This window comes from Dryobates pubescens, chromosome 11, assembly GCF_014839835.1.
Source record: "Dryobates pubescens isolate bDryPub1 chromosome 11, bDryPub1.pri, whole genome shotgun sequence".
NCBI classification, from domain to species: Eukaryota; Metazoa; Chordata; class Aves; order Piciformes; family Picidae; genus Dryobates; species Dryobates pubescens.
This window is the reverse complement of record NC_071622.1, coordinates 16205046-16277134: the sequence shown is the minus strand read 5'-3', so window position 1 is coordinate 16277134 and position 72089 is coordinate 16205046.

Sequence of the window (72089 nt, the reverse complement as noted above, 5' to 3'; positions counted from 1 at the left end):
GACCTGGATCAGCAGTAGTAAGATCATTTTAACACAGATTCTAACACTGCATTTTACAGGGGAAAATGTTAAAGAGGTTCAAGAACTGTGTGGATGAGCAAATCAAAGGGAGTAAAACCTCTGAAAATCTGTCCCGTGTTCATCTCTGCTCTGACAACATGAAAGGAAATTCTAAGTCCTTGTTGAGACAAGTGCTACTCATTTTCTCCATTTGTGCCAGTTTGCTGGCTCTGCCCCAAATTAGTAATTCCTTTAGGCTCTTGCTCTGTTTCTGACAGCTGCTCACACATGCTGTCAAAAAGTGTGCCCTGCAGAGCCATGCTGTTGGTAGGTATCCTCTGCAGGAGAATATGGGGCTGCAGTACTGCATCCCACAGCACTTTGAAATGAATTCTCAAGTTCTTCCATCACTCTGCTCCTCTCTAGGCCAAAAGAAAACATTGCTGTTGCTGAATGAGATGAGAGTTTCACTTCCCAGCAACAGGGTATTAAAATACCTAAATTCCACTATACAGGATGTGTGTGAGTGAAGTATTATGGAAATGAAGCTTCTATAACTTTCTTCAGGAAACAATTATTTAACAAAAAATATTTATATTCTATTTTTATTAGTATTTTAAAAAGTAATTTAATTTTTAACTAGTAATTTTATGTTGAATTTTATAGTTATTTATATATTTAGTTAATTAAAAAAAGAAATCTATTTTTGTTTTATTAGACTGTATTGTTGTTTGGGAGTACCTGTGCTGTGTTTTTCTGTGCTGTTTCTAGGTCAGTCCTATGCTATGTGCTATTACACATTACTTGAAACAGTAGAATCAAAAATGGGAAATTAGTAACACCAAAGGAATTGCTACCCTCACTGACTGGCATTGTCATATAAATGACTCTTGTCTGTTCATGGAGCTGTTCAGAGATAGGAGTTTACAATGAGCCCAGGTGGCCAAAAAGGCCAACAGCATCCTGGCCAGGATCAGCAATAGTGTGGGCAGCAGGACCTTGTCAATGATCGCCCCCCTGGGACTGGGCACACCTCAAATACTGGATTCAGTTTTCTGGCCCTCACTACAAGAAGGACAATGAGGTGCTGGAATGTGTCCAAAGAAGGGCAACAAAGCTGGTGAAGGGTCTGGACAACAGGCTGAGGGAAATGGGGTTGTGCAGTCTGGAGAAGAGGAGGCTGAAGGGAGACCTTGATCTCTACAACTCCCTGAAAAGAGATTGGAGTGAAGTGGGGGTTGGTCTCTTGTCCCTAGTATCAGGTGATAGAACAAGAGAAAAAGGCCTGAAATTGTGCCAGGGAAGGTTTAGGTTGGAGGTTAAAAAAAATTTCCTTGCTGCAAGAGTGGTCAGGGATTGGAACAGGCTGGCCAGGGAGGTACCGGAGTCACTACCCCTGGAAGTGTTCAAGAAGTGTGTGGAGATGGAATTTGGGGATGTGGTTTAATGACCATGGTGGTTCTAGGTCTATGGTTGGACTTGGTGGTCTCTCTCCAACCAAAAGGATTCTATGATGCTCGGATAAGATTTATAGGGTTACAGTGAGGGAGAGTACAAAGGGATGAAATCAGGCAATGGTTTGAGTCTTTGCTCTCAGAACAGAAGAGATAGCACAAAATCAATAGTTTTATTAAAAAGCAACGATAAAGCTGCCACCAAAGCCTTCCTTTCCCCACTCAGGTAAATTACAAGTCATGGAAGAGGGATGCTGCATGGCGTTTTCTTAAGGGGTTGCTGATAATTGGTTGAATAGGAGGGAGCTGAAACTCTTTACGAAAGGCTTTTTCCCCCCTGATTTAAAGGGTGAATTAAAAGTCAATATTCATATCTAGAAGCACTATGACAATTTCCGAATGGTAGAATCATAGAATGGTTTAGGTTGAAAAGACCTCTCAGATCATTGAGCCATCATCAACCCAACACTTCCGAGCCCATTAAATCGTGGACTTTCCTGTTGATCCCCCAGGTCCTGACTGTTTGTAAATAGAGAGTTAAATGTGGCAGAGAAACCTTCTAAATGCGACCCAATGAAATGCAATAAATGTAATGGAGCAGTCCTGTGTGCCTCAGTCTGCAGAGGGCTGGAGGCATCAGCTCTCTCTTTGCAGTTTCCTGCTCACTTTGGTAAAGCTTTATTCACACCTCAGCTGTAATTTCTTCAATGTTCAGCAAACGCTGATGTGCTCCACCACAAATGTTGTTCTCGGGAGACTTTTCTCCTTGTGCTTAAAATTGTCTTCAGAATATTATCCTGAGATAGTAGTCTCATAGAAACCAGACTCATCCCAGATTTATGCTACTTTCAATTACTGCTGATAAAGATTTTTAATTAGAATATAATGATTTTGTGCATAAGGTGCTAATTTTGGATGCAAGAGGCCTCAAGTCTGTTTCTGATTTCATCATGGACCTGCTATTTACCCACAAACTTATTATTTAGTTGTGCCTGTTTCTCCTTCTCTTTTCACAGGATCAGAATCCCAGCATGGTGGGGGTTGGAAGGGACCTCTAGGGATCATGCAGTCCAACCCCTTTGCTGAAGCAGGAGCACTCACAGCAGGTTGCCCAGGATCACAATGTCCAGGCAGACTGGAATCTCTCCAGAGAAGAAGGCTCCAAAACCAATTCGGGAAATCTGTGCTAGGGTTCCAGAACCCTCACAGCAAAGAACCTCCTAGATTCCAGTTTGTGCCCACTGCCTTTTGTACCATCACTGAACACCACTGAAAAGAGCCTGGCCCCATCCTCTTGATATTGATACTGGTCCCATCTAGATCTGCTCTTCTCCAGGCTCAAAAGCCCCAGGTCTCTCAGCCTTTCCTCCTCACAGAGATGCTCCAGGCCCCTCAGCATCTTTGCAGCCTCTGCTGAACTCTCTCCAGTAGTTCCCTGTGTCTCAAACTCAGACCCATCCACAATATTCCAGATGTGTCCTCACTTAATCAGAGTAGAGGGGGGTTCACCTGCTTTGTCTCTCAAAGACTGTGAATATATTAGGAAATGGGATCTTTCCTACTGAAATGTATAGAGTAAACATAATGAAACCTGATCTCACCAAGGGACTTTGGTCATTACCACATCACATTTGTAATACCCGTGATTAATAATGTATTCCATATGAGAACCTTAAAGCCCAGTTTTGAAAGTCAAAGCACTTAGCAATTTCTGAGATAATTCAAATCTTAAAAAAAAGTTGGTTACTCTGTGCTCCTCTGTTGATGTTCTGGTAACACAGCTCCCAGTTCTATAATGACTTGTCTGCAAACCTGATTGTACTGTATGAACAGCTCTGCTGATGAATGGAGCTGCTCATGTTTGCAATGTTAAGTGCTTGTGTGAGTTCTTGAATTACAATAAAAGGTAAGAAGTAATCTTCTTTGCCTTGTTTTGAGAAGCTGGTTTGTGATCTTGCATACAAATCTCCATTGCCATGTCTAGAAGATTTCTGATTTCTGACCCTCTCACAAGACTGAATTATCACTTGTGCTGTATTCTTACAACCAATTCTTACTAGCCCTCAAAAGCGGGTATTCTGGGTGAAAATACTCTCCCATTCTTTGTGTAAGAATATGGAAAGCTGTGTCATTTTCAAGCTGTCTTAATGTCTTTTAATTATATGCAAACCAAAATTAATAAGCCAGCAAGTGAAAGAAGTCAGCAGTTTGGGGATATTTCTGTATGTACACTTCACAGGTCCTGACTGAGGTTAGGAAGCTACTGTATCACAAATTAATGTCATTCTGGAGGAGATGTCTAAGAAAATTAGGTGATTACTCTCTGAGAGTGCCTCTTTCTCTCTAATGTCTGTAGTGGCAGAGTAGTCAACCAGTTCAGATGAATTGCCTGGCTTTAAGTGATGAATACCCCTGTGATGGGCCACAGAGGACCTCTGAGAGGCTCAGAGCTGGATGCTTGGTATAGATAAAGGAACCTTCCTCTATGACTTTGAGGTCAGTTTCTTTCTGTGAAAGCTCCCAAAGTCAGAAGAATCATGGAACCCTAGAATGGTTTGGGTTGGAAGGGACCTTAAAGATCATTTAGTTTCAACCCTCTTGCCATGGGCAAGAGCAGCTCTCAACTAGACCTGATTTTTCAAGACATCATGCAACCTGGCCTTGAACACCTACAGGGAGGGGGCATCCACAACCTTTCTGGGCAGCCTGTTCACCACATCTGTACTGAAGAACTTCTTCCTAAGATCCAGTCTAACCCTACTCTCCCACAGCTGGAAGATCTGCCTGGAGTCTTCTCTTCTCCAGGCTTAACAACCCCACTCCCTCAGCCTATCTTCATAGAAGTGTCCTTGTATTACAGGGAATTTATATACTGTGACTTACAAGAAAGGAGTTTAGAATATTCCAGAGATTTTGGGGGTCACTGTCAGAGGCAGGGAGATATATTAAGAAGTTTTAAATCTTTGTACTACCACTTTTTCTGGTCTGAGCGGTGGCAGTTTTCTGCAACACTGGAAGAACCCTTCTAAAACCTATCTTGATTTGACATCAAATATTACAGAAGGGATAATCCTGAATATAACCCATCTAGAGGGCTGAGGCTTTGGAGGAAGTGTGCAATTTCTCCTTGTCATTGTTGCACCTCAGGAGACAACTTTAGCCTCTGGCAGCCCCTCCGTCACTTCCCTGCCCCTGGGATGGGGAGAGAATCAAAAGAGTCAAAGTGGGAAAACTCATGGGTTGAGACAAGGACAGTTGAATAGATAAAGCAAAAGCTGTCACTTGGGAAGATATCAATGTGCCTGTCCCCCCTTCCTCCTTCCTTCTGCTTTGTGTGCTGAGCATGGTATCACATGGTCTGGAATATCCCTTTGGTCAGTTGGGGTCAGCTGTCCCATCTCTGTCCCCTCCCAACTCCTTGTGCACCCCCACCCTGCTCACTGGTGAGGTGGGGTAAGGAGCAGCAAAGGCCTGGAGTCTGTGTAAGCTCTGCTCAGCAGTAACAAAACCATCTCTGTGTGACCAACAGTTTCCAGCACACACCCAAAACACAGCCCCATACCCCAAAACACAGCCCCATACCAGATACTGGGGAGAAAACCAACTCCATCCCAGCCAAAACCAGCACACTCCTCAAGAACCAGTACTCAGTATCAGAGTACATCATGGAGCCAGAGGCAGTAGTAACAGCCTATTGAAAACCTGAGAAAATACTATAATACAGGTCTGCAAAGTCCCCAGGAAAGGGTGACCTAGTCCAGGTGGCACTAAATGATGTGTTTCATGTCATATAGAACCACTTCTTATTTTCTTTGATGTAAGTAAGCAGGGACAATGTGAAACCAGATTGTTTGTTTCAAGGCAAATTATTCTTTTATTAATATTTGCTTTCATCTTGTCCTGGAATAAAAAGTTTAAAGAATAGGCCTTTAAAAGATCAACTGGAAATCACTGAATCCTTTTGTTTTGACTTGGTCTGACAGCAATCCACGCTGTGATGAGAGTAATGTGAGGATCTGAGGAGCAGCACTGGATTACAACTACACCAGGTCAAGATTTGGTTTTGACTGTACAGTAAATCTTTACCTTTCATTGTGTTTTATACTGTTTGTGAATTTTGGGCAGCTGAAGGAGTGAATCAGAAGACTCACATACTTAGTGCCTTCAGGAATGCTGTAGGAGGTCAGATGGTTTGCCTTCGACTGCTAGTTATCAGCAGAAGATATTCAGTATAGAAGCAGTTACCTCTGAAATGCTGCTGGAGACTGCCGCTGCAAGGCAGAGCCAAAACTGCTTCATCACTGAGTTAAGGAGGAGCTACATACTTTTACAGTGATCTAGTGATGGCTAACCACGCACACTGATGTATGTTTAATTGCTGACCAAGGGCAGGAATTCCATGGGGACAGGAAAACTGGTTAATATAAGCTGAAGCTGCAACCTAAGGGTGGTGGATAGTGCTTGTTGTGCAACCTGAGCAGGCTGGGAGGCGAGAGAGGTTGTGCCAGGCACAGGAAGACCTAAACAAGGCTGGAATGAGAATATCTCAGACATAGTAGCCATAAAACAAAGATAAGAATGAAATGACTTACATAAGGCATCTTGTTATGAAACAAAACAGTGAGTGTGTGACCTTAGTTGAAGCCTTTTGGAGCTTTATATCATTCCACTTGCTCCATACACATGTGGCTTATCTTTACAGATCAAAATCTCTAAACCAAACATGCAACTTCACTTGGGTTCATTGGGTTCAGTGAATCTAAGTTGTTGTCTCTAAACCAGGCTGTTGTTATTCTTTGGACAAGCCAGCAGTCTGAGACCTTCCAACTAAGAGTCTGTTGGCATAGGGACATTGACAATGAAGTGACACCACCACCACAAGATGGTAACAACCCCATGGCTGTCACTGGTGATCACCAACCATTGTGGTGAAAGACATTAAATGGTTGCAGTATGCTCCAGGTGCAACTCACTGTGGGATCAGAGAATAAAGGAAATGTTTCAGCTCAGGGCAATCTGACCCCAGATAGATTTGCTCTGATTGTCCTAATGGATTTGATATGTTTTGAGCCAAAAATGGTGTTTTGCCAAGGGGAAAACTCTTGAAGGGTTTCCTATCAGTGTGACTGGCAAGGAAGCTTCTTCATTTAATCAAATACTTGTCAGGCATGCTTCACGTGTCTCTCCCTGCAATTAAAGGAGCCATTTTCCTGCAGGAAGGCAGGCCTTTGGTTCAACATTATTTTACATATAAAATATGACAGGTTTTGTCAAGAATGTCTTTAAAATGACAGCCTTGCTTTATGCTCCCATTTTCTCTCTGTGACTTACTGGCTAGAAACAAAACCACTTTTAGGGCGATAACTTAGCATGGTTTTAATTAGTTTGCTATTTGCCTCTGATAGTTTGCTCAGTTTAAAAAAATCCTAGGGAAAAAAGTATGTATTTTAGGTTTTTTTCCCCCTGCAAAAGGGCTACATATCAAAATTCAGACGCCACCACGGAAAGGTGCAGTACATTTATGACCTTGTGTGATTAGTGATCTCTGAATCTAATCTTAAGGTACTTTAATGGACTATAATTATCTACAGTGTATAGTTACTGCCTTGCCTGAGATTGATTTAAAATTGCCTCAGGAGGCAAGCGCTGTGTAATTATCTGATAAGAACTAAACTTGATACTCTGACTGGAAACTTTTGGAAACACAAAAATAAATACAGTTCAGGACAAAACTTACTGCTGGCCAGCTGCAGAAATGAAATCTGTTCTTGCAGGCTGTCTCTGCAGTGACAGATAAAGAAGAAGAGGGGAAAAATCTTGCAGCCATTTTCAAGTTATCAGCCTAATTTAGCAAACTTAGTGGAAGGTGGGCTTGCCCTCTGCCACAGATGTTCTTACAGAATCATAAGCTGAAGAGAGGAAGGTAAAGGAGAGATATGTGTGAATTCCTCTCACACAGGTGCTAGGCAATAGGTTTTATAACAAAAGGTGCTTGGGAGATTGTGTTTATGGAAATGAGGGAGTGCAGGAAGGTTCTGCAAATATTCAGCCACTCGTCCCCCGATTCTGGCAGTACTTTGTGCTCTGGGCTAACAACAGAGTTTCCAGAAAAAGACAACCCCTATCCTAATATAATACAATAATCCACAACCTCCCTTGTGAGACACAGGAACAGGTTGCCCAAGGAGGTCGTGGATGCCCCCTTGCTGGAGACGCTCAAAACCAGTTTGGACAAGGCCTTGAGCAACATGATCTAGTGGAAGGTGTCCCTTCCCAATGCAGGGGGATTGAAATGGGGTAATCTTTTTTTTGCTTAAAAAAAGGAAAAAAAAGCAGCAAAAAAGTGAAAAAAATTATCTGCAATATGGTATGGGATCTAAAAATACTGAGAAAGAGCCATGCCTGGGAGAGGAATTTATTATGTAGTTTGGGAAGAAGCCTCTGTAGTGTTACAGGCCCATGGGTAGATGAAGATAAAATTGTTAATAGTGATTCAGAAATGGCAACATGCTTAAATATTTAGCAAGAACAACCCTTCACATCAAAGTCCACATGTCAGCTGAATATTTGCAGCCTGGTTAGCATGACATCAGTCGTGGAGCTAGTACAGTTTTCAATTAATACAGAATGAGAGGAGGGCAATGGGATGAATACCAGAGAGCATGGTTTATGGAAATAGCCTGGTGCCAAGCAAGAATTGTTTCATCACAATGAGATCGCAAATGTAGGTGGTAAAGGAAGCAGTGAGCTTGACACACTTAGTCCAGCAGGCTTTTGTGAGACATTTCACCTAGTTTGCATTACATTCCATAAAAGAATTAGTGATACCGGTCAGGGGAGTTCGCATTAGTTGGATTAAAACCTGACTGACACAGCTGAAGAGGTGGCTGCTGCAGAATAACCATCAGATTTGTACTTCCCCCCTCCATATCTGGGGTCTGCATGGATTAGGAGTAGACAGAAGGTATTGAATATTTTCATCTAGAAGCAGTGCAAACTCATTGCAGATAATGCGGAGAGATGACAGAGGGCTGATGAAGTGGTAAATAATGAGGAGGCTTGGGAATCATCTAGATGGCTTGACAAGCCAGCCTACTCAAAATGAGTTTGTTTTAATATCATCAAAGTAAGGTCAGGCAAGGTTTGTCTCCTTCTCTGTTTTAACAACAATTGCCGTAGCTGGAAAAAAACAACAAGCAGGTGTGTAAGTCCTTCCTAAGATCATGCCTTTAGGACCAAGGAATTAAAAGCAAACCTGTAACCCAGATTCCCTTGAGATTGGTGAATACCATTCAAAAAACACACCACAAAACCCCACAACCTCCAAAATAGCAGAATTAGTAATTCTAGGCTTCTCAGCAGCCCAGGCAAAGCTTAAGCTTGCCCATAATTATGAAATAGAACCCTGCAGAGGGTGGGTAGAGTAGGGCTGGGAGTGGTCAAAGGGTGTTGCAGGGAGTATGAAGGTCCACAGGACCTCTGTGAAGGGCTTGGTAGCATCAGGTGGTGTGGAATGCTTAGCGTTTTGCTGGGACATTTGGAGAGAAGACAGAGATGACAAGGTGTTGTGGGGGTTAATCCCTGCCTCCCAGCCAACTCTGGAGACTGATTCCTTCTGCTCTGCACTCCCTGGAGAGTGGGATGCTTGCTTTAGAGTGACACCATTGAACAGGGGTTGACTACTATGAGCATTCAGTGAAGGAAAGTCTGACCTCTGCCCAGCTCCAGACTGTATGATGAACTGGGTAAGGAAGGTATTTTCCAGTGGTGCTCAAGGTGGTTCTGAAGTCTTCATGATGGTACAGATCCAAGCAGAGTTGCTGGATTTTTGTTCTAGATCTATAATTTACTATCTGTTCTGAAGCAAATGTAATTTCCTTTTGATATTTATGAGCAGCTGGGGATCAGGAGGCAGCTGTTTAAGGAACTGTATTTACTTTCTGATGCAAACCAAATCTTGAGGTGCCCTGCAGAAAACTCTGTTCTGGCAAAGGCCTCTCACAGTCTGCTATTGATGTGCCTGAGCAGGCAGGCTGCTGCAGCTTGTTTCTGACTGATGCACTGTCTCTCCCTGGCTGACAGGCTCCCTCAGGACCAGGCAATATGCAGAGAGTGGGCATGCAGTTGCTGAAGGGGCACTCCAAAGAAATTGGTATGGGAAAAAAAATCCCTTTACTTTTCGTCTTAGATCACAGAATCACAGAATGCCCTGTTGGCAGGGATCCCAAGGATCATCTGATCCAGCCTTTCTAGGTGACAGCATAGATTAAATGAGCTGACCCAGCATGCTGTTAAGCTGTGTCTTAAATCTGACCAATGCGAGATGATTCCCTTGGGACATGATTCCAATGTTCAACTGTTCTCATGGTGAAATGTTTTCTTCTGGATTCCAGTGGGAATGACCTGAGCAGTAACTTGTCCCCATCACCCCTTGTCTTCTCCATGGGACTCCTTGTAAAAAGTGAGTTTCTGTCCTCCTGGTAGCCATTCTTTCTGTATTGGTGCGTGGTGACAAGGTCTCCCCTAAGCCTTCTCTTCTCAAGGTTGAACGAATGTAGCTCTCTCAGCCTTTCCTCACATGGCAGGGCTGCCAGCCCTCTGATCATTCTTGTGGCCCTTCTCTAGACACTTTTCAGCCTGTCCACATATGAGGAATGTGGATAAAGAAATCTTGAAGATCACAGAATCCTAGCATGGTGGGGGTTGAAAAGCACTTTTGGAGATCATCCAGTCCAGTCCCACTGCTAAACCAGAATCATCAAGAGCAGGTTGCCCAGGATCAAAATGTCCAAGTGGGTTTGGAATCTCTCCAGAGAAGATGACTCCATAGCCTCTCTGGGCAGCCAGCTCAGGGCTCCAGCACCCTCTCAGCAAAGATATTTTTCCTTATGACTAGGTAGAACCTCTTGGGTTCCAGTTTGTGCCTGTTGCCCCTTCTCCCATCACTGGGCACCACTGGAAAGAGCCTAGTCCCATCGTCCTGCCCTCCCCCCCCAGCCCCTTTAGCTTTTGCTGAGCATTTATCTGATTCCCTCTCAGGCTGCTCTTCTCCAGGTTCAACAGCCCCAGGTCTTTCAGTCTTTCCTCCTCACAGAGATGCTCCAGGCCCCTTAGCATCTTTGGAGCCTCTGTTGGATTCTCTTGATGAACTTTACTTGATGGCATAAACTTGGCAGGTTTTCCTCATGAAAGAATTAAGGAAAATTAAAATAGACATTTTACACAGCTTGGAAAAAGGGGCTGGCAAGATGCACCACTGGTAAACTGGACTCTGTTTTCCTTACTCACACTGAGCACAGGCAGACAAGGGAAGGCACATATTCCTTCAACCTGCTGTGTACCTGAGTGAGTGCTTGCAGCCTTGAAATCTTCCCTGAGTCACTCAGACGTCCCTGCCTGAGATGTAAACTGTCATTGACCTGGGAGCCATTTCCATTTATTTTGCAAACACAGAACAGAGGAGACTCTCTCCTGAGAGGTTCATTAGAGCGTTCAAGGTTGGTAGATTGCGACTCTCGTTTTCATTAAATTATTGCCTGGCGACAGCCGTTCTGAGGGCTTTCTTTGGGTTTGTTGAAGGATGGGGTGGGAGACAAATGTGTCTTTGGAACACAGAATGACAGTTCAGGTGAAGTTTCATGCAAACAGGTCTAGAGTTAGAGACAGGTGCAGGAAGTGACTGCGAGTGACCGCCTGAGAACTACTTCCTGAGGATTTGCTTGTGGAGGGGCACGGAGATGCCCAAGTTCTGCTTCCAGTTGTCCCCAGGTCTTCCCTGACTCACCCATGGGAATTTGGACCCTTCACCTCTGCAAGAACATGAATGATATTTTAGTAGGAGTCAACTGTTTTTTTTTGGTTTTTTTTTTTTTTAAACATCTTTTCAGCATCAGCTGAGATCAGAAGTTTATATGAGGACACTTCTTTGTGGCTTCAGGTTATGGCCACATACTGAGACAGTGAAGAGAATAGAAGTAATAATGGTTTTAGAATAGAATTAATCAGGTTGGAAATGACCTTTGAGATCATCAAGTCCAACCTATCATCCAACACTATCTAGTCAACTAAACCATGGCATCAAGCACACCATCCAGTCTCTTTTTAAACACCTCCAGTGATGGTGACTCCACCACCTCCCTGGGCAGCCCATTCCAATGGGCAATCACTCTTTCTGGGAAGAACTTCTTCCTAACCTCCAGCCTAAACCTCCCCTGGCACAGATTGAGACTGTGTCCTCTTGTTCTGGTGTTGGTTGCTTGGGAGAAGAGACCAACCCCCACATGGCTACAACCTCCCTTCAGGTAGTTGTAGATGGCAATAAGGTCTCCCCTGAGCCTCCTCTTCTCCAGGTTAAGCAACCCCAGCTCCCTCGGTCTCTCCTCATAGAGCTTGTGCTCCAAACCTCTCACCAGCTTTGTTGTCCTTCTTTGGACACTTTCCAGCAAGTCAACATCCTTCCTAAACTGAGGGGCCCAGAACCGGACACAGTACTCAAGGTGTGGCCTAGCCAGTGCTGAGTACAGGGGCACAATGTCTTCCCTGCTCCTGCTGGCCACACTGTTCCTGATACAGGCCAGGATGCTATTGGCCTTCTTGGCCAGCTGGGCACACTCCTGGCTCATGTTCAGCTTACTATCAACCAGTACCCCCAGGTCCCTCTCTGTTTGGGAGCTCTCCAGCCACTCTGCCCCCAGCCTGTAGCACTGCATGGGGTTGTTGTGGCCAATGTGTAGAACCTGGCACTTGGATGTGTTAAATCTCATGTTGTTGGACTCTGCCCATCTGTCCAGCCTGTCAAGGTCCCTCTGCAGTAGCCCTCATCCAGATCATCAGTAAAGACATTGAACAGGATGGGGCCCAGCACTGATCCCTAGGGGACACCACTAGTGACTGGCTGCCAGCTGGCAGTGGCACCATTCACCACCACTCTCTGGGCTCAGCCTCCAGCCAGTTCCTAACCCAGTGCAGAGTGCTGCTGTCCGAGCCACAGGCAGACAGCTTGGCCAAGAGGAATGAGAGGACTTAAGTAGCAAGGACTTAATTTATTGAGGGAGCTAAATCACTCATTCATTGACTTCCTGGCAAATGGACTGGACATAGGTCTTACTCAGAAGAGCAAACAGCAGATATGGGAAGGCAGGTGGGAGTCATGACACTGTGTAGGGACATGTGAGATGTCCCACCCTGTGTTGGGGATTGTGAGATGCAGAGAACTTGAACTTCACCCACTCAAGGATCTTAATCATGCAACTAGCAGGAGCCTCAGCTTCCTCCCTCCCATGCCTGCCTTTACATTATGGATGTGTCTATCTCAGGAGGTTTCTCTCTCCATCTGGCCTTTTCGCCTGAAGTGATTGACGTGCATCTAGCAACGATATGTACCCTCCAGCTACACTAACCTTATAACCTTGGTGTTCTCAGACAGCCTTAGCTGGTATTGATTCAAACACACAAAAAATTTGGGTTATATCCATATTATCAGAGGAAAAATTTTATGATGACATGACAAGATGCGAGAAAAAAACCCAAACAATCCAAGACCTATGAAAATCAGCAGCATGTGCTGAGAAAAATCAATAAGTAATTTGCCCAGAGAATCCCAAAGAGAATGCATGGGGCTTTTTTGAGACTTAGAATAACTTTTGCTTATTGATTCCTAAAATATCCTGAAGAGGGAGAAATGTAAATACAGGGATTCTGTGTTCAGTGGGGTTCAGTGTGAGGAGGAGGATCAGGCTCAGAGCTGGAAGCTTTGGGATTTAGAAAGGTATGCTCTACTGCTTAATGAAACTGTTTAATTAGAAAACTTTGTCACAGGCTATATGTGGCTTGAAGGCAGTTTTATCAAACAGGCTGGATAATTCTTTCCAACCATTAAAGCTGATTGGTATTCTTGGCTTTGAAGGGAGAGAAACACAGAGAGCACTGATAATGAGGGCTGTGCAGCATTCAGGGAGTCGCCTTGGTGGGGTCTGCTTGATTCTTTGTCTTTTGAGCAGGAACTTGGGCCTTCTTCAGGCAATTTGCCACCTGACAAGCCAAAATTAAACAGAAATATTCATAGGGATGTATTTTGAGTGGTTTGGAGTCAAGACTGAGCAGAGACAGAGAGTTAAATCAGAACTAATTTAACTTCATGTGACCGTGCATATAACTGTGTCTGCTTCTAGCCACTTTAACTCTATCTTAACAGTGGTTTTCCATTTTATTTTAGAAGCTTCTGGTTCTATCAGCAAATGGTGTATCTGGTGCTGATACAGTCGATTGTTTCCTTTACTGGGAAAAACAAACAGTCTTTACTGGGAAAAACAAAAGAAGTACAAATTAAGAATTCCACCCCCCCCCCCCCGCCCCTTTTAACAATTTTGTGCACTTTTGCATGATTTTTAAGTGAAGAAACAGCTTTCCTTTTCAATTTGAGTTGCTTGTAAGTATAAAGCTCACATTTTGTTTCTTCTTCCTTATTCGCACTGAAGGACAGGAGGGGCTGTCCATGAGTGAGTGTGACAATCCTCCTGCTCCTAAAATGCCACAGGAATAATCTTGTGATCTTTCTCAAGTTTGATTTTTTCTTTTTAATGTGCAAATCTATCTGAAATGTTGAAGAATGATGTGAGAAAAATTATGGCAAACACACTCTCTGCTTCCTAAAAATGTCTTTGCTTTTTCATGTCAGTTGTTCCGCTTCTCTTCTTGCCTGAAGTTCTCTTTCTGGCTCCAATGCCATGAAGTGCAACAAAGCCAAGTGCAAGGTCCTGCATCTGGGTAGGGCAATCCCAAGCACAAATTCAGGCTGTGTGAGGATTGGCTCAGCAGCAATCTGGAGGAGAAGGACTTTGGGGTGTCAGTTGATGACAAACTCACCATGAGCCAGCAATGGTTGCTTGCCACCCAGAGGGCAGCTGTGTGCTGGGCTGCATCCAAAGCAGTGAGAGCAGCAGGACGGGGAGGTGATTCTGCCCCTCTGCTCTGCTCTGCTGAGACCCCACCTGGAGCATTGCATCTGGTTCTGGTGCCCCCAGAACAAGAGGAGCATGAAGCTGCTGTAGCAGGTCCAGAGGAGGCCATCAAAGTATACCAGGGGAGGTTTAGTTTAAACATTTGGACAAATTTCTTCTCTGATGGGGTTGGAAAGCTCTGGAACAGGCTGCCCAGGGCAGTGGTGAAATCCCCATCCCTGGAGGGGCTTTAAGGCCATGTAGATTTGGTGCTGAGGGACATAGTTTAGTGGTGACCTGGCAGTGCTGGGTTAATGGATTGACAGGATGATCTTAAAGCTCTCTTCCAACCAAAATGATTCTGTGGTTCTGTGATTGGCATAGACTTTGATCTTGTGGACATGATTTTGGAAACTTAGCAGTATAATGGATTTTTTTAAAAAGATCTGGCTCTATTTAATAAAAATTTTCTTTGTGACTGTTTCTGTCTGTTGCTTCTTATGCTTTTGCTGCACATGTCTGAGAAGTGTCTGGTTTGATCTCCTGTATCAGACAGCTGAAGTCTTCCTTCAGAGTGGCAGTTCTCTCAGCCTGTCAGGTGTCATATGCTCCAGCCCCTCAATATTTGTGGCCCTTCACTGGAGTCTCTCCAGTGTGTCCATGTCTCTCTCCTGTACTGTGTAGCCTAGAGCTGCATACAGTGCTCCAGGCATAGCCTCACCAGTGCTGAGTAGAAGAGAAGGATCACCTCCCTTGACCTGCTGGCAACACTCCTAAACAGCTCAAGACACCACTGACCTTTTTTGCAGCAAGGACACTTTGTTGGCTCATGTTCATCTTGCTGTCTACCAGGACCCTTAGGCCCTTCTCTGCCAAGCTGTGTTCCAGCTGGTCAACTCTCAGTCTGTACTGAGATTATTCCACCCCTGGGGCATGAGTTTGCACTTTCCTTTATTGCCTTTATTCAATTTCAGGAAGTTCATATTAACCCATTTTTCCATCCTTGGAGGTCCTTCTGACTGGTGGCCAGACCATTCAGCACATCAGCATCTCTCCCCAGTTATGAATCATGGGTGAATTTGATGTGAGTGCACTCTACCCCATCAACCAGGTCATTTCATAAACTCTTTGAGCAATATTGGCACCAGTATTGATCCCTGAGGGACAGAGATTGAATTTACAGGCTGATTTTCTTAAAGAAGATTGGTGGTGTTTTGCAGGGACTGCTGCTCCTGACTGTGGCAGCTTGCTTTGTGGGCAGCCACAGCAGATTGAAGACATCAGATGTAAAAGGTGAGTGAATTGTGTGGCACCTTCTTAGTAATAACAAACCGTTTCAGCCTCTCAGAACTAACAGATTTAGTTCATTTGAGGCATTCTGGGTTTTGTTTTATTTCAGCAATGCTAAGAACCCCAAACTGACACAACAGATCCTGGGTTCCAGCTTGCCCTACCAGGTTAGGATGACTGGATGCTGTGCCCCAAAGTTTTATCTGCTCCCTGTTCCTCTGTCACACTAAGTAACTTGTGAGTCCCACCCCGAGGTTACTCATGGGATTACTAGGGGTGGGGGTGCATTTTCCTTATGGGGCTAAAATTCTGCACCTCAGTAGGTTTCTGGGGCAGCTGTTTTGGGTGGAGTTTTGGCCGAGCATATATTAACTTAAGAAAACACAGTTTTCTTTCCTCCCTGCCCCCCCCCCCCCCCCCGAGATTTCCTCTTAAAATGGAAATCTTTTGGGCTTCCTAATCTAAAACCTCTTGGGATTTAGGAACTAAACCACAAAGAAAGCCTTTGGCAGCTGGTCTTTTCACTGAAACACTTTAAATAGGTGAGAACAGTTATTCAGAATTGCAAAACAGACTCATTTACCATGGCTTCTACCACTACTACTAAAAATTCTTTAACTGGAAAATAGGGCATGAAAATCTTTTAGCTAAAGACTTGCAGATGAAGCATGGTGGGCACTAGAATCCACTTTCTGATGGGAGAAGCTTGTGCAGGATGATTAAAATCTGTGTGGGGAAAACATCTTTGTGTAAGGTAGGAAGCTTCTCTTGGACATGGTGTAAATATGTTCAGACAGAGACATCAGGCTGTTTCCTGAGGATTTTGTTTGAGCAACACAGTATTGTTGACTGAGGTTCTCCTCCTGTTTGTGGTGCTGCTATTTCTTCAGGAAAAAAAAAGAAAAAAAAAAAGAAAAAAAAAGAAGAAAAAAAGAAGAAAAAAAGGAGGATTTAAGAGGATGGATAAACCTTCAGTCTGTAGATATCTGATTTTCTGTAGGTATCTAATTTCCTTCAGCCATTGCCTGGGACGGTGCTGCTTTTCTGGTGTCCTTTCCAGGGTGGCACCAGAAGAAGAGGTACTTCTGGTCACCACCCTGGGGCTTGCCCAGTTATGGTGGATTTTGATGGTGCTGCACCACCTCCTGGAGCCAAGTCAAACCACTGGCTGAGTGATCTGGCATGTCTGGGCACGCATGAAAGCTAAAATAAAAGAGCATGGAGCTACTGCTAATGGAGGGCCCTACAATGGGCTCTGCTTATTTGTCCTCTATTGCCTCCACTGATCTTGATGCATCATGACATAGGAGCTCAGGGTGGGAGCAGAGGGGTTTCCCAGCCAGTACCATTTGCTCTGTGTGCTGGGAACCACTGGAGAGGCGGCTGTACATCTTCTTTTATACCATGCACAGACAAGGCTTACTTGTGTTATATACAGGAGCCCTAACTGAGCAAGGCACTAAGGAATATGCTGACTTCAAAGGTAAGCACAGAACCATAGCATACCAGACTGCTTTGGCTTAGAAGAGACTTTTCAAGCTCATCGAGTCCAACCCTCTTGCAGTCAGCAGGGACAGCTGCAACTAGACCAGGTTGCTCAAAGACCCAAACAACCTGATCTGGAATGGTTCCAGGGATGGAGCATCTTCCACCTCTCCGGTCAGCCTGGGCCAGGGTCTCATCACCCCTTGTCCTGCCACAGCAGGCACTGCTCAAAAGTCTGTCCCCATCTTTCCAACTGGTCCTTTTAAGACCTGAAAGACCACAAGAATGTCTCCTTGGCTGAACAACCCCAGCTCTCTCAGCCTGGCCTCACAGCAGAAGGCTTCCAGCCCTTTCATCACTTTTCTGTTCTCCTCTGGCCCCACTCCAACAGGTCCAAGTCTCTCCCTCACTGCATGTGTGTTCTCAGCATTGAAAGGGAGCACAGTCAGCTCAGTAGGTAGAGCATGAGACCCTTAATCTCAGGGTTGTGGGTTCAAGCCTGCAGTTTGGGGACACAGTCTCAAGCTGCGCCACGGGAAGTTTAGGCTCGAGGTGAGGAGAAAGTTCTTCACTGAGAGAGTCATTCATCATTGGAATGGGCTGCCTGGGAAGGTGGTGGAGTCACCATCCCTGGAGGTGTTCAAGAGGGGATACATAGAATACATAGAATAAACCAGGTTGGAAGAGACCTTCAAGATCACCACATCCAACCCATCAACCAATCAAACACCACCCAAACAACTAACCCATGGCACCAAGCACCCCGTCAAGTCTCCTCCTGAAAACCTCCAGTGATGGCGACTCCACCACCTCCCCAGGCAGCCCATTCCAATGTGCAATCACTCTTTCTGTATAGAACTTTTTCCTAACATCTAGCCTGAATGTGGCACTTGGTGCCATGGTCTAGTCATGAGGTCTGTGGTGACAAGTTGGACTCCATGATCTTTGAGGTCTCTTCCAACCTTGGTGATACTGTGAAATCATGTGGTTAATAGTAAGAATGTGCTTCATGAATGCTGAGGAGCAGCTTGCTTCTGACAGGGTGGTGGAGTCCCAGTGAGCAATGCAGCGTACAGACATCTCAGGTCAGTGCAGATGGGCTGGTCAAGCCTCAGGTGTTTCTCAGGGCTGGTTTTAGCTACTCCAAGTCAGCTCTCTCACAACCTTATTTTTTTCTTTTATAAGAAAATAATTGTTTATCAGTTTAAAACTGCCATGGCTGAACAGTGAAAGCAGCCTCCAAAGGCAAGAGCACTACGGCAGAGTAGCTGGCTGACAGCTTTTCAGACTGCAAGGCTCTACCAAAACCTCTCTGCAGTTCATCTCCTTTTCTCAGTGCAAGGATTTTGCCCTTTTCCCAAGGATCCATTAGAATCTGTCTGCAGTTTTCCTAACCAGTTGCAGCCATTGGGCTGAGATACCTTAGGAGGACAAGGTAAATGGAAATTTCTCCTGCTTGTCCAGCTCAAGGTGTTGTAAATGAAATAGCTAAAGTATTTATATCTATTATGTTAAAACTGCTGCCATATGTCTCTCAGTGCCTCAATAACAACAGCAAACCTGATATTTTATATTCTTTGCCACATTGATAGACATTCACATTCTGTTGAATTATTTCTTTGTATGTATTTGTTGTTTTGTTAGTTGTTGTTGTTTGCTTTTAATGTTTCAGTATGTGGTATTAGGCTCAGCATTTTTCTAAGTAAGAAACCATGGCTGCTGATTTGGGTAACACCTGTCATTATTTTCTAGCAGGCTGACAGCTTTAATAAAACCTTTTTGCATGGAAAGAGGGAGCTGTGTTTCACAGGCAAAAGCAGGCACTGCCATTCCTTATCACATCCTGCCTGCCTCTGCTTAGCATGTGGTGGGGCTGAATCAATCACCACCTCTCTCACCCCCTCTAAAGCCTCTTGGAACCTGGGAATCTAAAATTCTCAACCAGTACAGCTTCTTCCCAGATCTTTGCATGCTGCTTAGCTTTGATCTTCTTATTCTAGATCTCCTTTTCCAATAGTAGATTGGATATTAGGGAAAATTTCTTTGCTGCAAGTGTAGTCAGGGGTTGGAGCAGGCTGCCCAGGGAGGTCACCATCCCTGGAGGTGTTCAACTTATCCCCCACACCATCTAATCAACTAAACCATGGTACTATGTGCCTCATCTGGTCTCTTTTTAAACCTTTCCAGTGATGGTGACTCCACCACCTCCCTAGGCAGCCCATTCCAATGGACAATCACTCTTTCTGGGAAGAACTTCTTCCTAACATCCAGCCTAAACCTCCCCTGGCACAGCTTGAGACTGTGTCCTCTTGTTCTGGTGCTGGTTACCTGGGAGAAGAGTCCAACCCCCACCTGGCTACAACCTCCCTTCAGGTAGTTGTAGATAGCAAAAAGGTCTCCCCTGAGCCTCCTCTTCTCCAGATTAAGCAACCCCAGCTCCCTCAGCCTCTCCTCATAGGGCTTGTGCTCCAAATCCTTCACCAGCTATATTGCCCTTCTCTGGACACGTTGCAGCAACTCACTATCTTTCCTAGACTGAGTGGCCCAGAACCAGACATAATCCTCTACAGTCAACAGGGACATCTGCAACTAGAGCAGGTTGCTGAGAGCCACAAACCACCTGACCTGCAATGTTTCCAGGGATGGGGCATCCTGGTAAGCTGAGCCAGTATTTCATGTGTTAGTTTATTTACAGACACTACACTGAATCATGGGCAGGAGTCCAGGCCTCTGATAAATGCACTCATTTGTGTTTTCTCTAAGGCTTTCACCTCTTTCCATTTCAATGCACCAAAGACCAGCAGCGCTATGGGATCTTGTCATGGATTCAGGGCATGGTGCTCAGTAGGGCACTGGGAACCTCTGTTCATGCTGATTTCCTGTGTTCTCCTAGTGGTCCTTGAAGCAATGGATGAAGGCAAAGGAGCTGTGGCTTCCTCCAGAATACTGAATCTCTGCCATCCAGAAAAGACAGCAATAAGGTAAGAACCCAGAACACTTGCTCTTCCAGCCATACAAAGTGTTCTGTAAGCACATGATCAGACAAAACAACAGAAGGGTTTTGTACAAAACACATTTAAATATGATATGAGCACCACTGCTTTGAGGTGCTAAGGCTTCGCTATGCCTACAACATTTCTTTTCGGTACTCCCTGTGGGTATTTTGTTCCACTGCTCAACTAATCACATCAAAAAATTGGTTTATACTGCTTGCTATGCCAGCCTGTGGAGGGAGCTCTGGTGTAGCTGAGTGTGTAGCATGAATCATCTGCATTTCTTCTAGTGGTGTGGACCACGTGTTGACCCCAGGCTGTACACACTGGCAGCCCAGCTGACACCCCAGGTCCCTGGTATGCTTGCTCCAGCTGTCAACTCCATCACAAGATACTGCTGCAGTTTGTATTACTGTGGTTTGGGCAACACAGTCTTACCACTTTTTTATTTTCTTTTTTTTTTTTTTGTTTTTTTTTTGTTCTCTTCCCCCCCCCCCCCTTTTTTCCCCCTTTCTTTTTCCTTTCCTTTCCCTGTTCTTATTTTTGTTTAAATGTTCTCCTTTTCTTTTTCTTTTCCTTTTTCCTTTTTCTTTTCTTTTTTTTTTTCCTTTTTCTTTTTCTTTTTCTTTTCCTTTTCCTTTTCCTTTTCATAGTATCATAGTATCATAGTCTCAGTCAGGGTTGGAAGGGACCACAAGGATCATCTAGTTCCAACCCCCCTGCCATGAGCAGGGACACCCCACACTAGATCAGGCTGGCCAGAGCCTCATCCAGCCTGGTCTTAAACACCCCCAGGGACTGTGCCCCAACCACCTCCCTGGACAACCTATTCCAGGGCTTCACCACTCTCATGGTGAAGAACTTCCTCCTCACATCCAGCCTGAATCTCCCCACCTCCAGCTTCATTCCATTCCCCCTAGTCCTATCACTACCTGATATCCTGAGAAGTCCCTCCCCAGCCTTCTTGTAGATACTGGAAGGCCACAATTAGGTCACCTTGGAGCCTTCTCTTCTCCAGCCTGAACAGCCCCAACTCCTTCAATCTGTCCTCAGATCTGTCCTTTCCTTTTCCTTTTTTCCTTTTCCTTTTTCTTTTTCAAAAAATGTATCTCCATCCTGAAAATGATAGGACAAGAGGAAATGGCCTCAGGTTGCACCAGAGGAGGTTTAGGTTGGATATCAGAGGAAATTTCTTCACTGAAAGGGTTTTCAAAGACTGGAACAGGCTTCCCAGGGAGGTGGTTGGATCCCCATCCCAAGAGGTGTTTCAAAGAGGCAGAGATGTGGTGGTGAGGGCCATGATTTAACACCAGACTTGGTGGTGTTAGAGAATGGTTGGACTGGATGATCTGAAAGGGCTTTTCCAACCCAAATGATTCTGTGATTCTGTTCTCTAATTCTAAAGACCAACTTGGCATTTTCACTAAGGGGAATGTTCCTTGCTCGATGTTCTAAACAGACACAATCTGCAAAACACCCAACAAACAAACAAATTATGAATTTGCATCGGCTCACATGAAGAGAGTGGTTATTCATCTGTACTATGCAGTACTTGTCCTTGCTTTCAGCCCAGGCACACACTGGGATTAAGCTGTGATTTTTGCAGGGCCTGCTCAGAGCTGCCAATTTCCCAGCAATAACTCGGATAACTGTGCTGACCATTTCAGGCTGCTTTATGAGCTATAGAAACTGAAATAAACTTGGCTTAAGGTTCCCTATCCTTGGTTTACACACAGAGGAGGCCTTGAAGCAAGGTAATTGTTCACAGGTTTGCAGAAAGATACAAACGAGGGACCATTAAGGAGCCTGATGGGCTCCAGTGTTCTGTTCTTAGAGGTAGATGGTGCTGTTGACCAAGAAATGGTGCTGCAGAGACTGCAGAGCTTCTGCTTCTTCAGAAAGACGCCTACAGACAATTGCAATAATTATGGCTCTCAGAGCTCCTCTGAGATCAGCAAGTATTATTCTGGGTGGAGATGCTCCCAGAATTTCAAGTAGCTTTATTATGATTTTACAACTAGTAATATGTGAGGGGTGGTTTTGGAGGAGCATCATCCACCTCACATGTACCTCTAGGGATGTATGAATCATTCAAACCCTCAGTGGGTAAAACCCTGACCAGAAAATCTTTTGGGTACAGTCTCTCTCAACAGGCTGGTGTGGAAATTTCAGACTCCCAGACATTCCTGGGAGATTATAGAATAGAATCATAGGATTGTTTGTGTTGGAAAAGCCTTCTAAGATCATCAAGTCAAACTGTCAACCCAACACCACCATGGCCACTAAACCATGTCCAAAAGTGCCATGTCCATCTGTTGAACACTTCCAGGGATGGTGGCTCCACCACCTCCCTGGGCAGCCTGTTGGAATGCCTGTCCAATACCTGATTGCTCTTGCAGGAAAGAAATTGGTCCTCACATCCAACCTAAACCTCCCCTGGCACAATCTCAGGCCATTTCCTCTCATTCTATCACCTGATGCTAGGGACAAGAGACCAACCCCCAAGAGAGAAAACATCCCACAGATTGTGATAGGAGGTAATGCTGTTTGTGAGGGGGTCAGGGTGGCTCTCTGCTTGGCACTATTACTCTGTTGTCGTACAAAAACACTCAGAGGTGCTCGCCACACTCCTGGCTCCATTGCAGATGGTAAGGGTACCATAAAAAACAGTCCTTGCCCAGCAGAATATCTATTGAATAGGATTTTACCAATAGTGGGGAAAAGGAGATGGTATTTCACATGTGAAGTCTGATGTTCTTAGTGGCAAGTCAACCCCAGCAACCCCCCTGTGTTTTTACAAAGGACTTAGAGGAAACTAGACATTGCACTTGACAGCTGCATGGGCAATTGATGCTGCTCCTGCCATATGATTCAGTAAGTAGTGCAAGCATCTTGAGACTGTTGTGACCGTCAGGAAGGTCATTCACACTAACTGGAATGTGCATTGGGGCAGAGTGGCTGATGATTTCAGGCAGCACCCTCCTCTCCCTGTGTTCAACTCACATTGACAGAACTGGATCAGATACACCCTCATGTAAGGGACATCATCAAGGAGGTGCAGGCAGCTGAGGTGGGAGCAGAACCTAGAGGGGTCTTGGATCAGATATACCTACAAGTAAGGGACATGGTCAAGGGTATGTTGCAGCTCAAGAGGGAGCAGAACCTAGAAGGGTCCTTACCATGTCATAAAATAATCAACCTTCTTTTCACATAAGCTCTGAAAATGCTATTTTTATGTTTATGATATTGCTGAGCCCAAATGTTGGAGAATGATGAAATCTAATAAACACACCGGGCTCTTTTATCTGTCATTACATTCTGAAGGCTTTAGGAGTCACTTGGGTCACATTCTGAAGCTTTTCTCTGCAGCTATCAGTGTTAGCAATGCCATTTTACAAAAGCAGGATGGATCTATTCACACATTCACAAGATCCCTGGAACTAGAGCTTGAAGAGCCAGCTGTCACAGGGGGGCTTGGCACAGCCAGCACTGCTGAGAAGCGAAGGAGTTCACTGCAGATGCCTGTGAGCTGAATCTGTACCAAAGGCATGAAGCTTTTTTTGTTGTTGTTGAGTAACTTCTCTGCAAGAGAAATTTGAAACCTCAGAGATTTTTTTTTTCCCTTCTGCCTTGTGTAGTCCTCCTTTACTATGTCTCAACTTTTCCAGAAGTTAAAAGTATCACCGAGGAAAAGCAAAAGTCTCCCTTTGTGATATAAATGTCTCTAAACCAAAAATACTTTTACAATCTTTCCTTCACCTTTGTTCGTGTTCCTCATGTTCCTATACTCCTTTTTGTGGTGCAAGGGAGAGGAAGCCAAAGAAATTCAACCTGACATTTGTTTCAAGGCTCTGTTAACTGTCAGTCACTAACCTATAGGTGCAGTCTTAGGGTGGAAAACTCAACAAGGAAATCTGTAGTTTCTAACTAAATGTATTTCTGGAGGGCAGGATTGCTTTCTCCTAGACAATAGAAATATACTTTCTGGTAGGTTTTTTTCCATCTTCTTTGCAGTGTTTGTATAGAATATCTCAATAAATGGGATCTTAGAAGAGTATCTACAGAAAAATATCAAGAAAAAATCAAGAGATTCATTGTCTCTGTAACCAGAAGCAAAGAATAATGGACAATGTTACTTATTCTTACACTGTCAGTGAAACAGCAGTGGGTCAGATCTGTATGACATGGAGCAAATATTTATACCCATTTTGACTGACTGCAGCTAATCAGCATTGCTGGTTCATTTCTGTCATTTCCTTTTCATTCTTTTCCTTCCATGTATCTTCTGTTAGCAGCAGTAATGATTCTGGTTGTGCTTTTAAGCAGAATCAGTTCTTCAAAACAGAAACCTTAGCTCTGTGAAGAAGGACCTGGGAATCTTGGTGCACAAGCTCACCATGAGCTAGCAATGTGCAACTGTGGCCAAGAAGTACATTAAGAAGAGTCTGAGCAGCAGGAAGTGAAAGGAGGTTTTTCCTTCCCCTCTGGTCTGCCCTAGGGAGGCCATATCTGCAGTACTCTCTGTAGTCCTGGGCTCCCCAGTTCAGGAGACACAGGGAACTACTGGAAATAGTCCAGCAGAGGCCACAGGTATGATGAGGGGCCGGGGACATCTCTGTGAGGAGGAAAGGCTGAGAGCCCTGGGGCTGTTGAGCCTGGAGAAGAGAAGCCTGAGAGGGGATCTTCTAAATGCTCAGCAAGAACTAAAGGGGCTGTGGGGGGCAAGAGGAGAGGCGTAGACTCTTCCCAGTGGTGCCCAGCAACAGGCAAACTGGGCAGTGGGCATAAAATGGAACCCAGGAGGTTTCATCTGCTCTGGAGGAAGAACTTCTTTTCTGTGAGCATGCCAGAGCCCTGAAGCAGGCTGCCCAGAGAGGTTGTAGAGTCTCCTTTGGGTACAAACCCACCTGGACGTTGTGATGCTGGACAGGCTGCTGTGGCTGCCCCTGCTTTAGCCGGGGGTTTGGACTTGATGACCTCCAGAGATCGCTTCCAGCCCCCACCATGCTGAGATTCTGTCATTCTGTGGTTCTGTGGTTTTGGTTCTGATGGAGCCATTTTTTCCCTGGAATTAAGACTACAAACAAAACAAGACCTTATTTAGAGATTTATCCCAAAGAAAGAAGAAAACATAATTGAGTAATCACCTGACAATAAACATTTCAAAGATTCAGAATGACATCACTGATGAGGCACTTAGTGCCATGGTCTAGTTGATTAGATAGGGTTGGGTCATCAGTTGGACTTGATGATCTTGGAGGTCTCTTCCAACCTGGTTGATTCTGTGTGAAGTAAAGGAGTGGATCCTTTTAGGTGAGGATTTCAAGACAATTATATTTTAATATTGTGCATCAGATTTTGTTTCAGTATTTGGATAGAAACATTCAGAGATTGGCTGCTTCAAAAAGTGTTAATAAATGGGATGTAGTGGTTCCTACTTCTTCAGGGTCAAGACCAAATTCAGGACTTCGAATGATGTTGTCTTCCTTGATGCCTCAAGATTTTGTCTTGGAGGCTCATTCTCATTGCATCAATCTGCTTGTCCTGTCAACTCTACTTGCACCATAGCTTTAGCTCTGTTTCTTGCTTACCCTAGAGTGTGCACAATGGGGTTTGTCTTTGGTATCACACAATGTGTTTGCAGGTATTTGGAGTCTAAATGTTGTATGTACAAAACTGAACTGTTGTTTAGTTCTGCTGAATTTGGATGCCCTTTATCATTTACAAGAACACACAGTTATAACACATTCGGTTTTTTTTCCCCCCACTCATCCGAACGTGGAAAGTGGATTTTTAAAAGGCTAATACCTTTAATTGACAGCCTATTTCAGGGAAAAAACCCAACAATAAATAAGCCAGTTACTTCATTAGAAAGGCTGCATAGGGGTGGTTCAAAATGGTATTTCTCCCAGACCTTAACAGAGCCCATTCATCAGATCTGTAGCCCAGGCTGCAAAGCTCCCATTTCACTAAATGATATACAATTAATACAACCTTAAGGATGTGTGCTGTAAATCCTAATGAACCTTTAACAACAGTGTGAGTGTCAGGGTGGCTCTGGGCACGTGGAATGAAGTGGGCTGGAGATAGGGCACGCTGGAGGGAAAAGAATACCTAGAAATAATGAGGGGAAATATTCCTTCCCCTACCCCTTCTTCCTCTCTTATCCCTGTGCCTGCATGCAATGTTCCATGTCTTAACTGATTTATTTGTGGGCAAGCCACCTGGACAACATACTTTTAAAAGGATTTTAATGCTTGGGAAATACTTAAACAGAGAAGTAGATTCATAGCTGGAATAACTCTGCACAGCTCTGCTGAAGTCAGTGGATTTATAATGCCTTGAATACTTAGGAACCAGGTTTAAAATATGCAGCTAGAGAACCATAACGCTTCCTCCGCTGAAAAAAAGTTATCCTTTGGGTAAATCTTATATGGCAAGATAAAACAACTCTTCCATTCCACCCAGAAAAATTGGTGAAAGGTTAGTTCTGGATCTGTCAGAGAAGCAACACGGCTACTGTATATGGACAGCATTTCTTAAGCAGCTCTTCCTGAGCACCAGAGTGTGGGAGACATCTCTGTGCAGGCAACAGCGGTTTCTATGGATATCTTTTTTTTAACCTTCTCTAATGTTATGGCGGGGATTTATTTTATGTCTGCAGTGCAGCTCCATAGCTGCTGCTTTGTCTGAAGAGATGATTTGCTCCCATCTGCTGCTAAAAAAGAAGGTCTTGTCCTGGGGAGATGGGGAACAAGCAGCTGAATTGTAACTGGAGCCCACACACCACACTCTTTGCTGTGGATACTCTGCAAACAGCTCTCCTAGAACTGTTTTGCTGAAATCTTTAGAATAGGTTAATGGTTAAATGGGGAACCATAGCTCTCAAACAGGACAGTCAACCAAATCACTTCCTTTTGGTGACAGAGTCCTTGCTTAGCTGTCTTCAGCGGGATTCAGACTTCCCAAACCTGCTTTGTGGTCATATGTGACCACTGAAGTGAAGACAGGATCTGTTGATTTTTACTACCTTAAACTAGGCACAAAACACTCCCTACCTGCTTTGGCCACATAACAAGGGACTGCTTTGTGTGACAGCTCACTGCTGGCTCTGCAGGAGCAGTTTTTACTGACTAACTAGAGGTATTTTTACCTAGTCACACTTCTGTCAATTTTGTAGCACCAGCTGCCTGAGGTTGATGCTGGGACTGCATTATCTCTGCTTGTGATACAATGAAGACATTTAAGCATCAACTGGTCTACACACAACAGAAGGAATCTCCAAGACAGTCCAAAATTCCCCCTTGGAGAGCTCATTCAGCACTTAAAGCTTCACTGTGAAGCTGGCAAAAAGCTCAGATCATCTCTTCTCAGTACAAGTTATTGACTCAGCTTTCTCTCTTCCCAAATTTGTCTCACCTATCTATGGAGAGATGCCTGTGGAAGTCCTCACCCATCCAGGGAATTAGTGACCAAGTGTACTGGGAGCACATAAAACCACAGCCCTGATGTCCAGCTACACTGTGACTGGAAGTCCCATTTTTCCCTTATGACCTAAATCCCACACACTGACTTGTTTGGTGCAAACTGGGAGACATCCATCAATCTTCCTATGGCACATCACAGACCCTCTCTGAGGGAGCCCAAGAAAAGGACTGAAAGCTGCAACCATCAAGAAAGGACCCTTCTACATTTACCTTGAGATCCTAGTCACAAGGTGAGATGACCAAACTAAGAACCTGGCTGAAACTGTGCAGCTTGAGCAAGTATCACATCTGTAACATCAAGTTTTACTTAAGATTAAAGTTTGAGGAAGTCCCTCCCCACAAGGGCTGTCAAGCCCTGGAATAGGCTGCCCAGGGCAGCGGTGGAGTCTTCATCCCTGGAGGGATTCCAAAGCCTTGCAGATGTGGTGCTGAGGATATGGTTTAGTGGTTTAGGATTCAATGATGCTGTGATAAAGCCCCTGATTTTTTTAGCTTGATTTTACATAGGAAATGATCTACTGAACTTCTGAGATTTCCTAAGATATTGTGTAGATCTCCAACTACATATATACTAGCTTTGCCTTGCTTTTTGTTTAGGGCTTCTTTTTGTGTGGGTTTTTGTGTGTGTGTGTGTGTGTGCGCGTGTGTTTAACTTTTTTTAAACAATTTTCATGAATTTAAATAAGCATGTCCCTAGTTCATGTTATTTCCATTCTTGATCTCACCTCCTTCTGTCGTTTTTTTGTTTACAATTAGTTTTCTTCCTCTTCTCTTTTTGTTTACTCTTTGTTGAAACAGAATATTGCTGCTTTACCACAGTGGGAAGTGAAGAACTCTAAATTAATCCCAATTGCTTACCATGTGAGAGATGTACCAATAAAATACTATATCCAGTACAGTATTTCAGACTGCCAAGTTGCATCCACATACTGTGTGCATGACTGTTTTCATTGTGGATTTGACCATCCTACTAATTAAACTTCCAAGATGTGAGATCAGGAATGTGGCCTGAAGCAGCTAATTAGAGATATCCAGGGTTGAAACACGCATTTCCCCCACATTTTCTTTCCCCTTTCTGGGTCCTGCTCCTTTTAGGGGAAGGAATTCATGCAGCCTGAAAGCAGCATCTGTAACAAGGTTTGCGCTGGAAAGCTCAAGGCCAGGATGAAGATGAGTGCATTTTTCGGAGTGTGAACCAATTAGAGGATGAAAGGTCACGAAGGACACATCTCTGTGAAGCACTAATGCATAGTTAACAAGGCATCTCGCTCCTTTGTGTTTGCCTGAAACATCAGCCGCTCTGGCTGTGGATTAATTCAGCTTAGTCTTTCAGCTCAGAGGTTTACAAGTTTGCAGAACTTTAGCGACTTCTACAATGCCCAGCAAGAGAGGGGGCTTCTTGCCGTCTCTAGCAGTGTGTGTGTAATCATCCTTCTCCAACATGCGCAAATTAAGAACAAGTGCCTGCACTCTGTGATAATTGATGCTGGGTTTATGGGTTGTATTTTCTTTGCTGAAGACCTTCTTGCTGAGCAAATCTGACAAATGAAAACACTTGCTGAGATTTTTATTTCTACGGCAATTTTCTCTGTTTTCTTCCACCGGCAATATCATATTTTCTTTTGTGAAGGGAAGAGCTATTGTTCATCCTAGTTATTTGCCTCATAGAGCTGAAGTAAAAATGACTGATATTGAGAACACATTAAAATGGAAGCAGGTGGAAAAGAGAAACTCCTAAACAACAACAAAAAACCCCCATCCCAAACCCCAAGATTAGAGACAATTTTAGACTCGCTTGTGGAAAACTGCTGCAAGTTATTCCAGATGATAAATGATGATTTAACTTGTTGGGATGTTTCACTCCTTTTATCTTTCTGGACATCTCAAAAAGTTAAAACATGCTTTTATTCCATTTATTTGCACAACACTGGTAGGCACAAAGTCCAGGTTTTCTGTTCTGCTGGAAATGCATAGTAGAAGGCACCTCTTTTTCCTGGACATATCAGATATATGGAGGGGCCTACAAGAAGGCTGCAGAGGGACTGTTTCCAAAGGCCTATAGCGATAGGATGAGGGACAGTGGTTTGAAATTAGAGAACAGCAGATTTAGATTGGCTGTTAGGAACAGGCACTGCACTATGAGGGTGGTGGAACACTGCAACAGGTTGGCCAGGGAGGTGGTTGAGGTCACATTCCTGGACATGTTCAAGGTGAGGCTCGATAAGGCTCTGAGCTAAGCAACCTGATCTAGTGGAGGATATCCCTGATGACTTCAGGGGGTGGTGGACTGGACGAACTTTGGAGGTCCCTTCCAACTCAAAACATTCCATGATTCTATGAAGGGTTGGGATATCTTGGAAAAACTTGGGTGACAGCCTGTGTTTTCCAAGCAGCCTCTCTACAAGATCAATCAACCTCCAAGCCTCTTTTCATACCAGCCTTTAGGAAACAGATGATTCACGTGTGTGGCCTTTGGGATGTGGGTGAGCAATGCCAACAGGAACTGGATTCAGTCTGCCCAGGAGTACTTTTGTGAAGTGGAACAGCTGTGGCTTGTATCTGAAGTTGTGAATCTGAGACATCATTGTTCTGGCCTCACTGTAGGTTGGTGTCCTCTTGGGACATGTTGCAGCCAGAATTATCTCATTTATTCCTTCTGGAAAAAACCAGACCCATCAAATATAACCATACAGAGGATTGCCCACAGTACCGTGAATAAAGTGCATGACATGAGTCACTGCACTTGCAAGGTGACCAGCAGTGCCTGCAGTACTCATTTAGCTGGGTGGGGCCTAGAAATATTAGTCACAAAGCAGCATTCATTCATGGGAATGGTATTTAAGCAATTTGCTCTATAATTGTCTAGCTCAGAGCTCACCACAGGCTGTAAAAGCTTCCTGAAACCTAGAGCAACCCACACTCAGCTGCCTGCAGTGGTGCATCTGCACCAAGGTCTCTCTTGCTTGGGTTTTCTAATCCAGGGTTGGCACTCTTGCACTTGTGTGCTCAAACAACAGACCTCCTGTGCCACCTCCTCAGCCTGGGTGATGCAAAACAAGCTTGAGATTTGGTCTGGCCTTGCTGGGATCTCCTGGAAGTACTTTACACAACTTACACCTTTCCAGGAATGTGCAAAGCAACACATTGATTTTAGGGTTTAGAAAGAGAAAAAAGAGAACTAGAAACAAAGCTGTTCAGCTTGGCATGGAGCTCTGAGCCAGGCATGCAGTGAACTGCTGCCAGGCATGGAAGTGAATTGGAAAAAAATCTCTTTTCTCTTCAAGTCTTGCAGGTAAGAGGCCTTCAGCTGCTCATCATGGTACAGGGAGAGAGTATTTTGAGGCAGATAAATGGGGTAGACACATTTATACAAAAGCAAAGAACCTGAGAGAGAGCTGTGATAACCACCTTAGCCTAAAGGTCACTGCTTGGCCATGTGTCACCATTAAATACTGCTGAGAAGGAGGCATGCAGCCCCGCACCCCACACAACTTCCAGCTTCAACATGGAATGTGTGTGGAAAACATAGTCCAAACAAGCTGTTATGATGAGTACTTGAAAGGGACTCATGTTTCAGACTCTGAAACATGATTGAAGCCATGCTGTGATGCAGTGGGGCATCTTTAATTGTCCCTCTATAATACTTTGTTCAGAAAAATGGGATTGATGTCCTTTTCATTTTTCTTCAGTTTTCCTTAACATCAGAATAGATTTATTGATATTCACTGGGGCCCAACTTCTTCCATCAGATATGACTGGAGCTGTCCAGAGTATTCAGATGAAGCCATTGCTGTTTTACATTCTTTTTTATTTAACCTTATTAAGCAAACTTAAAGCCATGGGGCCTGACCTGTATTACCAAATTAATACTTTTCCTGAACTTGTTTAGCAAACCACCCCTTAACCAATTTACAGAAGAAGTGGCATTTTGTTAAGGTGATTCAAAGTATTTCTCTGTTTCTGCATTTCATGCTTTGCTGTTGGAGGTTTCACTCGCAGCTCATCGTTGGAGTTTGTACCTTTTCTGTGTTTTAAAATGGTTTAAGAAGAAAGTCTAATTAAATACTGTGACAGTTTTAATTTAGATCAAACCAAAACAAATACAAAGGCTGAGAGTCCCAGGGCTGCTGAGCCTGGAGAAGAGGAGATCTGAACAATGCTCAGCAAGAGCTAAAGGGTGGGGAGCAAGGGGATGGGGTTAGACTCCTTCCAGTGGTTCCTAGTGACAGAACAAGGGGCTGCAAATACAAACTAGAACCCAGAAGGTTCCATCTGAACAGGAAGAGAAACTCATTTATTGTGACAATGCTGGAGCCCTGGAGCAGGCTGCAGAGGTTGTGGAGTCTCCTTCTCTGGAGAGATTCCAAAGCCACCTGGTCATTGTGATCCCAGGCAAGAGGCTGTGGGTGACCATGCTTTAGCAGCGGGGTGGGACTGGATGATCTCCAGAGGTCCCTTCCCACCCCTACAATTCTGTGATTCTGTGTAAATTAAAAAAAAGATGACAAGAAATAGGAGAGACAGGAAGGAGACAGCTATGCTGCTCTGTTAATAAAAGCATAGTACACAAATCACAGTGCAGATTCAGGTCCCTGAACGTTTGGTCCCAAAACGTTTAGATTTTCAGAAGCTTTTCATTCTTACCTTTGAACCTACACACACACTAATAAGGTTCTGAAACTGCTTCTGATGATGTCAGAGAACAACTTACACATTGGTGTCTCTGTGTTCATTTGGACTGACATTCTGAAGGAAGCCACAGAGCTGCTGGGGATGTTGTTTTCCACCTTAAATTCCTTAAAGGGACTTGTTTTGATGCTGGTGGGCTAGACAACGAGAGCCAAGGCTGATTCATCTGGCTGCCCGTAATCAGGAGGGAAAATGGCTAAATTGCTTTAACTTTACTCAGCCACCAAAAATTGTGCTTTTTGATGGTTTATGTGCTGCTTTCTGTATCTCTGAATCACCATAGAATGGCTTGGGTTGGAAGAGATTTTCAAAGGCTATCTAGTCCAATGCCCTCAGCAGGGACATCTTCAAGTAGAGCAGGTTGCTCAGAACCCTTCAGATAACCATCACTGACCATCTTGCAGTTGCTCTTTCCTTCCCCAGAGGGATTTCAGGTCTTGATGTAGCTGTTTCTCTGCAGATCCCCTTTTGGGGAGTGCTGCCCATGGCACAACAGAGAATGGCTTTGCTGCTGGAGTCTAACTCTGGATTAATTCTTCTTTTGTTCCGATCACTTATAATGAAATAGATTGCTGTTTAATCAAAACTATCTTTCAAAGCTTTTCTTCAGCAGACTTCTCTTTGAATTCAGAAGTACTTGGATGCACAAGTACAAGATGCACAACAAAGTCAATCTCATTAGGATCTGTGAATCTGGCACATATGGGGAGATTTAGCACCTTTGTTAGTATTGCTTATGAGAGTGAGGCGTATTAACCAGTTGTCTCTTACTGCAGTGTGAACAATGAGAGGAGTCTGGAGTCATAGCAGGGAAGGATGTTAAAAGCTGTGGTGATATTTGCTGATCAATTTGCAAGAGTTGCAGTTGGCTGTAATGCCACCCTCACCCATATGCTGCACTGCAAATTAATGTACTAAATGACACGCCTGCCCACGTCCTGTCAGAAACACATCAGAGTGCTGGGATTGACAAATGTAACTAGATTTGAATAGTTGGAGGTCTGTAGCTGGTGGTATTCCCCAGGGTCAGGACTGGCTCCAATCTTGCTGACCATCTCCATTGACAACCTGGATAAAGGGATGGAACAGACTATCAGGAAATTTGCTTGCTGGGAGGAGTGGCTGATACCCTGTCAGGCTGTGCTGCCATTCAGTGAGATGTGACAGACTGGAGAGTTGGGCAGAGGGGAACCTCATGAAGTTCAACAGGGCATGTGTAGGGTCCTGCATCCGGGGATGAATAACCTCCTGCACCAGTACAGGTTAGGGGCGACATGCTGGAAAACAGCTCTGAAGAGAAGCACAAGGGAGTGCTGGTTCACAAGTTCCCCATGAGCCAGCAATGTTCCTTCATTACCAAAAAGGCAAATGGTTTTCCAGAGGTGCAACAGGTTGAGGAAAGCTCTCCTTCCCCTCTACTGTGCCCTGATGGAGCCACATCTGGAGTATTGTGTCCAGATCTGGGCTCTCCAGTTCAAGACAGGGAACTACTGGAGTGCAGTGGAGGCTCCAACGACACTGAGGGGCCTGGAGCATCTCTGTGAGAAGGAAAGGCTAAGGGCTCTGGGGCTGTTGAGCCTGGAGAAGAGCAGCCTGAGAAGATCTGATCAATGCTTAACAAGAGCTAAAGAGGATGGGGTCCAGACTCTTCTCAGTGCCCAGTGAGAGGACAAGGAGCAACGGGCACAAACTGGAACCCAGGAGGTTCCATCTGAACAGCAGGAAAAACGTCAGTGTGAGGGTGCCGGGGCCCTGGAGCAGGCTGCCCAGAGAGGTTCTGGAGTCTCCTTTTCTGGAGAGATTCCAAACCCAACTGGACACTGTGATCCTGGGCAAGGTCCTGTGGGCGCCCCTGGATGATCTCTAGAGGTCCCTTCCAACCCCCACCATTCCGTGACTCTGTGAATTTTCTGTTGTACCTTATGAGGATCCCATGATGTGCAAGCTTCCATAGCACCAAACTGTCTGCAAGTTGTAAAGGTAGAGCTCATTTCAGGAAATAATCTTCCCAGGATTATCACAGTTATTTCCAAACTTTGAAAAAAAAAAATAAAAGAAAAGAGAAAAAAGCAATGTCTCCAGCTCAGTGACTAATGCTTCTATTAGCCAAGTACACAAAGCAGGTATGCCTTAAGTTGTGTGCTTTGCTGAACATTCAGACAGAGCTGTCTCTCCTGAGGCCTGTATAATTCATGGCACACTTTAACCTGTGATTAATTACAAAGGGAGCAGAAGCTTTGCTCCTTCCCACTGCTGCTTTCATCAAAACCCCAAATCCTAGGGTAAATCTGTGCTAGGCAGTAGAAGACCCAAGTGACTTGCTAGGCTGATTAAAAATCAGCCATCCTGCTGAGCCTTGAAACAACACCAGGGTGAAATGAGTGCCTCTGGAATGGAAGCATCTACCAGGGATCAGTGCTATGGGAAGAGGAGTTTGGGATTTTGTTTTGTGTGGGGAGAAATGTCACTGAAAAATCAGAAGGTTTCAGCACCAGGGTAAAGCTGATCGATGGGAGACCAGGTGGGACTTTGTGCTGTGGGGCAGTGTTATTTATTGATCCGTATGAGCTTCTGAGGTAGACCTACTAGCATCCTTCCAGTAGCTGAAGGGGGCCTGCAAGAAGAATGGAGAGAGACTGTTTGCAAAGGCCTGCGGTGATAGGATGAAGGGCAACGGCTTCAAACCAGAGAAGGGCAGATTTAGATTGGATTTTTGGAACAGGTTCTGTACCATTAGGGTAGTGGAACATGTTGCCCAGGGAGGTGGTTGGGGCCCCATCCATGGAGATATTCAAGTGAGGCTTGACAGGGCTCTGGGCATCCTGATCTGCTTGAGAATGTCCTTGCTCACTGTGGAGGGGGTTGGAGCAGATGACCTTCAGAGGTCCCTTCCAACCCAGATCATTCTATGATTTTATTCTATGATTCTGATGTGGTCTGGGGTTGGAGAGAAGGGAATGGTGATAACACCACTCAAGCACTGCCTTTAGTTAATCCACTGCAGAGTGAATCAGAGGTTAGTGAGTGTTGCCATGTAGAAAAGCCTCTTGACAGATGCTATTTGATGTGCATCTTTCCTTGCTGAAGGTGAATCATCTGTGAAAAGGGAGGTGCTCTCACTAGCAGCCTAGAAGCAACCTTTCCATGAAAGAAACTCTATTAGAATTCTCTATCAAATTATATTCAGCTATTTTAGTATTCATGTGTGGTCCACATGCTCTCACAAAGGTGCTAGGCTATTGGAATAAGGTGACCCTTCTGAACGTTGTGATCCTCAGAAACCTGCTTTGGGTGGTCCTACTCTAGGAGGGTGGCTGGACTAGACGATCTCCAGAGGTCCTTCACAGCCCCAATCAGGCTGGGATTCTCTGATTCTGTGATGTAGGGAGAATAAGAGCAAGGTTTCATGATGGATTTTTGTTCTTTTTATTTTTTCTTTGGAGCCACTTCTATTTTTTGTCAACCTATTTCAGCCAGATGGTAGGTAAGACTTGCATGGTGGGACAGTGACCTACAGATCAGGAAAGCTGGCTCTCTGCCTTGGTTTTGCTATGGCTATATCTCAAGAACAGAATTGAAAGGACGTGGGAACTGAAAACCCATCTTATTTTGAATAAATAGTGGGCAGATATCAATGTGTTGACTGCAAAGGAAAGTCTGAGACTAGTTTGCCTAGCAGGTGGTTTCTCTTGGGAGAGCTGTGAAAAGCATCCAAGAAGACGTCTGGGAGCCCCAACTCCTTTAAGTATGTCTCCTGCAACATAGCAGTTCCTTGCAAAGAATTAGCAGCACCAGAAGCACATAAAATAGTTGTTTACCCTTACTTCCCCATTCTAATAACTTATTGCTCTTAGTAGGATATGGGAGTGGAGAACTATAAAAGTTGGGGTTGTGAGGCTTGTTGCCATCAGCAGATTGTGGTGCTGCTGTCCCAGCTGTCCCTCTCTCCCATGGCCCTGCCCGTGCCTTGGGACGCAGCTGGGCACTAAACCTAAAGTGTAGTGCTCACTCATTTCAGCAGTGTTCAGGGAGCAGAAAAAAGGAGATGAGAGAGATCATGTAGGCAAAAAGAATAACAAAAATATGCAAATGGTCCTGAGTTTTGGTTTTGGGAATGGCATGAGAGGAGCAGCAGCTGGGGCTGAGCAGTAGGGAGGGAGAGTCACAATCAGCATGCTCATTTTTCAGTAAGCCCCAGATGCAGACTGAGAAATGCAAAGTTTGTGCTGACTAGGAGATCAGGGCCTCAGATCTCCTTGAGAAGAGAATAAATTAAAAAATAACAATGAAGGACAGCAGTTCTCTGAAAGTGTTCAATGCCTTGCATATTTCATCTGTAGACACTGTCTCTCTCTATCACAGAATGGCAGGGTTTGGAAGGACCTCTGGAGATCATCCAGTCCACCTCCCTGGTCAAGCAGAGGCATCTGCAACATCTTGCCCAGGTTCACAATGTCCAGGTGGGTTTGGAATCTCTCCAGAGAGAGTCTCCAGAACCTCTCTGGGCAGCACTCTCACACCAAAAAAATTTTTCATTATCACAGGATCACAGAAACACTGAGGTTGGAAAAGACCCTCAGGACCACCAAATACAACAGATAACCCTACTCCACAATGTTCCTGCCTAAACCATATCCCCAAGCACCACATCCAAATGATCCTTAAATGCGTCCAGGGCTGGCAACTCAGCCACCTCCCTGGGCAGCCTATTCCAATGCCTGACCACTCTTTTAATGAAAAAAGGTTTCCTAATGTCCAGTCTAAACCTATGCAGTCACAGCTTGAGGCCATTCCCTCTTGCTCTATAACTAATTACCTGGGAGAAAAGACCAGCACCAGCCTCTCTACAGTGTCCTTTTCTGTAATTGTAAAGAGCATTGCACAGTTGCTCAGGTAGCATTGATCAGATCTCCTCTCAGACTGCTCTTCTCCAGGCTCAACAGCACCAGGTCCCTCAGCCTTTCCTCCTCACAGAGATGCTCCAGGTCCCCCATCATATCTGTGGCCTCTGCTGGACTCTCTCCTGTAGTTTCTTGTCTCTCTTGAACTGGAGAGCCCAGGATTGTACCCAGGACTCCAGATGTGGCATCACTAGAGGAAAGCAGAAGGGTGGGAGATCCTCACTCCACCTACTGCCCTCACTCTTCTTCATGCATCTCAAGATGTCACTGGCCTACTTGACTCCATGTGCACATTTCTGGTTCGTGGTGAACTTGTCACTAGGATACCCAGGTCCTTCTCCTCAGAGCTACTTTCCATCTGGTCCACCCCTCACCTGCACTGGTACTGGGGGTTATTTCTTCCTGGGTGCAGGTCCCTGCACTTGCCCTTGTTGAGCTCCATTAGGTTCATTTCTCCCAATTCTCCAGCCTGTTCTATGTCAAAAGCAAGAAAACTGGGAACAGCAAAGAATGCTTTTACTCATTTAGTGTTTCCATGGATTGAAGGAATTCAGATTTGGGGCAATGGATATGAGGAATTTTTTCACATTTTTGCAAATATTGAACACATCTAATCAAGTTTCTCAGACTTATCCTAGTGTTGCCTATTCCCTAAGCAGGACTGATCCTGCATCATGGTTTCAGTTCAGTGTAAGGGTGAGGATGAAGTTAGTAAAGAAATCTTCATCTTTGATCTCTAACACTTTGACTAGCCTCATTTTAAATCCAGATATCTTCCCTGTGTGATCTCTTCTCTGTCACCTAATGAACAACTAAGTTAGGTGATGTTGATAGGCCCATAAAGAGCATGGATTTAAGGAGAGATTGCAGTTTCTTGGCCATTTAATTGGTTCTTGCTTTATTTGTCCATTGCCCCATTCATTACAACACAGGCTGCTCTTCAGTATATCATGGGAATGTAGAGAAAATATGAATAACTTGGCTCACGTACTTAAAACCAGCTAAAAAGCCCCAGCTCATTCCTTGTGTGCTCCCTGTTCCTCTTCTAAATTACCCTCAGCATAAAGCCTGTCTTTACATTCCAATCAGAGGTGCCCAGAAGAGACATGCAGCTGTGGGATGTGTTACCTATCATAATTATAAAGATATATTTGCTCCTTTTTCCCTCTGAATGGTTTCTCGTATTGATTCCTTCTTCCTTCTGCACACCTACACTGAGGCAATGGGGGGAAGGTTGATTTGGTGTGAAACAACTTTAATTGCCTTTTCTCTGGGGAAAAACGCAATTCTTGAAAAGCTTAGTTACCATTTTGCAACTGGTTTTGCAAACAGACTTCGACTAATGGTCCAAGCCACTTTTCTTCTTAATTAAAGCTGTGGTTATGAATGGTTCCTGGGATGCTTGGAAGGTTTGGGGAAAAGAGGAACCCTCAAAAGTTCAAGTAAAAAAAAAAGCAATATCAGGCACACATTTTCAAATTGAATGAAAGCTATAGCTTCTATAAATTGTTTAGAGAAACAGTTATCCAGTAGATTCAAAGGCATCTAGTAAGTACAAACCTGGACAAAACCTGGAGGCTTTCTTTTAATCCTACAGAAAAAAAAAGAACCTACAAAGAGTCAAAAGACCAGAAAAAGAACTAACTCAATTGTAAGACCCTACAAAGAGATCTTTGTGGAACGTCGTGACCCTCAGGCTTGCTTCTTGTTTTCCTGGACATAAATGGAGACAAAACCCAATGGAGATGGCAAATGAGGCCAGCAGGACACCCACGTTTGGCACTTGAGGTTTAGCTACATGAGCAAGGACGATTTGTTTGGCTTGGAGCCTTTTTTTTTTAACCTCTAGCACCTTCCTTTGAAGTGATGTCCCAAAAATTGCTTGTAGGTTGGCATGCTTTAGAGATGCTGTTTTGAACAGCAGTGATGAATGTCAAGAACCATTACTCACTCTGTTGGCTATTTTTATCAAGTCGTGGCTTTTTCAGTTCCAAATACGAAGGTCTCCCAAATGACAGCAGCAATATGGACAATTATGCCCCCTTCCTGGAGGTTTTGACGACCAGGCTGGATGAGGCCTCAAGTGACCTGGTGTAGAGGAAGGTGTCCATGCCCATGGCAGGGGGAACTGGAACTAGGTGATCTTTAAGGTCCCTTCTAATCTAAACCATTCTATGAATTAATCTATGAACTGTTATTACAAAGGGGAGACCACATCACTCCCTATCTACCCCTGAAGGGAGGTTGGAGTGAGGAGGGGGCAGCCTCTTCTCCTTGATGACAAGAGACAGAACCAGAGGAAATGGTTATAAGCTGTGCCAGGGGAGGTTTAGCCTGCATATTAGGAAATACTTCTTCACCCCAAAGGATTCTCAAACATTGGAATGGTCTGCCCAGGGAGTCATCATCTCTGGAGTTGTTTAAACAGCATGTGGACCTGGTGCTTAGGCACATGGTTCAGTGTTGACCCTTCAGTGCTGGGTGGAGCATTGGACTGGATGATCTTGGAGGTCTCTTCTAACCGGATACATTCTGTGTGAAATTCTGAGTTGTTAATATAACCATTATATTTCAGTTTGGTTTAAGAATAATTAGAATGCAGAGCTACAGGCTGGGGTCAGAGTGGCTGGAGAGCAGTCAGGCTGAGAGGGACCTGGGGGTGCTGGTCGACGGTAGACTGAACATGAGCCTGCAGTGTGCCCAGGCAGCTAAGAGGGCCAATGGCATCCTGGCCTGCATCAGGAACAGTGTGGCCAGCAGGAGCAGGGAGGTCATTCTGCCCCTGTACACTGCACTGGTTAGGCCGCACCTCGAGTACTGTGTCCAGTTCTGGGCCCCTCAGTTTAGGAAGGATGTTGACTTGCTGGAACGAGTCCAGAGAAGAGCAACAAAGTTGGTGAGGGGTTTGGAACATAAGCCCTACGAGGAGAGGCTGAGGGAGCTGGGGTTGCTTAGCCTGGAGAAGAGGAGACTCAGGGGTGACCTTATTACTCTCTACAACTACCTGAAGGGAGGTTGTAGACAGACGGATGTTGGTCTCTTCTCCCAGGCAAGCAGTACCAGAACAAGAGGACACAGTCTCAGGCTGCGCCAGGGGAGGTTCAGGCTGGATGTTAGAAAAAAGTTCTATACAGAAAGAGTGATTGCACATTGGAATGGGCTGCCTGGGGAGGTGGTGGAGTCGCCATCACTGGAGGTTTTTAGGAGAAGACTTGACAGGGTGCTTGGTGCTGTGGGTTAGTTGCTTGGGCGGTGTTGGATTGGTGATGGGTTGGACGCGATGATCTTGAAGGTCTCTTCCAACCTGGTTTATTCTATGTATTCTATGTATTCTATGAATATGCCTATTAAAAAATAAAATAAAAATAGAGGGAAGGAAAACCAAGCCCTGGGTTGTACTTGACACATTGACCTCTGAAGATCTGAATCCTCAGAAGACGTCCTGCAGAGATATTGAGTGGGGAGAGCTGCCCAGAAATGCTGATGAAGAATGTTGCATCAGATAAATGGATCAATTTTCTTGGCAGAAGAACATTTCCCTTTCTTTGATGTGGGGGAATAGAATTGCTGAGCTGTGTTTTCAGCTGAGATTAGACACACATTTTGAGCCCAAAGCTCCTCTCCATCAGAAGTTAATATTTACAAACCCCACAAAAGCCTCTCTGCTTTAAGTACCACTACTACTGCTATTGCAGTAGTATTGCTAGTAGTAGTGCTATTGCAAGTGCAGCAGGAATAGCTCTTGCTCTGTAGCCACACAGAAATGTGTTCAGATCTTTTAGAGGGAGGGAGTGAAATGCTTCATGGAATTACACAACTCCATCATGGTGGAGGTTTGGAAGGGACCTCTCATGATCATCCAGTCCATTATCCCCTCCTAAAGCAGAGCCACCAACAGCAGGCTGCCCAAGATGACAATGGCCAGGTGCGGTTGGAATCCCTCCAGAGAAGGAGACTTCACAACCTCTCTGGGCAGCCTGCTCCAGTGCTTTGCCACCCTCAAAGGAAATTCACCAAACTGGTTCCTCTGTGGTTTAGATGAATACAATATGTTCATTTGAAGTTCTCTCTCTTAGACACCAAGAGGAACATGTTATGGTTCTCTCTCATCTCACCACCTACCCAAAATGGGTCGTCTTCTTTTCTGGAGCTTCTTTTTTCTCCCTTTCCCCTCCCCAGTTTTCTCTTTTTCCCGTTCCAATTATCATAGGCACCTTTTGGCTCAGATGGTCTAGTCTTGCATGAAAATGAGATTTTAATTAATCTCTTGCAAAAATTTCTGCTGTGTGTGGATGATGTCACATTTCCATTATCTAACCCTTAATAACTGATTATAGCCTAATTGAATGTACCAGAGGAAAACCGGCAGGATGTCAGGATATAAAGTTCATTAAGGAAAATCAATTTGCAAGGCTTTAAATTGCATTAAGGGCTACCCTTTAAATCATCTAATGTATTTCTTCCTGGTTTGGGAAGGTAAATAGGCAAATTGTGGAGGAATATGTGCAAGAAGAAGTGGTAGATTTTGTGGGTAAATTGAATTGTAAATGACTGAAGACAACAATTCCATTATGGGTGACAAGCTGCCAAGGTACACAAAGCAATGCTTTGCCAACTGCTTTGGTGTTTTCCATTTCTTTGTCAGTTGAAAAGAAATAATTCTTGCTTGTAGGTTGGACCAAGCTGTCCCTCATTCTATGAAAAAAACACAGCGCCACAATAAAAAAGGGTTAATGAATATCAGCTCTGTTACTTACTTTCCAGGATAGATTTGGCAGCACCTTTACACGTCAGACAAGATATTTTCAACTTTTTTCAAGTCTGTAAAGAGTAGAAGCTGCTTAGAGTCATATTCTTGGCATCATCATCAGCTGGATGCATTTCAACTAGTGTCTTTTGCAGTGTTGAGTCAATACTGCACCTTTGTGAGTTGAATACAAGCAGACAGTGGGAGGGAACCTTAGCTGAAGTTGTCTTTGAGGGTGTGGTGATACACTGGTGACAGCTGATATCTCGTGAAGCTCGTGTGTTTCTGTTGGGGCCTCAGAGTTAGGTGGCTTATGGCTTCCTGGATCCCAAAGGGAGATATTTTTGGAGCAGTTCTGGAGAAGGAAGCTAAGGATGATAGCGGCTGAGGCCTGTCCATGCTACCTTACACATAATGGTGTGGCCTGACTGGTAGTGGGACATCTCTTGCTCACTGTGTGACCAGGCAACAATGGTTTTGAACTTGATGATCTCTTGAGGTCACTTTCAACCTCTAATGTACTGTGAAAAACTACAATAAAGTGACAGAAAAATGCCATGATATTATGAGCTAAATGAAACAAGATTTGGTTCTGAAACAGAGGCTCCTCCCTCGAGCATCTGGACTAGATGACCTTTGGAGGTCCCTTCCAACTCAGACCATTCTCTCTTTGCTACTTCTTGGTGTTATTTCGGAATGGATTTGGGAAACATAACATGGGTTGGCCCATCTTTACCTCTTCTTCCTGACCTTTGGCATTCACACATTCCCTGCACTGCAGTGGGAGATAAAGTTCCTGCTTCTCATTGGGACTCCCCTTTGTGGTCTGGATAGTATGATCAGGCAGCAAGTCCTGCTGTGGGACTGCAGCTGCTTATTTGGTACATGACAGCCTTTGATGAACAGATGTGTCCCACACACAAATCCACTGCATATTCTCATATTCTCAACTTTTCATGGTCTTCCTGAGCATCAGTGAGGTTGATGAACCCAGGTATCTCAGTATGCAAAAGCAGAGCCCTAGTTTACAGCGATTTTCAGGTGAGATAATTAATTAGGACTCCAAAGGAAGAAGATAGTTCTTCTAGCATTAATGTTAAGTCCCGTTTTGTCACCTTCCCAGAAGTTGTTTAAAGAGTGGAGAATTGGTACAGTGTGTCTTTCTCTTTGAGATGGTTTATGCAGAGTTTTTAATTACATTGGAGATCTCTTACATATAATTTTGTATGGCGGCATCTCCTACAAACCGGATGCCTCACTTTGATCTCCCCTGGAATAGAGGTTGACAGTAATCTTCAAATGAAGAGTAATATCAGCAGAAAAACAGAGATGAAATTAACATATTGGAGCATAGCTTGTCTTGTAATCATCACCATATTAAATATGGAGGGAAGTATCCTGAAAATCCAGTTTGCATTTTGAACAGCGTTGGTGGAGCTGAGTTGCCCTCATTAGCTGTTTCGTATTAAATCTGATGAGAAACCTGTTGCTGACAAGCACTGGAAAGGCTTTTTATTTTAATCCTGGTTTTAATCATCTTAAATCATCTACTAAAAATCTTGTAATGTTTTAATGGGTGCCTCATACATGGTAAAAAGAGAGAAAAAAAAAAAAAGGGTGAACAAATTGAATACAGAAAATGAAAATGCTGTCTTCACAGCCTTTTGCTCCCTGTAATGGTACCAGAAGGAAAATCATGGTGTTTTACTTTGCTTTCCATTTGCAATCACATTTTGCCTCTCTGACACGACTGCAAAAGTACATTGCATTTTTGGGTTCTTTTTTTTCAATGAATTTACATTTCAGGTTTTGTCCAGTTGTCTTGTAAATGCCTCAAGCCAGTGAAGCCCTTAATTTTTGATTTGCAGCTTTAGAACACTCCCAGTGCCTTCCATGGGTGTAAATACGACGCATCAAAATATACAGCTGCTCACTTTTATGTGTTATCATCCCACAGATGAACTCACAGCGAACATTTTCATGCAGAATATGTTCAGTTTTGGTGGTGTGTGTTTTTTTTTAAAATATTATTTTCTTAAATAAAATTGAACAGTTACATATTCAGGAATGCTGAAGAATCACAGAATCACAGAATGCCAGGTTGGAAGGGACCCCAAGGATCATCTGGCCCAACCTTTCTGTGTGATGATAGAGTTAAAATGAGCCTGCCCAGCACCCTGTCAAGCTGAGTCTTAAAACTGACCAACAGAGGGGAATCTATTGCTTCCCCTCAGGTCTTCCTGGAGGGTCACAGTATCACAGTATCACTAAGGTTGGAAGAGACCTCAAAGATCATCGAGTCCAACCTGTCACCACAGACCTCATGACTAGACCATGGCACCAAGTGCCACATCCAATCCCCTCTTGAACATCTCCAGGGATGGTGACTCCAGGGACGGATGGCCCCCCCTTCTGGAGTGTGAACCTCCCCACCCATCTTGGTGTCATCTGCAAACTTCATCAGGGTGCTCTTGATCTCCACATCCAGATCACTTATTAAGACATTAAACAGCATTAGGCCCAGTATCCATCCCTGGGGGACCCCACTTGTGACTGGCTGCCAGGTTGAGAAGAAGGCATTGACTCACACCCCCTGGGTAGGGCCAATTCTTCACCCACCACACAGTCCACCAACCTAGGCTGTAATATCTCAGTTTCTCTATGAGGCAGGATGCACTTTTCATAATTACTTGCATTTATTGTGAAAACATCTAAATAATCTTCAAGTATTCACTGAAATGTTTTAGCCTTAAAGACCTAGATTCCTGAAGTACATAATAGATATTTTCATCTGTCAAAAGCATCAGGTTAATTTTGTCCATACAGCAACTCCAAGGCAGTCAGTAAGAGTTTTCTTGCAGGAGATCCCACCTGGAGTACTGTGTTCAGTTCCAGTGGTCCCAGCATAAGAAGGACTGGAAATTAGGAAGAAATTCTTGACTGTGAGGGTGATGAGATGCTGGAACAGGTTGCCCAGGGAAGTCATGGCTGTCCCCTCCCTGGAGGTGTTCAGGGCCAAGTTGAATGAGGCCTTGGGCAACCTGGTCTAGTGGAAGTGGGGGCTCAAAACTGAACCCAGTATTCGAGGTGTGGCCTCACCAGTGCCCAGTACATGGGGACAATCCCTGCCCTGGTCCTGCTGGCCACACTATTGCTGCTGCAGGCCAGGATGCTGCTGGCTGCCTTGGCCTCATGGTCACACCCTACCCTGTCTCATCTTCAGACAGCTGTCAGCTAACACCCATAGTTCCTTTCAAACCAGGCAGAATCCCTGTCATTAAAGACAGCTATGAAAATATCTAACCAGGCAGCTCAGCTTTCTCATTTTCGCAAGAATCAGGGGCATCTCTGGAAAATAATCTTCGCAAAATAATTATGATTGACCTGAAATTTGTGATTGAGCAATTTGGTCATGCAGAGATTGTTTCTTGCTTAGCATGACAAAAAGCTCAACAAATAGAGATCAAAAGTACAGCAAAAAACCAGAGAAAGCTGTAAGAAATAAGTGGGAAATCAGGTCTTAGTGAGACAGTGAGTGGCATGATAAGAAAATCAAAATCACAGAATCATAGAATGCATCAGGGTGGAAGACATCCTCAAAGGTCATCTTGTCCAATTCCCCTGCAGTGAGCAGGGACATCTGCAAGCAGATCAGATTGCTCAGGCCCCCACCAAGTTCAACCTTTCCAGAAATCCATTGTGTGTTTTCTTTCAGGCTGAAAATCTCCTGCAATTTAGGCAACAAGTAGGTCATGTGCCTTTGTGCTACAGCTGCTGTGGTTGTGCTGCTCCTGGACAGCAGAGAGAGGGAAGCAATCTGATACATGAGATGCAACCACCTGATTCAGCCTTGCAAGGGCAGTGTAGGTAAACAGTCTCATGTCCCAACAAATTAATCTCTCTTAGGTTTATGACTGTCTCAAGGCCTTCTCTTTCATTATCAGTTCAGTCACAGGTATGAATGTGATTATTATTTCAAATGGAAAGTTCTTCTCCCATAGCTGCTTGTGAAAGATGCTGTCTCACAGCAAAACCACTCCAGTGAGGTATGCTTTCATTTGGGAGTACAACAGCAGCTGTCAGTTCCAGCCATCATTTGTTTTGCTTTGTTTGGTTTTGTTTCTATTATTTGTGTATTGTCATTACAGGAAACAAATTTCTCTGGGAGCAGTCAGTGCCAGACGTCTGAACTTTGATTTGTCACTGCAGACGCTGGCACTGCTGTGGTGTATCATGCTCAGCAATCCCAATCACCATAGACTGCACAAGGCTGGCTGTACTCACATCTTCTGACAACGCAGCAAATGCAGAGGGGAGAAGGAGGATTACAGCACTTTCTAGGAGACTAAGGCACAGAAAAGTTTGTCCCCCTGCATGCAAAGGCAGCTGGGTGTATGGATTCCAGATACCAGGATCCATCAGAGACCCTTGGCCCTTGGGTGTTGGTCCACACATCATGATTTAAATCATGCAGCCATTGGTGGTGCAGCATGTTCAGGTGGCACATTGGAAGTTGATGTTCTGTCCTGAAAAACCTGAATTTGAGAAATCACAGAATGATATGGACTGGAAGGGACCTCTGGAGAATATCTAGTCCAACCATCCTGCTAAAGCAGGGTCACTCCTAGCAGGTTGCCCAGGAGAAAAATGTGTAGGCAGGTTTGGAATCTCTCTAGAGGAGGCTCCGCAACCTCTCTGGGCAGCATGCTCCAAGGCTCCAGCACCCTCACACCAAAGATGTTCCTCCTCACCTTCAGGTGGCACTCCCTGGGTTCCAGTTTGTGCTTGTTGCCCCTTGCCCTGTCACTGGGCACAAGTGAAAGAGTCTGGCCCAGTCCTCTTGATCCTGGACCTTTAGATATTGGTCAGCATTGAGAAGAACACATCTTCGAAATTGTAGACTCCACAATGAAGGATTAATGGGAAAAAAATTGTATAATACAGGATATCATAAATGATAATATAATAATTATATGTGTGTCATTATAAGTATAAAATATGTACTTGGCATATAAATATGATTATGTAATATATCATATATTATAATAAATTATGATGTTAAGATAAACCCTGAGTACCTGTTAGGCCTGTGGAGCCATTTCCATTCTCTCTTCCTTCCCTAAATACAACTCTGAATTCAGCCTTCTCTTTCATCCACCATTTATATGTTTGCTTTACCAGGTATGAGCTGCTTGTTACAACCAAGCCACTGAAATACACCTGGCTTGGAGGCTGCTGTCTCTGCAGGGGGCTGTTTCATGTTCCTGCAGACCCCACTTGGGTTGGGGAAGGCTCCCTTTGTGAGGAGAAGCAGTTCAAATGTGAGCAAACAGCATCCATGCAGAGATGGCAGGGGAGGAAAGAGTGATTTTTGAGGTTGGTGTTAGGGATTTCATATACACAAATTGAAGGTTCAACAGCTTCTGTTAGCTCTAGGATGAGACATGCAGAGAGTGTCTGTGGCTTTTAACCCTCAGGCTATTTGAAAGGTTATGGATGTTCTCTGTGCTGTGTGACATACTCAACATCCTTACACCTCACTCATGAGTCATTGTTCACAATCAGGGTCAGGGCTTTAATGTCCAGAGAGAGAAAAATGTCCTTTTGCATTAGTCCAGTCCTTATTTGATCTAGTTCCCCATTAGAAAAGTCTGGTTTTTTTTCCCTGTAAACAGAAAACAGCAGATAAGGGAGCAGGCTATAGCATATTCTTACACTTAGTTTCTATCAGCTAGACAGTTCTTGCTACCTAATATAACACAAAAAAATGTGAGCAAAACCATGTCTTCATTTGGTTCCTTTGGTGCTGGAGGTAATAAAAATCTTAAACATGGCTCCACAGCCTGCAGCAACAGAAAGGATAATACTGACATTAGCCAGCACCACAGCAAGGGTGAGGGGCAAATGGGTTAGAACTTATGAAAGAAAGGTCTTTGGAGGGTGGTTAAATGTGATGCTGTGATTTACATTTCTGCTCAGGAAGTTCCTGAACTACAGACTAGCAAAACTGGGGGAGGGAATGTTGGAGAAAGGATCACTCTCCTCTCTTTTCCCAATGCTCTTCCCCCAAATGTACCTCATGAAGTTCAAAAGTGCAAGTGTGGGCTCCTCTAGCTTGGATTGAATAATCTCGTGCACCAGCACATGTGAGGGGTGACCTGCTAGGAAATAGCTCTGGAAGTGACAGTGGGGAACAAGTTCCCCATGAGCCAGGAATGTGCCCTCATGGCCAAGAAGGGCAATGACATTCTGTCCAGCAGCTTGAGGGATGTCCTCCCTGTGCTTGACTCTGCCCCAGTGAGGCCACATCTGGAGCTCCTCCCCAGTTCAAGAGAGACAGGGGACTACTGGAGAGAGTCCAGTGGAGGCTACAAAGATACTAAGGGTCCTGGAGGACCCTCTGTGAGGAGGAACAGCTGAGACCCCTGGGGCTGTTGAGCCTGGACAAGAGCATTCCAGAGGGGATCTTCTCCATGCTCAGCAAGACCTAAAGGGTGTTTAAGTAGGATTTATGCTTCAAACCTGCAAATATTAATATTAATTTATACTTAATTCTACAGACCTGTCATCAAAGTATGCTGTGGGAGAAAACAGTGTGTGCTGTTCAGTTTTACTACAGAATATAACAAAATAGTATTGATATGACCCAGTTAAGATATATAGAAGATTTGGAAGTAGAAAGCAGCACCACTTTTCCAGGACTTTTCCTCCTATACAACTCTTTTCTCAGAGAAAAGGGTAGTCAGAGTTATTGGTATGGACCAACAGATTTTCCACTGAAAATAAAAACCAATTGAAAATCCCATACAGTGCCACCTTGCTTTATTACCATCCTATAAGGCACACACCTAAGATATGAGGGGGGCATGTCTTCTTTCTCAGGGTTTCTTAAAAAGGTGAAGCATTTGGAAGGGTAATAGTTGACACTTCACAATATATTTCATGTTATTAATAAATGAACTTGTGGAATAAGCATATTTAGTTTCTCTTTTAAGGTTACTTTCTACAAGATCAGTGTCTACATTTAGCTCACATTTGGGGCTAAACTACAGCAGTTGCTCTATCATCCAATGACCCCTCCAGCAGAGAAAAGGGACTGGGAAAAGGAGACCCACAGGTTGGTTGAAATGAAGATCAATTTAATGAAACAGAAAAACTGATACCAAAGTAATAGTAAAATATATGAAATTATACCCAGCCTGGTCAATGTACAGTGGTCACAATAAACTAAAGCAGCCCTCCACAGGAGGAGTGAGAGGGAAAAGGAGGAGGGAGAAGGAAAAGAAGCCAAAGCAGGAGCAGAAGCCCAAGCAGGAAGCCTCCTTCCACAGCTTGAGGTTAATGGTCTGGGATACACTTGGGGTAACTCAGATCAGTTGTCCAGTCTGACTCTAAACTACTTATGGCCTGCAGACCATGGCTGGACCAGGATTCTGTCCCAGTGAAACCAGGATCCCCATAAAGAGAGAGATATTCCGAATAACAATCAGGTATTGTTTAAACAAAAGCAGTTACTCAGTTTCTCACCCAGGTATTTATTTGGAGGATCCAAAACCTCCTCATAACCGCATCAAACCTAGATTGCTTTTTGTATGGCCATTAGGGCTGAATCCATACATCTAAAGGTTTCTTTTCTGAGGGCTCTGGAAATCAGATTTTGTTCTTTGTGCACTGAAATACTAATAAATATTGCATATCCATTCTTAACTTGTCTTTTCTTTGTTTCACTGGGTATGGCTCATAAATACATCTCTTACCCCAGTTACTAATACCCAAACTAGGCGTATCAGGACTGTAACAGAACACATAAATACAGCAGAGATCCAAGTGAAAGAATTCTGGTAACCAGGCTTGCCTGAAGAAATCTCTACACACAGTAATATATATTTCTTCCCAAATGTCTTAAAGATCTTTTGCTCTCCCTCCTGCACATTATAAAACACTCAAGGAATTATAGATTCGGTCCTGGAATACATTTAGATCATGATTCCAAATGACAACAATGCAATTCTTTGAACAGGCTGCATTTCATATACACAGAACAGCAGCAGAATAAATAAGGGGGATATTGCAGAGGCAGAAAAAAAAGAAGATACATCTCATGATTCACTTAGAGATTGGCAGAAAAATAGGATCAGGTAGATATCTTCACAGAATGATTATGAGCTGTCTGGTGAAGGTCTTGTCAGTGAATAATTGCAGGCAATAATTTTGTTTTCTGTGATTTAATATAATATTAGAGATATATATCAACAGTGGAGGTAAACCAGGACAGGTTGGAGAGCTGAGCAGAGGGGAGTCTCTTAAAGCTCAGCAAGGACAAGTGTATGGTCCTGCACTTAGGGAGGAATAACCCCCTGCACCAGTCAAGGTGAGAGGTGACCTGCTGGAAAGTAGCTCTGCAGAAAAGGACCTGGGAGTGCTGGTGGGGAATAAGTTCCCCATGAGCCAGAAATGTGCTCTTGTGGCCAAGAAGGCTTGGGATGAAGTAAGAACAGCATGTTCAGCAGGTCAGGGGGGTTCTCCTCCCCCTCTAGTCTGCCCGGGTGAACTGGGCTCCCCAGTTCAAGACAGACAGGGAACTACTGGAGAGGTGTTCCAGCCCTTGGATCATTTATGAGTCTTCCTCTGAACCCATTCCAACAGGTCCAGGTCTTTCCTGTGCCGAGGGCTCCAGTCATTTCTCAGCTGTAGAAGGGACCAGTATGGGAAACTTGAAATTTGAAACAGCAAATGGGCTTAGCTGTGTCATGTCACAATTTCATCCCCATTTTAAAATGGAGAAGGCCTAGGAAAATGTGAAGAAAATTCATTAAAATGGGTACAATGCAGCTGAACACATCTCATCCCCGCCTGCTTGGGTGTCATTGGGTATATGCTGATCAAGGGTCATTAGATAGCACTACTGATTTTGTCTGTCTATGGGATCAGTGAGTTATATGACAGAATATCTTCAGATTGCAATGATGACTGCAGTAAGCACTGAACCATCCCCAAAATCCACATCCACAACATTTACCCCATTTGGGCTGTTTGACCTAGGTGCACTTTTCACAGAATCAAAGCATGTTAGGGGTTGGAAGGGGCCTCTGGAGATCAAGTCTAACATCCCTGCCAGAGCAGGATCACTCAGAACAGCCTGCACAGGATGGACTTTGGGTGGCTTTTGAATGACTCCAGAGATGGAGACTCCACCACTTCTCTGGCCAGCCTGCTCCTGTGCTCCCCCACTTCCAAATTAAAGTCGTTCCTCCTCAAGTTTAGATGGAACTTCCTGTGTTCAAGTTTGTGCCTGTTACCTCTTGTCCTGTCACTAGGCACCACTTTTGGTAGACCTGCTCCACCCCCTCACCCCCCACCCCCCCCAAATTTAAATTACCAATGCAGCCTGGGATCATCGAGTCTCACCACAGAAAAAATAAAGAAACTTACATTCATTGGTGAACCCAAACCATTTATTTCAAAGGTGTTATGAGCAGGAATTTGTTCAGTTCCACTTCTGTCATGCTGAAAACAGCTTGCTCTAGATTAAATTTATTTTGGGAGTCACTGACATGAAGTCAAAAGTGATAAATGTCAATAACAGGATGTTGGATCAGTTTTCCTAGGCTGGGCAGCTTAATTACCTTCACCCATGATTTGAAGGGCTCACCTTTAAGAGTTGTTGGGTTGTGTGTCTTGATAAATAGCATTTTCCCAAGTCTGATATTTAAAAAACCCCACAACAAAACACCAACCCTTCCTAATAAGGTGCCTCAAATCCTTACCAGTTTTTGTCTGGCCTACTTTAGGGATCAGTTTCATTTGGTGACATTTGATTCCCCACTCTTGATGCGTTGAGGTGTTTGTTTTTTTTTTTTCTCCCAGAGATTAGCTTTATATAAACATGTTATCCATAACATAAATCAAAGTAGCTGGAAATAGTAATATAGTGTGGTCATGTATATTCATGGCTGTTTGGTGAAGGAAAGGCATTAACATATTTCTAGTTTCTCTGTCATTCCCTTTCCTTTTTTTTTTTCCCCCTCTTAAAAAAAACAAACCCAGAAAGAAGGAAAATGTTCCAGTAAATCTATGTAGTTAAGAGAGTAAAGCTGTCCAAACAGTAGCACAAGAGCTCACTTTTCCTCACTAAATTGGTGATTTGTAAATTAATGAGACAAAAATGGTGTTTTGCTGGTTCCATCCATCACTGGTGCGGCAGATCTCATCATTAAGTGTGGCTTCCCCTTCTCCACTTCCACATGGGGAATTTAAATGCTTCTGAAATAACCACCAGCACTGCATTGACAAGTGGGAGCACCTACAGCAGTGGCAGAGTTTGCAGCAGTTCTGCATGCACTGTCAGATGGATTTTATTTTTTCCAACCATTACCTGCCAGTATTGTTCACATCTGCTTCATTATCTGTTACTTAGGATTAGAGCTGAGAGACACCCCTATGTTATAAAGTCTGTCATTATCCAGATGAAAGGAAGGACAGCAGCTCAGCTGGACGACTGTGCCCTGCAGCCATTCACTCATCCTGTTGCTGAGTGCTTGCCCTGCTCTGCTTTCCCTCACTGAGTTTTAGCACAGAATCCCAGAATCCCAGCTTGGTGGGGTTGGAAGGGACCTCTGGAGATCATCCAGTCCAACTCCCTGCTTGCCCACAGCAACTTGCCCAGGATCACAATGTCAAGGTGGGCTTGGAATCTCTCCAGAGAAGGAGACTCCACAACCTCTCTGCTCCAGGGCTCCAGCACCCTCACAGCAAAGAAGCTTTTATTTATGTTTAGGTGGCACTTCCTGGGTTCCAGGTGCCCACTGTTTCTTGTCTTGTCACTGGGCACCACTGAGGAGAGTCTTTCCCTATGCTTTTGTCCCCTGCTCATTAGATATTGATTAGCTTTGAGAAGATCCCTTCTCAGGCTACTCTTCTCCAGGCTCAACAGCCCCATGCTTCTCAGTCTTTCCTCCTCACAGAGATGCCCCAGGCTCCTCAGCATCTTCGTAGTCTTTGCTGGATTCTCTCCATTAGTTCCTGTCTCTCTTGAACTGGGGACCTCAGAACTGCACCCAGGACTCCAGATGTCCACTAGAGCAAACAGAGGGCAAGAACCTCCCTCAGCCTGCTGACTACACTCTTCTTCATGCACCTTAAGAGAGTATTTGCCTTCTTGGCCAAAAGAGCACACTGCCTTTTGAGCTTCTTCTACCACATCAGAGTACCTTTGGACACTGGGAATATGATGGGAGCTCACCAGGTTTCTACAAGCTTGAGATGTAGGAGGGAAACCCTGATTAGATCTGAGGTTCCTTTGTGAGGCTTCATTACTGCTCTGTTGTTGAAAAAGATAAATGAAATGAGACTTGCCACTGCAAGTTTAGATAAGCACAAAGAAAGGACAAACTGAGAGTTACCAGTCTGATCTAATAGTGTAATGATGTCAGAAATGGAACTGAGTATGCAGTAAAACAATAAAATGGTGATGGAGATAGTGTAATGAAGAGAACAACTGAGCACATACATGTTTAATTAAGGACACCATTTATCTAAGCACATGCACTCTATTTGGAATAATGATTTAAATCACTACAGCTCTCATTGAGCAATATAATTTTCATGTAATGCTGGTCCTGAACATACACAATGAAGACTTTCACCCCAATGGCAATTGGACTTCAATGAATTGTTATAAAGGTTAGTCTCTTGGATCCCAAAATGTGAAAAGTAACATGGATCATGGAAGTCCAGCTCAAAATTGCCTTTCTTTCATAATGTTCAAGTTAGTTCCCAGCAGTGTCCAGCTTCTGAAATAATATTGCCAAGGCTGGTACTTGTAATCTCTAGAGCTTTGACAATAAACTTAATTCCATCATGGAATTATAAATTGCCATTGGCCAAGAAGACCAGTGGCATTCTGGGGTGAATTAGAAGGGGTGTGGTGAGCAGATTGAGAGAGGTTCTCCTACTCTTCTACTCTGCCCTGGTGAAGACAAATATGGAATATTGTGTCGAGTTCTGGACCCCTCAGCTCAAGAAGGACTTCAGGGAACTGTTTGAAAAAGTCCAGGCCAGAGCCATAAAGAAGCTGAAGGCAGTGGAACATCTCCCTGCTGAGGAAAGGGTGAGGGAGCTGGGGGCTTGGAGAAGAAAAGCCTGAGGGTGACCTCATTTGTGTTTATAAAGATGTGCAAGGAAGTGTTGGGAGGACAGAGCCAGGCGCTGCTTAATGATGTCCAAGGAACATCAACAAGGTGGAGCAGAGGAAGTTCCATGGAATCATAAGGAAAATCTTTCCCTGTGAGGCTGCTGGAGCCCTGGAGCAGGCTGCCCAGATAGGCTGTGGAATCTCCTTCTCTGGAGACACTCAAAATCTGCCTGGATGTGCTCCTGTGTGATCTGCTCTAGGTGATTCTGTTCTGGCAGGGGGCTTGGACTCAATGACCTTTTGAGGTCTGTCCCAATCACTAACATTGTGTGACTCTGTGAATTGCCAATTTTCTCTTTTCTTATCATTTATTTTTAAAAAAGTTATTTCATATCCTTTGAATGAAATCATAGTGAATAGGCCTAGTTGCTTTGTGTTTCCTTTGATGTTTTAGGCTGTAATGGTCTTCTCTTTTCATTTTTCTCATTGTTGGTTTGTTGGTTTGTTGTTTGATGCTTTTTCACCCTTAATAACTCACCTGAAAAGCACCTGTATTTTACCAAATGTTTCCAAAACCAACAGCCAAATAAATCTTGCCCATGCTTTACAAAAGGCTGCCCAGGGAAGTGGTGGAGTCACCATCCCTGGAGGTGTTCAAGAAACGTGTGGACTTGGCACTTTGGGACATGGCTTAATGGCCATGGAGTTGGGTTGATAATTGGATTTAATGACTCTAGAGGTCTTTTCCATCCTAAATGTTTCAATGAGTAGCAAAGCCATCAGTGAAAAGTCTGTCTGTGCCTATAAGCAAAGTAGAGTAGGACTGGAGCCTGACCTCAGCTCACTGTTTTTTGGGAAGCCAGTGTGATGTATTGCAGCAACATCTACTTCTGATGACTCACTGTGTTGGATTGGGTAATCCCTTCAAGCACTGTCTCCTAGATTTCTAGAAGACAGCATTACTGTCCTCAAAGTGGGAGATAACAAAGATATTTTGGAGCGGTGTGTCACTCACATTGATTTATGAGAACAAACCAGAGTCTTAGCCAGCAGTGGTCGGAAAATGCACATGAATCACTGTTATTTAAGCTCCTCATTTGCATGAAAATTGGTTCCTTCTGAGAAAGATTCTGTGTGAAACAGACATCTGAGCTTTAATAATCTGTGTTTTCATAGATCTGAGGCATCCAGCGGCCCCTTTGAACTGTACAGATTGGGGTTTGTCCTCTGTTGTGCCATGAAAACAAAATGGATGGGAGCTGCAGATCATCCTGTTGGATGCTGCACAGAGAGAAGGTGGGTGGCAGAACCTTTTCATAGAGCAGACCAGGCATTCTGGGCTTGCCATATGGCTGTGGGCACTTTGCTTACATTTAAAGTTGGTCTTTGGCTTGCTGTGAGAAAATGCCAACTTGGTAAAAATTGAGGCTGTATGAAGGAGTTTCTTTTGATTAACTTCCTGTTCCAGTGTTCAGGTTGGTTTGATCAGTTTGACAAACATCCACATGTCCAAATTCTTTCAATATGTAAACCTCATTTTTAGTGGACAGAATATCAACAACACCTGTTTAAGTTTGTGGAAATTAAATGTTTCAGGGACTCCAATCCAACTTAAGGGAACTCTGAAATGTCCATTTCAGGATATATTTTCCTCCCAAAATTCTTGCAGAGCTGCTGATCTGTTTTTACTGTGCTCTATTTGATAAGGCTCCATCCTCAGAGTCTCCCCAGATTAAATGATTGTTTTGCTGTAGAGAGTGCAGCAGATGTTCAGATGTTCTAAATTCTATTTCATTTTTTAAACTATGTTTTTTCCTTGTCACTTTGGCTTCTGTTTCTTTTTTAGCATCTCTCTGTCTCTTCTTTTCCTCTCCTGGCCCTAGCCCAAGAGACCTGAACACTCAATACGTTCTTGAGCAGACAAATACTATCCTATCTGAGGACATCTCTGTGACATGAAAAAAGCTGCATTCAATTGAGACTTTCTTCGAAGTTTTTGTTAAATTGCATGTTAAGGTTCCAGCTGTTTTTCAGGTGGGGCTCAAATGTCTTCTGTAGCTGCATGCCAGGTCAGAGAGCTCAAACCTCACTGCTTCAGCACAGCACAGCCAACCCTTACCTGTTTCCTTCTGGAGATCTGCTGCCTTTGTTCCCATTAGACTGGTAATTTACATATTCCAGTCCTTCAGTGCCAACTAAATCAGAATTATAAAATCACAGAATCATTGTGATTGGAAAAGAACTTTAAAGTGAGCAAGTCCAACCATTATCTGGCTGTATCTACAACTCTAAGGCTATAGATCCTTCTTGTTGCTCCATAACTTCAGGTGAGGCTGGCGAAATTCAGTAATCTGGATGGCTCCGATGAGGAAAGTCTTGCCTATGGCTGTGTTTGAATGAAATAAAGTGGATTTGTTTCAACAAAATGCATATTTTTTTCCCTTATTGACTGTGTATTTTAGAAGAAACATAGCCAGTGAGATGGTAAAATAATTCAGGAGTATGTGATCTGACATACTGGCATGTGGTAAAACAGATTTCCTGCACAAATTAATTTATTTAAATAAACCTGTGTAGCTGAAGCCACACATATTGCTAGCAACATAATGCCCATGAAATCTCTGCTTCCCATAACCAGGACAAGACAAGGTCCCTCAGGACTCCTGATTCACTGTGTATGTGGAGCATTTCAAGGACTGAATTAACTGTAGGGGGAAACCAAAACTGCTTCCAGCATGCTGGCTGATTTTCTACCTCAAAAAGCAGCCATGGTAAAGTGATATATATTTACATGTGTCATGTTCTTCATCAACTTGGTAACTACTTCAACAGCTTTCCTGTTCTTTAATTGCTTCTCCTAGGTGCTAGGTAGGAAGCTCACATAGATTTGAAAGTCCTAAGTGCTCTGCTGCCTGGTCTATCTTAGAGAGTTGGGTTGAGCTAACCTAATAGTTTGAGAAAGCTCAAAAATGGAGTATGCCTGTTCCTTAGTGTAAATACCAACCCATGGCTGACTGAAATAAAGCTAATGTGCTTCAGTGAGGTCTGTAGTGATCTGAGTGTCCAAGCATTAGGGGACTAGACCAGCTTAGGAAATTGGTCTTTTAAACCAGAATAGTTCTATCAGTTAGTTTATCCATTTATTTATAATTTAACTGTTGTCTCCAAACTGAAATTAGTAAGAGGTAGCTGCAAGAGACAGTATGTCCCAAGAGACACTTCTACATTTTAAGCATTACACAGAGTAACAAAATCCCAGCAAAATGAAAGTTGGAAGGGAATTCTGGGGATCATTTAATCCAATTTGCCTGATAAAGGAGGGTCACCCACAGTGTTGTACAAGAGCATGTCCAGGCAAGTATTACCCAGAAGAAAAACTGGATTTGTGTTTGGTAGGCTTTAAAGAGCATTAAGGAAGGTACTGTGCCCAGTGCTGGGCTCCCCAGTTCAAGAGAGACAGGAAACTACTGGAGAGAGTCCAGCGGGAGTGTCACAAAGGGGCCTGGAGCACCTCTGTGAGAAAGAAAGACTGAGAGCCCTGGGGCAGTTTATCTTGGAGAAGAGCAGCCTGAGAGGGGATCTGACCACTGCTTAGAAAGAGCTAAAGGGTGGAGGGCAAGAGGATGGGGCCAGACTCTAGATCTGACTCATGTGCAGCTGGACCAGGTGGGGCAGGAGTAACTTTAGCATAGAGGCAGAGATAAACACCTGGACATCAATGTGTTCCACAAGAGGATACGGGATCATTGTTTCTCACTGAGGAATGAATGACATGACTATCAGGATGCTTTATAGCAACATAACTGGATCAACGAGATGCACTGGAAACTGGTGCTTTGAGGACACCAATATTATGAAAGCGACAGGAGCTTTGTGTCAGGAGTAGCTGGAGGGGGACAGGTGATGGGGAACTTGTAGTGTTCCCTGGCTCTCTTTCACTGACATTTAACCTGTAAAAATAGTCTTGTTTCCAGCTGTATACTTTGATATAAAATGGTAACAAAAATAAGTTTAAGAGCCTTCTGCAGTTTTCTGTTGGCTTCCCATCTGTCAAGTCTTTCTTTTATAGCTGAGCTAGCTTGCTTATATTAGTCACTTGGGAGGTACCACATTGATTTACATTACAGCATGTCATAAAGCAGTATGTGATGGATCTAGTGCCCTAATAAAAGCTAATGATACAAGTAGAACAATATAAGGTGGGACAATGCTAATGTTACACCTTCCTGAGAACATATCATTAAGCCTTCCTTAAGCTTTTACTGCTCTATGTGGGTTTTCCCCTGTAATCTCAAGGTGACATTTACATATTATTTTTAAGATGGTTTAGTGGTTTTGCTGAAGTCCTCCCTACAAAGCAGAACAGTGGTGTGTATGTATTTTAAATCAGCAGTTTATTCGTTCTCTGTGTAACTTTTCCATTGTTCTTGTACAGAGAAAACTCACTTCTCTGGGAATCATTGCTACTTTTTTGCTAGCTGAAAATCTGGTCTCCTGCCTTATTGATTTTAGCATTTAAATATAAAATGTTGTGCTTTCTCTGCAAGAAAATGAGGGGGGAGACGTTCCATCCTGAACATGGAAGCAATTCTCAGCTTGTGTGTGTTGATAGAGTGGTGCACAGATATCATTCACATATTGGGTCTGGCAGGAGAGAAACTTAGCAGAATTTCAGGCTTCAAGACCAACGAGGTGTTAATTAAAATGATGTATTTGCTTGTCCCCCAAAGTCCTCTTCCTTAGTTTAGTGACAACATGCAACAAAAATCTTGGGGCACCTGTTTTTCTTTGCCACCTGTCCCTATGATAAACAAGATTCTTCAGTTAATCAAAGGAGGAAAGTCACTCCATCTCCTGTTAGGAAAAAGAAAACCATTGCTGGGGTGGATTCAGCACTGGTGAATACTGGGTTCAGTATACAAGCCCCTCAGGACACTGAGGGGCTGGATTGTGTCCAGAGAAGGGCAATAAAGCTGGTGAAGGGTCTGGAGAACAGGTCCGGTGAGGAGCAGCTGAGGAAACTGGGGTTGTTTAGCCTGGAGAAAAGGAGGTTGAGGGGAGACTTCATTGCTGTCTACAGCTCCCTGAAAGGAATTTGGAATGAGGTGGGGTTTGGTCTCTTCTCCCAAGTAACAAGTGATAAGACATGAGGGAATGGCCCAGGGAGGTGGTGGAATCCCCATCCATGGAGGGGTTTAAAAGCTGTGTAGATGTGGTGCTGAAGGACATGGTTAAGTGGTGTTGGGTTGATAGTTTGACCTAATATTAGAGGTGTTTTCTAGCCTAAGCAATTCAGTGATTACTCATGGGCTAATACACACAGTACATAGTCCCCAAATAATTAGGCTGAGTGTTAATATGTTCATTACCCCTCTGATGGCAACATGTTGGTCTCTGCTGCCTTTCAGAATGAGCCAATGTTTGAGTTTCTATTTTCTTATCATTTGTTTATATACTTATTTTTTTTTCCTTGGGATTTAAAGTGTCTTTTAAAAGGTTTAATAACATTTTAAATGCCAGGATTTTTTTTTTCTCGAGGTGCTGAGTACTGCCATCTGAAATATTTATTCTCTGGGTTTTTCCTTTCTTATCCTGTGCGGTATTAGTTCAGATCTATTTTCATGGCTTGAAATCCCACCATGTACACAACGAGAATGGGTTTTTGGTCACAAACAGCTGAAGCAGTGGGGTGCAGGTTACATTTTCATTTTTCCTTGTTTTATGGCATAGTAAATCATTGTTACTGCTATTAGAAAGCAGATGAGGTCTCTCTCTTTCATGCATCTGCAGAGAAGAAATGGGATTCATGTTCTGAGTTTGTGTGGAGACTATGAATATGTACAACTTCTGCACACAAGCAGCTGGGTTGTGAACATGCCCATAACTGTTACTGTAGGACAAAACTAATATTTAATGAACAAAGTGATTGGTTCCTGCTCAAAGCCATTAGAGAAAGTTTCCATCTTTAAGGCATCTTCCCAGCCATTATGCTCTTTTGCACCTATTCCAACACAGAATGGTGCTAGCCATCGTGATGTTGGAGGAGCCTGCAGGAGCATGCAAATTCATATGGCCCCTGAGAATTTGAAGAGTTTTAGTCAAACTTGCATCAGTCTCTCCTCTCCCCCTTTTGATGTGAAAATAGGCCGATACTCTGCTGTGCATCTTTCCTCCCTTCATTCCCAGGAAGCTGTGTGACAGAGGCTCCCCCACCGAGGCTCTGCCTGCTAGCTTTTGCTGGAAAGGTTAATAAGGGAGAGAACGTGTGATGAGCCTTAGCTAACAGATTTTCCCTGAGAGAATAAATCAGAACCAGCCTGCTTCTCTGAAATCTTTTCCGTTGAGATTCAAAGCCCTGGTGGCTGCTTCAGTTACTAATTAGAAGTCACATTCAGCCATGAAGGGAGCAGGACAACAACCACCATGTGACTTACATGAATAATCACAGTGTGCTGCTCCAGCTTGAGTTTGGATTGCTGAATACTGATGGGCTGTGGATTAGGTTTGCATGGTAAGGGTTTAGCAGCAGGGAGACTATAGGATTGGCTTCTGTGAGAGGCTGCTAGAAGCTTCCCCAGTTTCAATGGAACTAATTCAATTCAGCTCTCCTCTTTGGCCAAGGCCAAGTCCATGGATGATGGTGGTAGCACTTTTGGGATAATATATTTAAGAAGAAGTTATTTTGCAAGAACAATTGCAGCCAGAGAGAGGAGTGAGAATATGTGAGAGAGGAAACTCGGTGGACACCAAGGTCAGTGAAGGAGATGGAGAAGGTGTTCTAGGTGTCAGAAGTGGTAACAAAGTCTTGTGGGATTTTTTTTTTTGTTTGCTTGTTTGTTTTTACATCAGTCAGAAGCAGAATTGCTGAGGTAGGGACAGTCTGAGCCCTGCTCTTACCTCTGCCTCAGGGTGGTTCCAAGGAATGTTTATTTGTGTGGTGATAGTTGCAAAGATTTCCCTGTAGCCTGTGGTGAAAAAGACAGGATGTTCCTGTGAAGCCCATGGAGCAGATATCCAGCTGCAGCTCATGGAGGGCCCCATGACCAGAGCAAGTGAATGCCTGAAGGAGGATATGACCCTGTGGGAATCCCACATTGGAGCAGGCTCCTTGTAGGACCTGTGGAGCTGTGGAAAGAGGACAGCCCATCCTGGAGTAGGCCTGCTGGTAGGACTTAATGGCCTCATGACTGGAGCAGCTTGTTCCTGAAGCATCTACACCCTATGGCAAGGGACCCATCCAGGAGCAGATCATGAAGAACTGCAGTCCATGAGAAGGGCTCATGTTGAAGAAGGTCATGGAAGACTATCTCCTATGGGAGGGACCCCATGTTAGAGCAAGGGGAGGGTTTGAGGAGCCCTTCTCCTGAGGAGGAAGGAGTGGCAGACATAGTGTTTCATGAGCTGACCACAACACCCATTCTCCATTCCCTTGTGCTGTTCTAGGGCAGAAGGTGGAGAACTGGGAATGAGGTTGAGCCAAAGAATAAACGAGAGGTGGGGAGAATCTGTTTTAGGATTTGGTTTAATTTCTCATTATTGTATTCTTATTTAACTGGTAATAAATTTGAGTTGGTTTTCTCCAAGCTGAGTCTGTGTTGCCTGTGACAGTAAGTGGTGAGTGACCTCTCCCTGTCCTTATCTTGATCCATGAGCCCTTTGTTGTATTTTTCCCTTCCCTGTCTAGTTGAGTCTCTTAAACTCTGTATGTCTCATTTTCCTCCATCTTGAAGACTCCTTGTAGATCTACCACTGTTTATCTCACAGCAGAAGCTTAATGCTCTCCAGTAATTTCTCTTCCACTCATGCATTGCTTCCACCCCCTCCTGGCCACTGTTTCTATCTGATTATTCACCTGCTTCTGTTGTGACATGTTACCTCCCATTATCATCATCCATCTCAATTTTCATATTTATTCTTTGACTCTCATCTCTAATTCTGTGTCCCAATTGATTCATCACCATTAATCCAAGTCCATAATATAATTACAGATTCAGCTTTGCTCTCGGCTTGCTTCTCCATTCCCTGTCCCTAGGTTTAGTTCCTCTCTAGTTCCCATGTCCTTCACCCCATCACTCTCCCTTTGGGCTCTCATCTCTGCTATTATTTCTTCAGTCCCAGCTGCATCATCCTGAACTCTGTGCTGCCTATTCTAGATGTCTTTTGATGAGTTTTGTGTCAACCAGAGATCTTATTTCTATCAGAAACTCACATCCCTGCAGGCACTTAAAAGACATGGATACGTTGTTCTGAGGGACATGGTTTAGCAGCAGATTTGGTAGTGTTTCATTAATGGTTAGCCTCAATCATCTTAAAGGTCTTTTCTAGCCTAAACTATTCTAGGATTCTAAGATTCTATGCCTGTTGGCTTAGGAATTAAAATGGGGTGAACTGAGTTCCAGCAGATCATAGAATACTAGAACAGCTTTGGTTGGAAGAGCCCTCAGAGATCATCTACTCCAATGCCCCTGTTGAGGGACACCTCTTGACTAGACTAAAAAGTGCTAATTAGGTTTTACTTCATTCACTCAAAGATGTCTCCATGTCCAAAGTAACTGAAAGGAATCAGGAGCCCATATTCATGATGGAAGCTGAGTGTGTGACCGCTTTGAGGTCCTCTCAAAACCGCAGCCAAAGAAGTTGCAAGTAGTATCACATAGCATAGCCAAGAACAATGGAAAATTTGCTCCAGCTCAGCTGTTTTAAGTACTTTCTGATCATCACACTCAGAGAACTGTGGCCTGATGACCACTGTGTTGTTTTAATCCTTTGTATCAAATTGGATTCTCTGTTATGTTCAGCAAAATGAAACCTTTTATGAGAAGACTTGAAAAGAGGAAAGGATGGACCAAGTGATCTGTGACTAAAGATAATCACAACCACCTGAAATTATGCAGGCATAAGGTATCATAGCAGATTAATAAGTATGACAAGTTTGATATCCCACAGACCAAAAAAAAAAATACCTTAAAGTGATCAAGAGTTCATCAAATATTTACTGCTGAGAATGAATTGCAAGGTAAAAGATGGTTGAAAGCCACCAAAATAAGAAAGATGGTTGAAAGGCACCAAAGTGAAAGAGACCTCAATTTATTTCAGTGTCTGATGTTTAGGAGGAAACACTGATGAGAGATGCTTGAAAATCCTTATGAAAATCAGTTCTGCACAAAACTGCCTTCTTTGGAGCATCTCTCATCTGTGTGTTTGCATTAGGATTAAAATGTTGGCTCTTCTCTTTTTTCTTTCTTTTCTTTTTTTCTTTCTTTCTTCCTTCCTCCTTTTTTTTTTGATCAATCATAGATGTAAGAACAACCAAATCAGCAGTTTTGTCACCAGAGAACTGAAGAAAATATTCAAAGACATACTTAGTCTGAGGCTCGATGATATTTGAGGGTTGTTAAAAAGCCTTTTCAGTCAGAAATTTGATGCAATTAGCCACCTTCCGATCCGCCATATCAGCAAAGCAGGGCTTTGTGCAACGCAGACAAATGCTGACACACGGCTAAGGAACTTTACTGAGTTTCCTGGCAGTCTGAACTGAAGGGATTAAAAGTGTTTTGATGCTGTAAAATCTGTAAAATAAGCCTGCTGCTTTACAAGAAAAGTCCCTCTCGCAGGTTACTCAAATAGCACAGTTCAGCAGATGAACTGGTACAGATCTGGCAGAGGTTGTCCTTTAATACGTCCAGGTTCACTCCTGCTTTTAGGCAACATTTAATTGCCATTGTCTGGTAACAGTTAATCACAGTATCACAGTATCACCAAGGTTGGAAGTGACCTCAAAGATCATCGAGTCCAACCTGTCACCACAGACCTCATGACTAAACCATGGCACCAAGTGCCACGTCCAATCCCCCTCTTGAACACCTCCAGGGATGGTGACTCCACCATCTAGTGAGGAACCTGTTCCAATGCCAGTGGTCGCATCATAGGTAAGATCTTGATGTTCACCTGTTTTGTAGCCCCAAAGACTTCTCACCAAAGGCATCTGGCAGTCAAAGTTTCATCTCTTTCAGAGCCCCAGTAAGGACTTTCAGTGAGACAGTTTCACCCAGTTAACAACTGATTGGTTTAATTTATTAAAGTGATGGATACAACGGATTTGGGATTGCTGCTGAGATGCACTGACTGAAAACATCAAGCTGGAGATAGCAATTCCCACCTCAGAGCCAGCAAAGGTGGAGCTGCAAAGCTTTGCCATAGCACTAATATATAAAAGAAATGCATCAAAAGTTAAGCTGTGCACTGACTGTGCAATTCTTGCCAAGCAGGCTGTCTTGAGTGGAGGAAGAGGAGTACAGCCAAACACCTTCAGTCTTTTTGCCCCAGGGAGGTGTTCCCCGTGTGATTTCTTCCATTCTAAGCTCATCTGTCCCTGTCTTCTGTCCTGTCTGGCATGATTTGGGTGCATAGAATAATGTAGTCATGTGTTCAGCATGTACCTTGTTTGGCTTGTTAACACATTTAGGGCTCTACACTTTGAATTCATATTGCAGATAATCAGGCAAAGGTCTTTGCTCAAACACCACAGCCTTCAAGATCTGTTTCAAAGCTGCTTGGTGTAGCCATGTTTCAATAGTTTTAGCCCAAACAAGAGCATTTTCCTGGTGTGATGTAGACCAGAAACAATTCTGGTCAGTTCTGTCACTTCCCAGCTCAGTCTCTGCTCACTGAGGCACTTTCTGAAGTTCAGGGCAGGTTTGCACAGCCAGGGGCTGCTTCTAGCAGTCCCACAGTGAACTGGGCATTTATCCTTCAACAGCCTTATTGATCTGATTTGTGCATGATTATTTGTGTACTGATTTTTGCCCCCTGCTCCCAGACACCGTCCTGATCCAATCACCTCATGTTGCTGCAGATTCATCCATATCAGAAGGCCTTTGGTACTTTTAATGTGCTATTCATGGTGCACAGCTTTCTGCTGAGCATTGGACAGCAAAGTTGTCTTTCTTTGCATCAGTGACACTTGAGAATGTTGCCACAAATTAATTAAAGGTGTGAAGTGAATGCATTAATTAAAACCCATGAACACCTGCATGGATCCTCTTAGTCATAACTCATATCATGTGAAATTGCTTTTGCACACCAGCAGACCTACTTTGGGACTGAACAGACCTGTAAATGGTGCTTATGAAAGCAAGAAAGGAAAAACCCTCACTTGCAGGGGCTTTGACGTTGTGATAGGCTTGGAACGTGGCCCAAGCTCATCAAAAAGCATGAAAACATTTTAAGCACACTTGGGGCAAGATAATTTCAAATGAAGGTGACACTTGTGGTCTGAGACAGCTAGTGAAACACCATGGTTTTGAGAGGGTTCTGTTTGGGGACCTAAGATTTAGTAGCACGTCAAACTCAAAGTCAACACAGCAGAATTTAATGCTGTGTAAATGGGAGCCAAAGACAATGCCCTGGTGAATCCACGTGATAGATGTGCACGGCTTCACCACAGCTGCATTCTCTAGCACCAGTTTTGCTCTGAAACAACAATCATTTCTGGGTAAAAGAAAACCACTATTGATTTTCAGTTCTCAGGGAAGCTTTCTGGGGAGAAAGCCTTTTTAGTTTTTAAATTTAAATCCTCTTGTTTGTTTGTTGGTTTGGGGTTTTGAACCTGTTCAGGTGAAACAAAGTCACGAGCACAGACAAGACTGGATGGTGCTGACTAGCTTTTAAGATTGATCCTTAAAGGAAGTAGTGAGAAACAGATGACTAATACATCATACAGAAAGACATACAAGAGCCATACTTGCTGGAATATATCTGATAGCCACTGGCAGCTTGCTTCATGGCTTGGTTTGCAATAGTTGCATTAAGTTCCCTCCAGCCACTTTGGTTTCCATTAACTGCCTATTGTGTAAACTAAAGGATTTCACCTGACAGCTCTCAGCTTTGCCTAGGAATTGGAAGATGTGGATAAAACACAGGAAGTGTGACGAGAGAACAAAGCTGTCTATTGTAATATTTGAGCACTTTTTTCATAAAGATTATGGGATGATTTAGTGCAGGAACACTTGCTGAAAGTGCAGAGCTGTTTTATTTTATGTGTTTCAATGCAGTGGAGGTTGCTGCTTCTTTCTTACAAACTAGACAGTCTTAGGAGTAAATAATACGCCATGCTTGGGAAGTGAAAGCTAACTGCCTTCTGCTATCAGGGCATTAATCAAGCATCAAGCAAATGGCACCAATTTTTTAGCATGTTTGATGCATATTCTCTATTTCCTGTCATCCAGACTCCTTTCTAGCACCTTTCATTTCAGAAACATCCTTCCCCTCCCCATCCCCAGTTTCATATCAATGTGCTGTCTGCTTTCTGAAAAGGCTGTGTTCACAGTAGCTAAAAGGACATTGACTTTGTGCCTGTTCTTTCACACTAGTGCTACACGGAGACTGTTGCTGGGAACATACTAATTAGGACTAGATGGATATTTTAAAATCAGTTGTCATTCATTCACATTTCCTTTTCATCAGGAAATAGTTCCAACAAAACCAAATTGCTTGGAGGATTGAGTTAAATTAATCTTTTATTTTAAAGCTTCATGTAAGAGTTTTGAGATTGTTGAAAAAAACACTTTTGTTGTCTTTCTTAGGTCATAATGCTCCATTTTTTGGCCAGACTGAACATTTATTTATGCATCTAGGATGATACAGTGCATAGAAACAGGAAAAGGACAGAAATCCAAGTCAAGTATTTCAAAAAAGATGAAGACAAATTATTTAGTTGAGGTTATTTCCTTTGCTGTGCAGCCTTCCCTTTTCCATTTTCAGAGAAAAAAGCATTTCTCAGGTGTGCTTGCCTTGGTTCTCCACTGGGTTTGTTCACAGACCCGTTTGAAAACTCAGTGTAGTGCTTATCGCTTGTGGCGATGTGATGAAATCTAGACGCGTTAAATCCTTCTGCCCCCTTAATTCTTTTGGCAGCAAATCGCGGAGATACAAAAGGCTTCATTGTCAACGAAATTAGATCAGTACTTACACGGTTTGCAAGAAGTGGTGCTTTTTGTTGTTGTGCAAAAGAACTAAAAAAACAAATTAAATGCTTATGGAGGTTAAATGGTCTTAGCAGCCCTCTGGGCTGAAGTCAGAGGACTTGCCTCACTTCCAAGGTTTGTTGTGTTTTTTTCCACTTTTCCTCACTCAAAAGAAAGAAAAAGAGAGAATAGCTAAAATGACAACCCAAATCTATTGCCTATTTATTAAGGTTTCTGTATTATTGTTTTTCCCCTGTACTAAAGGGGGAAGAAAGAAGAAGTCTTATGGATCTTGTGGCGTCTTGAGGCAAGAAGCTTTTTAAAATTAAGTTAAATTAAATTGTTTGGAATGTGACCTTTAGCAAAATGTTTCGGTCTTTCTCATCCCCTTTCCACTCCCCCTTCCTGATTGCTGCTCCCATTTGTAGAGCACAGCTAATTTAGAGCATCTGCCTGGGAACATTATGAGGTTGTTATCACGAACACTGCTGTGCTGGAGAATATTTCTGTGTAAGAGCAGAATCCATCATTTGTTTGATAGAGACTACAAGTAGTCTGTGCCAGACCAGACGGTGCTCTCATCAAGCAGCAAGGCAGCCAAAACTTAGCAAAACCAGCTTGCTGCAAACATATCTGTAGGGAGTTTAACAAACGGCAAAACCAGGAGCTGGTCAGAGTGTGCACTTGATGCTAAATTTTGAGGATGAAAAGTGTACTGGAGTCAAACAGATGAGGAGAGGCCACAGAAAGATATCTGAATATGTTCAAAATGTGATGAGGAAGAAGGCAGCTAGGGACAGGAGCCTACATGAGATCCCGAAGGAGGCTGTTGGTTAATTTGGGATTTATTAAGATGTTCACAGGAAAAGAAAAAATGGAGGAAATATTTCACAGAATTGGTTTGGCTGGAAAAGACCTCTGAGATAATTAAATCCAGTTGTCAATCTAAGACCACCATAGTCATCAAAACACATCACAAAGTGCAATACCCACACATTTTTTGAACACCTCAATTGGGAAGAAGGAGAACTGCAGCGTTTTCCTGTTTGATTAGTTATTACAGAAAGAGAGGACTGAGGAGCACAGGTTTTGGCATAAAGCTCACATAAAGCTTGTTGGAATATACATTTACACACACAGGAAAAACTGAAGAACACCCAAAGGAAAAACCACATTTTTGGAGCTGCTTTAATGGTCTTGTACATTTGCTGTGGTGAATCATCTTGCTGAGGATGACTGTGAAGCTAGGATGTACCCAGTTTCTTCTTTTTGATGCACATCCTCTTGCTGAGGATGACTGTGAAGCTAGGATGTACCCAGTTTCTTCTTTTTGATGCACATAAAAAAAAAGCCAAGGGAGGAGTCTGACTTATTTGTATTTCAGAGTAATTTCATAGGCTACATTGCCTAGATTTCTAGAGGAAGGTGTCCCTGGTCATCCAGAGATGGGTGCTCATCTACCTCCCTGGGCAACCTGTTTCAGTGTTCCACCACCTCATGGTGCATAACTTGTTCCTAATATCCAATCTAAATCTGCTCTTCTATAATTTCAAACCATTGCCTCTCGTCCTATAACTGCAGACCTTTAGAAACAGTCCCCCTGCAGCCTTCTTGTAGGGCCCCTTCAGGTACTGGAAGGCTGCTCTGAAGTCTCCCCAGAGCCTTCTCTTCTCCAGGCTGAACTCCCTCATCCTGTCCTCATAGAAGAGGTGCTCCAGCCCCCGATCATTTTTGTGGCATGGTTGCTGCTTCTTTCATGGTGTTGTTTTGTGAAGAATGAATGATCCCACACCCCTCTGTAGACCACTTTGACACCTTTTGGATCTCACTTCCTACCTATGGAAAAAAAAAATTTAAAAATCTCCAAGATAATTCCATAGAGGCTAATACAATTTACATACTTTCATTCTTCTAGGATCAGAAGGAAAGAAACCCCTGAACCTTCCTAGCAAAGATATTTTAAAAGCTTATTTTCATTCTTTCTGACTTATAAAAGTCTTGTATTATCCATGATTTTTTCCCCCCTAAAGCAAACCCCCCATTGCTGTTCTGAAGTTGTTTCCTATACTGTCTCTATTCTTACTTTGTGTTATCTTCCACCGTTTAAAAACTTTTGGAGATCTGAGTTCATTTTATTTCTGTGGCTTTCAGCTGCTATCATAGCACAGGACAAAATTACTGTCCTCAAAATAGCCTCAAAGCAAAACCCAAAGACAGCCAAACTACACACAGACACTAAAGAGAGTAACCAAATCATCTGGTGGCTGTGGGGATATTTTAACTCCAGTGTGGATGGGCAAGGTGATGATCTGAATAGTGCAGTTACCTGTCCTGCAATTTTACATGCAGATGGCAGTCAGAACAGCCCCATCGAAGTCAATCCATATAAACACAGGAAAGTCTAAGCCTGTTAGAATGATGCCAGGTATTTTTATTTATGTTTGTTTCTTTCTGTGTCTCATTCTCATTTATTTTTCACAAAGTGCTTCCTCTATCTGTTTGTCTGAGATATCACATTTCTGCTAAGTCCAATTATTTGGGTATATTTATTTTTCTGCTACAGCTCCATCCTCTCTGGTTTTGATCTCTTGCAAGAATGTACACTTTTATTCCTCTCCTATCTGAGAAAAAACAGTACCTTAGAACCACAAGACAGTAATTATGTGCATGGCATACCACTTTCCCTTGCATTTATAGTAGTTAGGGTGGTAAATAACAGCTTATTTCTCCTTAGTATTCAGGGAGCAGACAGGATGCAACTGTTGTGACCACCCCTAGAGATGGGAGATCAGAGGGCAGACATCAGGCTTCACTCTATTGCTCTGTTAACCCCAGGAGTCAATAGTAAACCCACTGCTCTTTGATTCAGGAGCTAAGTGACGAAGTGCAAAATTCCAACATCTTTATTCCTAATGGACAGCATCTCCCTCAAAGAGCCTGTTTCCAGGGAAGGAACTGCTGGTATGTGATGCGAACCAATCTAACACATCCACCCTCTCGAATCAGAGTACACCTGAATGGATGATTCTCCAATGGAATACTTAAATTTGGATACACCTAGTGAAAACCAGCAAACTCTGCTGACATTCCAGACACAAAGCCTGTATGTTCTCTGCTGCAGGAGAATGTGGGAAATGTGAACATTCCCAAGGGGCAGGACACAGGAGCCCACCGTTTGAGGTTTGCTTTACCTGCTGTGCAAGATGGTGCCATTAGGAGCAGTCTGCACCGTGCCACAGCATTACAAAAGCTCTGCTCTCAATCCCTGTTCCTCAGTGCATCTGCTGCACACCCCTCTTATGGAGTTCAGAACGCACCTCCAGATAATTTCAGGCTTCTGTTGATCTGAGATGAGTTAGACAAGGTAAGAAATGATGAAGCAGGCAGGAGAAATTACCAACATATGACAGAGAACAGGAGTCCTTGCTCATGCAGAGATATTTGTGTCTCCCCAGTCAGAGCCACAAGGCAGCCAATATGAAAATCTGTGCTTTGTTTTTCAGTGAAGTGCAGGCCTTTGTGTAGCAGAAAGAAATCTTAATCTCCATTTAACCCCCAAGGCTGGGAGAGTTTTGTTTCCCACTGCTGGAATAGAAATTTAGAATTGTTTTGGTTAGAAAGGATGTTTAAGATCAAGTCCAACCATTAACCCAGCACTGCCGGGTCACCCCCAAACCATGTCCTTCTGCACCACATTTACATGGGTTTGAAATCCCTCCAAGAGTGGAGACTCCACCACTGCCCCAGGCATCTTGTTCCAGGGCTTGAGAACCATTTTGGGGAAGAAAGAGTTCCTCCTGTCCAACTTAAACCTTCCCTGGTGCAACTTGTCCCATTGCTTGTTACTTGAGAGGAGAGACTACCTGGCTCCAATCTCCTTTCAGGGAATTATAGAGAACAATGAGGTCTCACCTCAGCCTCGCTTTCTCCAGGATGAACAACCCCAGGTCCCTCAGCTGCTTCTCACCAGACCTGCTCTCCAGGTCCTTCAAGAGCCTCTGGGCTTGCTCCAGCCCGTCAATGTCCTTCTTGCAGTGAGAGACCCAAAACTGAACTTTGTGTTTGAGGCGTGGCCTCACCGGTGCTGAGTACAGGGAGACAATCCCTGCCCTACTCCTGGTCACACAGTAACAGCAACTGACTGAAAAATCAGCAGGATGCTGCTGCAAACCCTTGCTGTTTTCCAGTAGCTGCGGAACAACAGGTTAATCGTTACAATGAAATGCAAAATCTGGCAGCAGACGTTTGTGCCTTCTTACCCAGTGCTAGTCTGCGGTGGGAGAAATCACTTGGGTACAATTAAATGTGATGACAGAGTTAATTTTCACACCGACTCTGCAGCACATATGCTAGAAAGGGCGAGATCCACGAGCGCCAGCCGGGCTGTCGCAGCTGACACCGGCAGCTCTGCCTTGGCCTCGAGCGCTGAATCTCGGTGTTTTTATCAAGCCCTGCCTGCCTCCCGCTTGTGGCTTCAGCATGCTGGTTGGAAATGTTTTATGGCTTGGTGCTGGGTGCTCGCTGCCGTTGTTTCCCCACTCGCTACAAGAAAACCCAAGTTATTTACTTCTATCACACCTCACCTGTCACCCATTCCAGCTTCTGTTGCAATATCCTGCGCTGTCTCAGTTTCCTGGCTAGCTCCTTTTTTTTTTGCAGCTATAAAAATAGTTTAAAAGTGAGGTTTCTTACTTCTCTTTCTAGTATTTTTCCTACCCCTCTACTCTATTTTTAGTGGAAAAGATGTGCTGCAGGAAGGAGGAAAAGAAACCAAGGAGAAAATTTGTTAGGAAGGATACTGAGAGGTTTCTCAAAACTCAAAATGGAACGGAAAGACAACTTGCCTTTGGAGATGGAGGTTTATTGCATCAGGAAAAGACAAACTGGCTTTGTGCCACTTCATATACAGTGATTCCACGCTGTCCAATTTGCCTGCTGATACTTTAATTGGATAATCCTCCAAAGGCTCAATAATTGACCTGACTGCTCAAGTAGGTTTGATTCAAA